General features: G+C 57.2%; 2 protein-coding genes across 3 annotated transcripts; both read left to right on the forward strand.

The window, feature by feature from the left end:
* The first annotated feature begins 5,512 nt into the window (after positions 1-5,512).
* Qsox2 (quiescin sulfhydryl oxidase 2) lies at positions 5,513-33,467 on the forward strand. The gene is made up of 12 exons (XM_076845099.2): positions 5,513-5,873; positions 15,072-15,172; positions 16,918-16,966; positions 17,560-17,665; positions 17,880-17,970; positions 20,040-20,185; positions 21,725-21,859; positions 22,011-22,140; positions 23,840-23,962; positions 25,106-25,256; positions 28,610-28,798; positions 30,765-33,467. Exons 1-12 carry the CDS (start codon positions 5,552-5,554, stop codon positions 31,310-31,312), a joined length of 2,091 nt encoding a protein of 696 aa, XP_076701214.2. The 5' UTR covers positions 5,513-5,551; the 3' UTR covers positions 31,313-33,467.
* A 1,058-nt stretch (positions 33,468-34,525) lies between these two features.
* On the forward strand, positions 34,526-43,014 carry Lhx3 (LIM homeobox 3). Of its 2 annotated transcripts, none has more exons than XM_076843025.2 (6): positions 34,526-34,613; positions 38,703-38,874; positions 39,967-40,169; positions 40,791-40,942; positions 41,126-41,294; positions 41,818-43,014. In XM_076843025.2, the coding sequence occupies exons 1-6, from the start codon at positions 34,526-34,528 to the stop codon at positions 42,243-42,245; spliced, it is 1,212 nt and encodes a 403-aa protein (XP_076699140.1). In that variant the 3' UTR covers positions 42,246-43,014. The 2 variants fall into 2 exon arrangements, with proteins under 2 accessions (XP_076699140.1, XP_076699139.1); XM_076843024.2 differs by lacking the exon at positions 34,526-34,613 and adding an exon at positions 36,355-36,448.
* The last annotated feature ends 11,126 nt before the right edge of the window (positions 43,015-54,140 follow it).

Below are 54,140 nucleotides of genomic sequence, written 5' to 3' on the forward strand. Positions count from 1 at the left end.
GGCTGAGTGCCCCTGATTTCAATCCCCAGTACCAAAAAAAAAAAAAAAAAGTAATTTGTACCAATGACACCATTATGTGACAAGGAAAAGGCAGGAGAGAGAAGCATCACACAATAACTTTGGAAAAACTGCACAGAAAAACACTTAGAAATGTCATGTGATTTCCCAGTAATATGTGCCATTTTGTGTTTTTAGGTATCAGTTTTATTTTCAAAAACTCACTGACTATTCTAAAATATGAAGAGATTTTTTTCAGAAAATGATTTTTTCCTCTTCTTTTTATACTGGTGTTTTAAATATTTGACACTTTTTATCAAGACATAATTCATACACCATTCAACTCACAAACTCTACAGATTATTGGTTTCTAGTTTATTCCCAAGATGGTGCAACCAGTTTACTTTGTGAATTAGGACAAGGGGTGTGGGACTTAGGGATACTCCAGTCCCTTGCCAATGCCTCCAGGTCTCAGCCTCTCCCTCCTGGGGCTCAGACTTCTCCAGCTGTCAGACAGGTGCTCCTTCCTTCAGCTGTGCTTGTGGCCCTGGGAGACCTCCATGCACATGGGGCTTGAGTGAGAGACCTCTCCACAGTCAGCCTGGCAAGGCCCCCAGGTGCCCTGACACAGGACAGGAGCTGCCTGGGCCCCCTATCCATCTCTGGGGAGAAACCCTTAGAACACCTTTCTAAGGAGCCCCTCCAAGGACAACCGGGCCCCCACGGGGCGGGGCAGGGGGATGATGCTTAGCAGACGCCTTCTCCAGGGCACCAGCTCCCTGTAGAGGTACGCTCACTGGGAAGCACCAGCCAGGACAGTTGCTTGGTTGTGCACAAGGTACACCGCAGCCCACCCCAAAGCAGAGGAGGTTTGGTTCTGCCACAGGGACACATGTTCCTGCCCTGTGTGACTTCAGAACAGCTCTCTCATGAATTCCCTCCTAGTTTTCTGAACAAATTAGTCTGTAATTTTTTATTTTCCTGTATTTATTGTTGACCCTTTGGATTTATGAGGCCGTGTGAGGAATTACATGTTTTACACATGCACGTTTGGCATTGCAATAAATCTTACACATCGAAACCCTGCAGATTGGCCTCAAATTTGATGGTCCCTGTCTCACTGCTTGGGGTTGGTGCTGGTGGCTCCACATGATGTTGGGGCTGCTCCCACAACCAGAGCCTGGTTTTGCCAGGACTTTGGCTGGGTGCTAAGCAGGTGCATTGTGTTGCCAAAGTCATTTCTCAGCCTTGGCATGGTACCCTTGAAGGGAGGCTGGTCACCGGGAACTAATGAGACCACACCTCCCAATGACTGATGGAGCCGGAGGGGGACCAGGGTTATAAAATGACCCTGGTGGGAGGAGAAAAGTACATCCTTGGAAGATACTGGACACACCTCATCTCCCCAGCATTATGTGCACAGAGCCGAGTGCCCTGGTGTTCAGATGTGTTGATCTGGGCAGGGCAGGGTCCCGCCCTCCAAGGTCTAGGGCTGTGCCTACCCTGGCTCTGATCCACACTTGGGCCAATAAATCTTGACACCAGCTTCAGGAGAAGTCATCTTTCATATGAAATGAGTATTCCTCACTTAAATCCCACGTTCAACTTCCTGAGACCTGTCTTTTCTTGGCATCCTGCTTCCTGGTTCTCTCCTGCATAGACTGCCCACCTGCTATGGTGCCTCTGGCACATGTGTTCTAACCCGTCATGAGCTTTGTATCTGGGGCCTGGCATGGCCACAGTGGCGCTCTCACACACCAGAAGCTACCAGAGCAATTCACAAGGGTGAGGGTACCCACCTTGGGAGTGCAGGGATGTCCCAACTGTGCCTCCTGCCCACAGGAGGTGGTGTCTGGTTGTGGTGGGCAGGGGCTGAGCAAGCTCACTCACCTTCTGTAGCTCTAGCTTCCTGCTCCAGACAGGCCTGTCCAGTCCCTGTCCAAACCAAACCAGGTCCCAGAAGACAGTGCTGGGGCTGGCTGTGCCTGCTCAAAGTGACTCCACAAAGTGTAGAACAGCATTCTCAGAGTGTGCCTAACCCTGAGTGACTCCATGGTGTTTAGAACAGCAGCTCTCAGACTGCTCCTGCCCTGGGTGACTCCATGATGTACAGGACAGCAGTCCTCAGGCTGCGCCTGCCCTGGGTAACTCCATGGTGTGTAGAACAGCAGTCCTCAGGCTGCACCTGCCCTGAGTGACTCTATGGTGTGTAGAACAGCAGCTCTCAGGCTGTGCCTACCCTGGGTGACTCCATGGTGTGCAGAACAGCAGCTCTCAGGCTGTGCCTGCCCTGGGTGACTCCATGGTATGCGGAACAGCAGCTCTCAGGCTGCGCCCTTCCCTTTGTGACTCCATGGTGGACAGAACAGCTGATTTCGGCCTAACCCTGAGTCACCCCATTTCAAAAAGCCCCAGTTTGCCCTGGGCTGCTCTAATCAGGGCAAGAACTCCGTACCTTGTTTGTGCAAATCAACAGCCACCATCTGCCTGGCACCACCATAAGGCACATGCTGATAAATAAATTGATCATGCTCATAAAAATGACCACCTGTGACTTACAGATTAATCAGAAGCACATGAATGTGTGGGTGTATCAAACTCATATTGGAAAAATCAGGCCCAGGAGCTAGTGGAACCACCTCAGGATGCAGCCCCTCGCTCGAGACCCACAGAAGGAGGGGCACCTGAGCCTGGACACAGCAGCACGCTGACCCTGTCACCTGGTCACTCATCACAGCCTCACCCAGGAATGTCACCACAGCAATGAACCTTCAGTTCTCTGTCAGGGGCTTCAGCAGAGCAGTTTCTCCTGCCAGTGACGACCATGCAAGTCCCGCTCCAAGCTGACACCTCAGGCTGACACTCCAAGCTGACATGAGACTGGCACTCTCTGGACCTTGGCCTAGAATAGGTTCCTGTGCTCCGATGGCCCTGCGCCCTGCACAGGTTCTCGGTGGTTTCTAATCTCATCCGACCACCTGTGGTGACCCTATCTGTACCTGCTATCTGCCTCCTGAAGCCTGAGGCCACCGCACGGTTCCCAGCCTCTCTGTAGCCTGTACATATAGTTGTGTAGAGTGTGTTGTGTGACTTCAGCCTTACAGATGTAGAAATCAAGACTGAATGACCCTGTGACTGCCCAGCTTGACACCAGGGACCCACACGTATCCACTGAACTGCCACTAATGAGAGTGGTGTCACCTGGGGATTAACTCAGTAAGTTCTGACGCAGTGGAGGGACAGAGACGTATCTGGTCTGTTGGTGACCTGGCTGGCTCATGACACAGCTCTTCAATGATGGCCCCCCAGGCAGCTTCCAGAATCCCCAGGAATGTCTGTGGGTCCCACATCTGTCTACTTGGCCTTTTGTCCCGTTTGCTCACACTGGGACAGCCATCAAACACCAAAACCCTCCTCTGTAAAACCAGTATCTCCCTGTGCCCCAGCAAAGGCCCTCCCTGATGTCCAAGAAGACAAAGCAGAGCAGGGGCTGGTGTCAGCAAAGCCAGACTGTGGCTCACACACACACATCGGGCCTGCTCCGGGGCCTGGCCTTTCTTCCCTGCCTGCTGCCCACCTTGAAGTGTGGGCATTCAATGGTGCTGAAGTCCAGCCTGTGCTCTGCGTCTGCTCCAGCTCTCACTAGGAGTGCTGCAGGGACCCCATGCCCATGCCTTTGTGTCCAGTCACTCCCTTCACCAGGTCACTCGCGGTGCTTCTCTCAGTCCTACACTCACCCTGGTTGCTCTCTCCAGCCACACTGGACTCCTTGCCACCCCTCCAGTGTGCCACCTTCTCCCACAGGGCCCTTGTACATCTGGCTCCTCTGCCTGGTGTGGCTCTCACCTTATCCACTCAGAGGCCTCTCTCTGCCCTGCTGTGCATGACGCCCCCACCGCACTCCCTGTCCTCAGGCCTGGCTTCCACACTTTTGTCTGAGGTCCATTCTTCTGCTCTGCAGTCCCAGGGGCTCAAGAGCTCAGCATTTGTCTCCAAGGGATGGCACAGAATGGAGACCAGTGAGCATTAGCACAGGAAGGATAAGTGAAGGGAAAGAGAGGGACATGAGGGAGAGGGACAGCCACAGCAGGATCTCTGGTCTGGACCATCAGGTGTAGGGTTTCCTAAACCTTGACATCAGCAAAGCCCTTTCCTCACACACAGCATCACACAGAGCCACAGGACAGCCGGCAGAGATGACTGCATTGGCAACTGTGTTTCCAGGGTGATCCCAATGGTCATTTTTTTTTTTTTAAGAGAGAGAGAGAGAAACTTTTCTAATATTTATTTTCTAGTTTTCGGTGGACACAACATCTTTATTTTATTTTCACGTGGTGTTGAGGATCCAACCCAGTGCCCCATGCATGCCAGGCAAGCCCGCTACCACTTGACCCACATCCCCAGCCTCCCAATGGTCATTTGTTAAAACCAACCGTCCAGCAGAGGAAAGCAGACCTACCTTGTAGTCTCAGGCTAACACCAGGTCCTTGCCCCTTGATGGGATCCTCACCTGTGTCCTTTCTTTTCTGTTTTAGTCACAGTTCAGGGAGTGTTGATGTGAATAAAAAAGTTAGGAATCACAATTAAAAACAAACAAACAAAAAAACAGGTCTACTATTCCACTGGAGTAAAAAAGTCACATAGAACTTTATTTCCCGGGTTTGTGAAGACATGAATGAACACTGCAGCCAAGGTCTATTCTTGCATCCTAAAATTCAGAGGTGACCCTCTACCTTTGTGCTGAGGTTCTGTTACATTTTCTAAGAGCTACAAAGTCAGGGTCAGATTAGGGCATCCTCTGAAGCCCCCGAGGCTAAAGTTACATGAATTTCAGATAAATAGTATAGTTTCTAAGAACATGTCTAAATTTGCCCTTTAGACTAAAAGCTCAACTCGCCTTTTATACTGTTTATCCTAAATTCACATTTAACCTTGCCATAGTATCTGTGCCACACGTAGTATATTTTCATTTGCTAAATCTGGAAACCCTGCTGGGTGTGATGGTGCAAGCCTGTAATCCCAGTGGCACAGGAGGCTGAGCCAAGAGGATGCTGAGTTCAAAGCCAGCCTCAGCCACTTAGTAAGTTCCCAAGCAACTCAGCGAGACCCTGTGTCTAAATAAAATATTTAAAAGGGCTGGGGATGTAGCTGGGTGGTTAAGCGCCCCTGAGGCCAATCCTCAGTACAAAAAAAACCAAAAAAATCTGGACCAGCCCTACTCCCAAGGGGCCCAGGTGGCAAGTAAACCAGGGAGGACCGAGGGCGGAGCCAAGTTCATGAGGGCGGGGCAGAGCCCAGGGGCGGGGCGAGGAGAGAGGGGCCGAGCTCAGGGGGTGGGGAGAGCGTGTGGATAGGGTGGGGCGAGCTCGGGGGCGGGGCGAGCTCGGGGGCGGGGCGAGCGTGGAGGTGTAGAGGGCAGGGGCGGGGCCGAACCTAGAGGGCAGGGCTAGCGAACACGCGGGCCGGACCCGACGCGAGGGGCGGAGCCGGCGTGCGCGAGCACATGACGGCGGTTGCCAAGGTGAAAGGTCGTCGCGACGGTGGCACTCCCAACATGGCGGCGGCCGGGGCGGCGGCGGCGGCGGTGTCGCCGCACAGCCCCGGAGCCCGAGCGCGGCGCCCGCCCCCGTCTCGGGTCGCGCGGCTGCCGCGGCTGCTGGTACTGCTGGCGGCGGCGGCGACGGGGCCGGGGGCGGGCGGCGCGGCGCGGCTGTACCGCGCGGGCGAGGACGCTGTGTGGGTGCTGGACAGCGGCAGCGTGCGCGGGGCCACGGCCAACAGCTCGGCCGCGTGGCTAGTGCAGTTCTACTCCTCGTGGTGCGGCCACTGCATCGGCTACGCGCCCACCTGGCGGGCGCTGGCCGGGGACGTGCGAGGTGAGGGTCCCGCGCGCCGGGCGCGCTTTCCGGCCCGCCGCCCGGGCCTTCGCGGAGCGAGCCAGCCGCGGCCGCCAGCCCGCCGGCGCCGGGAAGCAGAAGCGCCCTTCCCGGCCCCGCGGAGTCTCCTGCCTCGCGCAACACCTGCCTTCTGCCCGCGAGAGCTTCACTGCCCCCCACCGTCTCTCTTGCTGTTTCCTGACCCACAGCCCCAGCCCCAGCAACTCCGTTTCAGAACTTAGCACCCCTGTTTTGAGGACACCCCCTTTCCAGACCTGTAGCCACCCTTTCCCTGTAAATCTTCGCCATCCTCTTCCTCGTTCGGATGGCTGATCAAGTGGTGGGTTTCAGAGTAAGCCCACAACTTAGAAACCCCGATCCTCTGGGGAGTGCTTTGTAAATGCAAAAGTCTTACCAGGTGTCTCCTTGGTGGGTTCCTTGTTCACAGCTTTTGAGAAATCACTCATTCACCAAATTCCTGGTACTATTACCGGACTTTACTGTTCAGCACTTTCTTGCTGCTAATCGCTACTCACTCCTGAAGTTGTCCTCCTGCTTTAGATGGCAGGGTTGTGATGTAGAGGACATTTGCAGCCCTCTTGAGCAGGCCCGCCGCGTTGTAAATAAAGTGGAATTTAAATGGTTTGGCAGTAGTGTTCCTCGCCAGCAAGGCTGAGGTTTCGAGGGACCAGCTTGCTACTGTTGTGCTAACCCCTAATTACAGATTTCACTGGGCAAGAGCTATGACAAATTGTTACTCTTCCTTCCTGCACATTTCTTTTTGGGTCTTATATCAATCCCTACTTTATTTTTCTCATATAAATGAGATTTATAGAGTCTTTTTCAAGTATGCAGTTGTAAATGTCTTTAGAACTTGTTCTCTTATTTCACTGTTGAAGTTTTTTGATTCTTATGGATTTGTTCTCTTGGACTCAAGTTTTCCATAAGTCCCTAGGCAGACCTGAGACCAGAGACTGGAAAGAAAACAGAAAACTAGTGGGTTCCTTTTTTCTTTAACTTTATTTTTTGGGGAAACAAGCCATTCGATAATGTGGAGGATTTTTTAATTCTTGAGGTTTTTTTGGTGTGTGTGGTGCTGGGGATTGAACCCAGGGCTTGTGTGTGTGCGAGGCAAGTACTCTACCAACTGAGCTATGTCCCCAGCCCTCAGTTCTTGTTTTTATTCAGTAGCAGAAACAGATATGTAAATGAAAATGCAGGTAGCCTTAGCAAAACTTCTGTCACCTTTTTTTTAAATAACTTTTTCAGCTTAGTATCTGAAATGTAAAAGTTTTAAGCCAAATTCAAATATTGCAAGCTGTTGTTTAGCAGAATCAGCATGTATGGAGCCCTGAAAATTGTCCTTGCAATTTGGGAGGAAGGCTTCTTCCGAAAGTGAGACAGTAAAATCCATACCTGATAGTGTAATTAACTAAACGAGGTCTGGCTGTCAGTCAGGTCAGGGCAGGAAGAGGGGACCTGACTTGAGATGTGGCTGAAAGCAAAAGACAGCTGTGGCCTGACTGCAGGCAAGAGCATGGGGGCGGGGGGTGCAGAAGCAAAGGAAGAAAAGGGCCAAACTGGCAGCAAGGCTGCCCAAGACAGGGACAGAGCCCTTAGCACTGAGCAGTGTCCCACTCAGGGTCCCTGGGACTTTTTCTAGGTCTGTGGTCCCCAAAGCAATCAACTGGGGATTTGGTAGAATGCATGTTGTCAGACCCACCCAGCATCCTGTGAGCACCAGCCGGAGAGCTGGAGGATCACTGTTCCAAGAGGTATTGACCCTGCAGGACCCCTGCAAGAATGGGCTTGTGGCCAGAGGTGGTTGTGTGCTCTCCCTTGTGGTGTCTTCCACATGAGGACCTCTGCCTTTGTGCCTGAATGCATTGGACACTCTTGGGAGCACGCCTCACTGCCTTTGCTGAGAAGGGCAGCCACGCTCTGCTTGGCGAGCAGTTTAGCTTAGGAGAGGGTGCCCATTGCCCACGGTATCACGGTGCCCTGTCTGTGCTTCTGATCAGTCACCTGTGAACAGGGCCATCTGGCTAGTCCTCTTGGGCATGCAGACCTGTGTTGGGCTCCCTTCAAACAGCATCCACCTGGCTTCCCCCAGCATCCCTGGCAGCAGGTTGCCACAGGCAGGGAACCCAAGCTAGAAGAGGGACTGTACCTACCTGCCTCTTCCCCCTCACCCCTAGCTGGACAGGCAGGATGGGAAGGTGGTGGTCCATGGGGGTGAAGCCTCTCCCAGCCCTCCACTCAGTTTAGGAGCATCTTCATTTCCTCAAAAGAATTAGGTTGAGCTTCATGGCTTTTCACTGGCTTTTTCAAGTTTCGGAAATAATTGTTTTTCCTGAGACAGTGGCTTAACAGACAAAAGGTCTACTGTTTTGTGGAGCTAAAGGTTATTCTAGTATTTATATGGACCTGGTTTAGGCCTGTTGCTTCTAAGTACTTTGCAAAATAAAACCCACTCTGTTCCTGAAAATCGTTTAGCCGTCATGGTTATCTTGGTCCATGATGCAAGCGGACACACCTGCACTTGGTGTGCCTCTAGAAATGGAGGAGGACAGGTGTGTGCCCTAGAGGCAGCAGATGTGGCCTTGGGGTCTGTGCCTGTCTCCTTATTTGGGAAAGCAGAGACCTGGGGTAACAGGGCAGATCTGTTGTTGGCCCTAGAATTCTCAGTGAGGAATTTGGAGGGGAAATGAGACACTTCCAGAACCATCTTCTGAGAGAGTACTGATGCTCTCATGTCGAAGGTGACGGTACCCGAGGATGAGTGAGACTGAGTCACTGTGGTCATATGGCTGAGAACAGACTGGGACCTGGTCCCTGTGCGGGTGTCTCCAGAGCCCTGTCAGCTTACTTCCTGTGATCCTGTAGAAGGGGGTGGGGATTGTGAGTGGAAGGCACAGGCTTTGTCACCTGGGGGTGGAGGAGAGGGTGCTCTGCTACTGTGGCCGCCAAGTGGCAGCCATGGCCTGTCTGCCTTTCCCAGGGTGCCCCTCCCTCCCGCTGGACCTGATTTTCTTGTCTCCCTGACCAGGATGGAGGCTTTTAGAGATGAATTAGACTACTGGGTGTTTCCCAGAAGGTCATTATCTGTCCCTGGAAAAAGGTAGAGAAGGACCTGGGAGGTAGAGGTGCAGGTGGCAGCTGGGGTGGAGGAGTAGGTACCTCCGAGGCTGTGGGGTGCACCTGGACTCCGGAGGAGCAGGAGAGGGTAGAGAGAAGAGTGAAGCCAGGTTCTGGAGTGGCCCTCTCCTGTAGGCCCAGAACCTGCTGAGCACAGCCCCCAGTCAGAGCTGTGTGGCTGTTTTACAGTTAACCAGTGTAAGGTGCCTGCCAGGCCTCAGGAGGCCCTCCCTGAATTGCTGTGGTGGTGTGCTGTGGCCAGCTGCTCACATGTCATTCATCACATGAGGATGGTCCACCAAGTGCTTCCAAGAGACTGTCACCACTGTGTAAAGCTGTGTTCAGTGGGGTGGCCCAGCCACAAACATTGCAGGGCCTGTGTGGCATGGAGGGTGGGGGTGCTTCCATGGTAAGCAGGCATTGTTAACATCACCCTTAGGCACTCTTGAATGCTGAGGGCCATATCCAGTTTTGTTCTAAGAAAATGTCCAACTCTTGGGGATGAAGAGATCTTGGAGGGCTAGGGGGTATAGCTCAGTCAAGTGTGTGACCTGGAGTGCCACAGGACCTGAGTTCGGTCCCCAGAACCCAAATAAGGAGAGCATGGAGACCAGGCCACCCTCAACCTGAGATGGAGTAGTGCACCTGGCTGTGTTCCCACACCAGCCCGTGGCAGCTGGTTGGTGCCTTGTGCTGGTCTCTATTGGTGGCCTTAATCTCTGCCCAGGCTTTATGACTTGAACTTGAGCTTATCCAAGACCTGTGCTCCGTTGGAAGGGGACCTGCACCCAGTAAGAGTGTTCTCCATGTCTGAAACGTGGGCTTGGAGACCGTGACGGTGCCCTGACTGGTCAGGTGTGGGAGGAAGCCATAGTAGAGCTCAGTGCTTCAGACACAGCCCACCAGTCACAGTCGTTTAGACCTTGGAGGCTAATTAGTCTTTACTGTGATCATTTTCTAGAACTAATTGGTGCTTAACCATAAGTTGGACTTATATAGATTTTTTCATTATAACAAGACAAGGAATGGCAAAGGCTTAATCCTGTTTGGTTCAGTAATAGAGCCAATAAGCAAGTTTGAACTGGGTTTTAGTCAGCTGTACATAGAAGCCACTTTTTTCACAAGTATTTTTCAGCCGAGAGTACTAACAGCCATTCTCGCCAGCGGGCTGGGCCGAGAAGCCATTGCTGCTTTGGGTCCCTCTTCCCTTTGAAAGCCTTAGATGCTGCCTGGGGAGGACAGCCTCCCTGTGCTTCCCAGCTGGTGCCCTTTAACCCCAGTGTTTAGGGGGGTGGTCCCCTGCGTCCAGTGAAAGCAGGCAATTTGCATTCAGCTTCAGAGGTCCCCTCCTTTGTGTGTCCTCTTGACAGGTGGGAGCAGCAGAGAGGGGAGTGCATTGAAGGAGGCGCTACCCTGAGGCAGGACCTTTTCAGTAGCCTGTGTTCTGTGGGTGGAATAGGCGTGGGATCTTTTGTATCACTGTGAATACTGTCCATCTGCCAGGGCTTCCCAGTGACTGCTGGTGCCTCCTCAGTGCCACAGTGTAACTGTGTGTAACTGAAATTCTTCCCGTCTGCTGCGTTACCAGCCCACCGGTTTTCAAAGATAGACAAAGGCCTCCTGAGGGCCCTGCCCCTTCAGCAGGACAGCCCTCGTTTGGGTGGGAGGCAGTGTCTGGAGTGGCTCCACAGGTGACTTGTTGAGTCAGGAATCTCAAGCTGCCAGAGCAGGTGGGGCTCCTGCAGTGGTGCAGCTGGACCATCCTCATGGCCAGTGCATCTGCGGGCGGTGACATGGGCCCTGTGTGAGTCCCTTGCCTACCTGAGTGTGCGCTGGTGTTCCTGCAGTGGGCGTGCAGGGTAGCAGGGACAAAGCAGGGGGCTGCTGTTCTTTAGAGGGAGCAGCAAGTACTGTGCAGAAACAAAGTGACAAGGTAGCTGCAGGAATAAGCTGGCAGTGAGGGGCAGGGGGCCCTGGTGCCCGGGCTGGAGAGGCACACGGACTCCTGACCTCCTTTGCAGAGATGCAGACGGCCTCTGTGCAGTGGGAAAGGACTCCACGGGGCCCACAGGGCCTGGGCGCTCTCCTCCCCACGCCCTCTCTCCCAGCAGCCCTCAGAGCGCCTCCATGGAGAGGGTCAGGAGTCAGTGGAGAATGCCTCTGATGGGGGCGCTCTCTGCATTTGTGAGAAATGGCTTTTAAGGCTTTGGAAATCGCACCATGATGCTGTCATGGGAAGGGTTTAGAGAAGGGAGTTCTTCACTCCTGAAACCACTTGCCATGGACGGCTTTTGACCCGGTGGCACTGCAGCTTTGACTGTCCTCGCCACTGTGATGACAGCAGTGCGCTGGTCAAACTGTCACCTCTTTAGGTATCACTTGGCTATCTTCCTCCTGCCTTGCTGGTCTCTCACCTAAAATGTCCTCCTCCTGTCTTTGGGATTCTGGTTGTCACTGGTAGGGCCACAGTTTCCCCAGCAGTACTGGTCGGCTGCAGGAGCTGACTAAGAGTGTGCTGTCCCGCCCTGTGCTGTTGGCCACCGCTCTCCATCTTTGTGTGCTGGCCCTGGGCCAGCACTTGTGTGGCAGAACTTACCGGCCTTCCTGCAAGCCAGCATGCGTCTCTTAACCTGTCCCATCCCAGGCTCCTTGGCAAGTAGATCTTACTTGATGTCACCATTTTACAGAGGAGCAGCTAAGGCACAGAGACTCTCAGAACCCAGTAAGTGGCAGGCCAGAAGGGGAAACTGAACAGTCTGCCTCTGGGGCAGGGGGTTGACCCGTCGGGTGGTGTCTGCAGAGTCGTGGGCCTGCAGTGCAGAGACTGGGCCAGGCCACACAGTAGGGACTGAGCTAGTGTGCAACCAGAAGGGACTCCTGGGGTGAGTGGCATCTCAGTGGGAGCCCAGCACAGGGGTGGTACAGGGTCCAGGCAGAGGCCCTGGGGACTGAGGATGTGGCATGATGAGACAGGAAGACTTGCCGTATGACCATAGGTGGAGGCTATGGTGGAGCTATAGTGCTCTCAGGCCCACGGGAAGCCATGGGGTTAGGTCAAGGCCCCCTGGTCTCCATCTGCTGCTGCCCTTTCACACGCAGGAGCCTGGGAAGCACAGCACACTCCTGAGCAGGTATGCTTGCTGTGCGTGGGCTCCACCTGCTCTTCCTTCACTTGTTGCCTTGTGTGGGCCAAGCATCTCCCCCATCCTGCCAGGGTGGTACGCCCTTGGCACTGGACCACCTCCATGGAGAGGGTTGGGAAAGCAGTGTTGATGGGCGGCACTGCCTGCACCTGTCTGCCTATGCTTCCTGGGTTGGAAGGTGCAGGGTGGGCAGGCCCAGGGCCACGTTTCCAACGGCAAGAGAGCTGGGTCTGAAGCTCCCTGTCTCTTTCCTGGGTGTATGGTGTCATGGAGCTCAGTGTCCCCATCTACCAAGTTGGGCCCCTGACATTCCTATCGCAGTCTTGAAGGGGTGCTGCAGTGGACAGTGGGATGTGATTGCTGAGCATGGTGGGGCTGGGGAGGTTGCTCTTGTGTTTTGGGCGGTGACCTCCAGTGGACGAGATGTATGAGGACACAGGAAGGGTCACAGGAATATGCTCTGATCAGGCTTGAGCACAAGTGTTGGGGTGCACGGAGCCTCTGTTTCTCGTGGACTTGGCTCTTGGCGCCAGGGGTTCAGGGATTCTGCACTCTGGCTGTCAGGAATTGAGTGAGGCGGAGCCCGGCCACACTTGGCTGGCTGGCCTGAGGGCCGTGAGAGCCAGCCGTGCCTGGCTGTGGCTTGGGCCGTGCAGCTCTGCCCACAGTGCTGGGTAAGCGGCCTGTGCCTTGGGGGCCTGTGCTGAGCCGCCCTCTGTTGGCGACTCCAGGAAGGTAGAGCCACGTGGAGCACAGTATAGGTGGCCAGCAGCTCTGGCACACAGCACACATGTCCACAAGTGCCCAGGTCAGTAGGTGTTTTTAATGTTTGATTTATGAGTGACATGTGTTTTGAGAAAATATAGACCCAAAACCTACCAAGATGTGCGCGTCCTGGGAGGTGCCCCTCCCTCCCTGCTTCCGGGCGGGCTCAAGTGTTTCTCACAGGAGTCTGTCATTAGGCCCTGGGTCCTTCATTCTCTTGTGCTTTGCGGTGGGAAGGCGCTTCAGTACCGCGGGTGGAGTGTGTCGTGGAAAGTTCCCAGTGAGAAGAGTGAGTGCCAGGTGCAGGCTGCAGAGCCAAGGTGGCCACCTTCACGTGCTCTGCCATCTGCTCCTCTGCTGCACTAGCTGGATGGGGTTATTTACTGTCCTTCCTCAGGTCTGTGCAAGGTGAGGCTCCAGGGAGATGTGAGCTGCAATCAGGAGTTGCTGGGGTTCTCCAAGCATCATAATGGCCTTGGGACATGACTTGTTTCTGTAGCCAACACAGCAGGAAGGTGTCTGGTCACCGTTTATGAAAAACATAACTGTGCTATTTATTTTTAGTCAAAGAGGGAAAAGGTACGTGTTGTAAGTAGGTGTGATGTCTCATCTCCATGGGTGTTGGGGTGACTGCTGATGGCAGTCCCCTCCCACCCAGGCGTTCAGCATTGCCTCTGAAGCAGAGCAGAGCTGGTCCTCAGAGAAGATTGTGATGTGACATTGGCAGACAACAGGAATGGCCAGAACAGGCCTCCATCCAGAAATTATGTGGCTTCCGGCAGCAGGTGGCACGAGGCTCCTTAGACTTGTCCACCTGCAGAGCCCTGGGTTTTCCTGCAGAGGCTACTCGCTGAGCACCAGTACCAAATCCCAGGTCTGGACAGGAGCCCCACAGGGCCAGGCACCATGAAATGTGTGTGAGTCCATCCACCCAGAGAAAAGGCACCAGTCTATCAAAAAGGCCCCCATCAGAGAGTGCCAGGAGCCCTCATCCTGATGCTGGTGTTGGCAGGGAGGCCAGGCACTTCCCTGGGTCACCATAGGCAGCTTTCTCTATAGATGTGTCCTGGCACCCGTCCCCACCCCCGGGTGAGAGGAGTGGGACAGGAGGCCTCCCTTCGTGACTGTGGCCCTAATGAATCGGTGTACTTTGGTCATGGTCAGTAAGAAGGGAGAAGGCCAGGATCACTTGTCCCCATGCCAGGTGACAGGGTCAGGGGCACAATCAGCAAGATCAGAGAGTGGGAAGGCACAGGGCAGAGGTGGGGGTCTTCCGCCAGTGGGTGTGGGTGCCGTGATGTACATGTGGCCTGCCGGGACTGGAGGCAGCCTCCTTTACATCCCCATCAAGCCGACTTTGGGCGCAGAGGAGGCAACAGGGAAATGCTCATCCTGGCTGGGCCTGGGATGGTGTAAGGAATGCGTGCTTGCAGCATGTGCCAGGGTGTGGGCAGCGTTCCCTGTGGAGAAAGAGCCTCCACTTCAGAGATGCGCCTGGGGAGGTGTGATGCGGAAACCTCACGCTCTGGGTGGTTCTAAAAGTGGGTGGCGACCGGTGAAGCCAGAGTTGCATGAGCTGGTGATTGTTGATACTGAGATGAGGGACATGTGGGAGTTTGTTATATTTTTATCTTATTATTTGTGTGTTGGAAATTTTCCATAATTAATAAAACTTTAAAGATAGAGAAAGGTATTTGGAGCAGCTCCATTTCCCTGCCCAGGACAGCAGAGGCACGCAGGGGTGTGGGAAGCCTCTGTGGTGGCTCAGTGCTTCCCTTAGCGCAGCACCTGCTCTGTGCATGTGCCTTGGCCGGCCCCACCCCCCTTCACATGCAGCGCTTGCCTGTCCCTCTGTTCCCTGCACATCCATGTCAGGGTTCCACTGAACTAGGACACCTCCACGTGGGAAGTCACGGAGTGACTTGCCAGTTCGGCAAGAATGTCTTCTCCCTCTGTCGTCAGGGAAGAAGCGCCTCCTCCCCAGGTGGGTGCAGGAGGGGCTGCCTTGGTGACATGGAGGCAGGCTTTGGACTGGTTTGTCATGGCAGCTGACTCCCAGCTGTCATGCCCTCTGGGGTGGGGACGCTGGGGCTGCAGGGGGTGGCGAGCACAGGGCACCTGCCCTGCTGAGGGTCACACTCCTGCTTTTCAGATTGGGCTGCTGCCATCCGAGTGGCCGTGCTGGACTGCGCTGAGGAGAAGAACCAGGAGGTGTGCCGCACCTACGACGTCCACTTCTACCCCACCTTCCGGGTAAGCCCAGGGTGCCTGCGGGCTGCGTCCGGCCCGCCCTGTTCGCGGGCTTCTCTTCAGGGAAATGGCTGCTTCTCACTTCTGGTCTGCAGCGATCTGGCTTGCTTCCTGAGACTCGGCAGTGGGGTCTCAGAGGCCTGCCGCTGGGCTGGGATGCCCCTGCCCACACACACAGAGGCCCTCTGCAGGCTGCACGGCCAGTGCTGCCCACCTGTGTGTGTGTGTACTGTGGTCCTCGTGTCTCCTCCTCAGGGTATGGCAGCACCCACAGGGACACTGGCACCTTGCCCCCAGCTGTAGTCAGCCCTTGAAGGATGTTTGTCCCCGTGTTTTCCACCAGGGGGCAGATAGGTCACTGCGGCCTGTTGAAAGACCAGGCAGGGTCCATGAATGCATGGGTGTGTGGCCATGTGCGTGCACACAAATGCCATGCGGCACAATCACATGAACGTCCCTAAAAGTTGTGGCGTCTGTGGGGATGATTTCTGGGAGCCCCTGGTGCCAGTCCCTGGAGCCCAGAAATCCTGGCTGCTCTGTGTGGGGTGCTGTCTGAGTGCCCTCACCTGCCTGCTTGCTGCCTGGCTCCGGCCACTCTGTTATCGGCCAGCGTTGTGCTGTATATCCTGCTTGGTTTCCAGGCCCAGGGACCACTGTGTCCTGTGCTGCTTGTCCTGTTGCTTTGTTGTCCCAGTCTGATGGCATCAAGATCTATTCCACTTGGTTTTTTCTCGTAACCTCATACACAGGTGATGTGGTGTTGCCTGTAGACGTCTGCCTGCCCGCCTGCCTGCCTCAGGACAGGGTTGAACCTGGAGCTCTGCCACTGAGCCCACCCAGCCCTCTTTATCTGAGGCAGGCCTTGCTGAGCAGCCTGGGCTGGCCCTTCCTCCCGAGTTGTGGGACTGGCCCGTGGTGCTGGGTGTCGCCGTGGTTTGCTGGACCTGATCACCTGTGACTGTGTGGCGCTGGCCCTTGTGGCTGGATCTGCAGACTTTGCTGCTTCGAGCAGCACTGCTGTGACGAGGTCCCAGGGTGGGTCTGGGGGGCATCGCAGGGCTGGGGGATCGGGGGTGTGCACAGCAGACCCCGCAGAGCCAGCCCTTCCCTCACACCTTCACGCTTGCCCACAAACGGCACACAGGGAAACCACTGGTTAGTCTCTCTTCCCTGGGGCCCCTGTGTGTCCTTGTCTGTGAGGAGGCTGCTTGTGCCATTGCATTGCCCTTTCCCTGGTGATTACGGACGGAGGTCCTTTCATGTTCTCCACGCTGACCTTCCCGTCGTAGCACCGGGGTATCTGAACCTAGAGTGGACCTCGTCTAGTTACTGCTTACTGTGTCTTTGATGAAGAAAGTTCCTGAAGCAGAGTCCTTTTCCTCTACTCAGATCCTGACTGACACTTTCCCTCTACGTCCTCTGTGGATACAGCCCCAGTCAGACATCTTAGGTGCCAGGAGTTGGGGGTGCTGCCCTTTATGACTCTGCCATGTGGCTTTGACTTGCTTCCAGACCTCTGGGGCAGAATGTGAATGATGGGATTCTGATGGTCCTTACTGTAGCCTGCTCACAAACGTGGCAGGGAGCGCTAGCACCTGCAGGGCCAGGTGGACACGTGTCCTCAGGCAGTTCGACTTCCCAGAGGACTTGGCCGGGACCTCTGAGGGCACTGGTCACTTTGTTGTGTGTTAACATGAGCATGGACCCCCGCGAGGCTGTTTCTTATTTGTTGTGTGTTTTTCCTCTAGTATTTTAAAGCATTCACAAAGGCGTTTACAACTGGAGAAAATTTTAAAGGTAAGGACACAGCACTGTATTCTTATCTCAGCCCGATGCCAGGCCTGTTGGTCTCAGGGGTGTATGCCGACGGTGGGTTTTCACCAGCGCTGCCTGTCCTTCCACTGAGGGGTCGGACCTTAGTTATTGCAGTGACAGAATTTAATTTCGGCTTTGTCTTTCTTGGAAAAGTTTTTTCAAGTCCATTTTTCATTGAGAGGGTTTGGAGAAATGCACAGTGGACATGTGTGTGGCTACTGGGTTCCCAGGGGAGCCTGGCCGGGGGTGTGCTTGAGTCACCCTTGTGGGGACCTGGCGACACCGGCACTCCCTGGGTGCAGAGGCGGCCTTGCCATGTCCACTGTGTGGGTGGGATCCAGGGGCCTGCCTTCCTCTCAGTGCCTGTTGTGAGATTCATCTGTTGTCACACGTCCATGAAGCTGTTCACACTCACTCACGGGCCCCATGGTTCACCTGTGTATGAATCCACCCCTGCCTAAACCACACCTGGCAGTGTGCATCAGTGCACCCACCAGGGTTACCTGGTATGGGGCCAGCGCTTGGTGGGGCAGATTTGCACAGATGTGGCCATGATCAAGATGTGCTTCTGGCAGGACCCGACAGAGAGCTGCGGACAGTCAGACAGACGATGATCGACTTTCTGCAGAACCACACAGAAGGCACCTGGCCTCCAGCCTGTCCACCTCTGGACCCTCTTCAGTGAGTAGCTCTATTAAAAGGGGGCACATGGGGCTTGGGGTGTCACTAGTGGCAGGGCACGTGCTTAGCAAGTGGGAGGCCCTGTGCTGGATCCCCACCGTTTGCACAGTGAGTCAGTCACGGTCATGTGCATGTCACTGTGTGGAAGCAACGCGTACTGGCAGCTTCCTGCGGCTAGGAGTGCTAAAAACCTGTGTTTTTTTCTCCCCGAAAGGCCCAGTGACGTCCTCTCCCTTTTCGACAGCCGTGGTGGCCATTACGTAGCTGTGGTGTTTGAGAGCAGTGACTCCTACATTGGACGAGAGGTACTGTGCCTGTGGGTGCTGCAGGCCTGCTCTGTGTGGGCCCTGGTTGGGTTCATGGGTCGTGGGTCAAGTGCTCATAGTTGTGGAGTCCTGGTTGGACTTCAGCTGAGTGACCAGTCTGTCGAGAAGAATGCTGGAATGAAGGGTTGCCCAGAGGGGCGTCTGGTGCCTCCTTCTTGAGGCCCTTCTCTTTTGCATCAGCCAATGTCTTCTTTGAGGAGTTCTGCACTCCCTACATTTTTGCCACATCCAGGATTCTTTTTTTTTTTTTTGTGGTGCTGGGGATTGAACCCAGGGTCTTGTGCATGCTAGGCAAGCACTCTACCAACTGAGCTCTATCCCCAGCTCACATCCAGGATTCTTTTTTTTTTTTTTTTTTTTTTTAAATTTTTTCTTTTAAAGAGAGAGAGAGAAGAGAGATAAATTTTTTTTTTTTTTGATATTTATTTTTTAGTTTTCGACGGACACAACATCTTTGTTTGTATGTGATGCTGAGGATCGAACCTCGGCTGCATGCATGCCAGGCGAGCACACTACCGCTTGAGCCACATCCCCAGCCCTCCAGGATTCTTTTTTTTTTTTTTTAATTAATTTTTATTGTTGGTTGTTTAAAACATTACATAGTTCTCGATATATCATATTTCACACTTTGATTCAAGTGGGATATGAACTCCCATTCCTCCAGGATTCTTAAAAACGTGTTTATCTCAGGAAATCTTATCATACTCAAATGTCACTTGTTTGGTTCCCAAGTCTTCACTTTGGCCAAATGTTCCTAAAACCAACAGGACTAGGCTGAGGGTCCCTTGGAGATGAGAGGGGATCCTGGCTACTGTGGTGCTCAGCACTGATACCAGGCTCCTCCTCCCTGCACTTGGCAGGCGACTCCAGCGGTCATCTGGGTAGCTCTAGGAGGCATAGGAATCAGCTTTGCCCCTGTTGGGCCCTCTGAGATGCAGGGGCCGGGAGGCTACAGAGAGAGGTGTTGCCACCGTCTGTGTGGGTGCCCTCCTGGTGCTTGACCAGCCCTCCCTCCAAGTTGGCTGGTGGTATCCTGCCACCTTCTCCATAGTTGGCAGAGCTCGTGGTGGGGATGAGGAACCACCAGAGCCGTGTTCTGTTGGCTCGTCTGCTGGTTCCCAGGGCCTCCTTGCTCACCACGCTCTCAGGCAGTGCCTCACGCCACCCGACTCACACACACAGAAAGAGTGTCTGTGTGGCACACACTGTTCCCACCTTATCATCTTCAGGCTCAGCGGGCTCTGCCCACCAGGGAGGGGTGCCCACAGCACAGGCAGACGGGTGACTGCAGTTCCCCGAGTGAGGCTGCAGACGGTGCAGGGCACTTAGGGCACGCTCAGCTCACATATGGCCCCCACTGCTCCCAGAAGAGGCCGGTTTTGTCGACATCTAAGAGGAGTACAGCAGGCTCTGTGTGCCTGTGCAGGGGTTCTCTGGGCTCCGAGCTGCCACTCCTGTGGCCATGGTCTCTATCCCACCAAGACCTGCTGTTGCGGGCGGAGCTGGACCCACACAGGTTGTTCGTGGAAGGGTGGTCCAGAGCCTGCAGGCCTGTGGCTGGGCTGGAGGGAGTGTTGTTCCTGAGGGCCCTATTGCCCAGATAGGAGTGGGGACATGAGGCACCCACTCAATTAACGTGCGCTTTGTGGAAGACACACTGGTTCCAAAGGGTAAAGTAGAAGTTTAGTAGTGAATGTCATCTTTGATTCTTCTGGATAGTTGCAAAATGGGATTGTAGCCTGCCCGTGGTCATTGTCCCATTGACTTGCTTAAGATGTGATGGTAATCGAGGTGTAAATGTGTCCTTGCTCCTGGGGGCGATGAGTGCAGATGTGCCCCAGGTGACTCTCTGGTGCTGTGGTGACTGGTGACAGCTGCCTGTCATATCTGCCTAGCTGTGTGCCCATTGCATGGTGCAGGTGGGTGGCACCCCAGCAGGGCCTCTGCTCTTGGGTCAAGGGTCATTTGTGGTGGGTGGTCTACGCTTTGGGAGCTTTTCTGAGAGAACTGCTATCCTCTGTGACAAGTGTGGTCTTGTCATCACACAGGTGATCTTAGACTTGATTCCGTATGAAAACATCGTGGTGAACAGAGCACTGGATGGGGACACAGCCTTCCTGGAGACCCTTGGCATTTCCTCCGTCCCTTCCTGTTACTTGATCTACCCAAATGGGTCTCGTGGATTAGTTAACGTGTAAGTGCTGTTGGTGTAAGGCGTGTCTGTGGTATTCAGTGGGACCCAGGGAAGCTTATACCTTGCTGGACGGAGCTTGCAGGTCCACAGGACAGGGAGACCCGGTGACAAAGTCCTAGAGCCCTGGGTCTGGCGGTGCCTCCCGGGGTTTATTCTCACCCAGCTCCAGACTCCGGGGGTTTCATCCTCTGGGATGTTTCCTTGGGTTTCTAAGCAAACCCCAAGCCAAGCAAATGCCCACTGCCCCACTTTTACACTGCTCCTGGCTCTAGACTGGTCTGGCTGTGGCTGTGAGCACAGGTGCCCCCCTCTGCAGAGTGAGCCATGTGGGTGACTGCGGGTTCCATCTCCTCAAGGAAGGCACCAGAGGCTCTGGTGGACCTGCTCTGAGTGTCGGTGTGCCTGGTGCCCCAGAGACAGGGTTGAGTGAAGTCAACTACCAGAGTGAAGCAGCAGCTGGACAGAGGTTCGGGAGGCTGCGGGAGGAAGCCTAGGCCGCCCTGTGGTACACGGGTCCCCTGCCCTGGGGACCATCAACAGCCACTAGCCTGGAGGCCCCTGGGGCCAGGGGTGCCCCAGCCTGTGCTGAGATGGCCCCGTCTATCCAATAGTTTCTGGTTGGTCACCATGTCCAGGCACCTCTGATTGCCAAGGACATGACAGAAGCAGCCCACGTTCCCTGCCCCCATGGGCTTTGTCTTACATCTTCAAAGGTCAGCAGGCAGGAGGGCCCTGCCCAGAAGCCCCACATATACCTTGGGCATATGTCTGTCCTCAAACAAAGAAGATAATTTAGAACTCGGAAGTCTTCCCATTTGTCCAGACGGGCTCCAAGCCCCTGGGAAGCCCAGCCATGTCAGAGACTCCATGGCAGACCTGCTCCCACAACGGCTGCTGGTCCTGGGGACAGATATTTGTGTGGCTTCATGTCACATGTAGAGCCTCTTATCACAGAATCACATTGGCACTTGTACAAATAGTGCTCCTGCTTTCCTTTTGGAAACTCTAAGCCGCTCTGCCTGCCCCTGATGAATCCTGAGCTGCGGAGGATGTGCCGGGCGGCTTCCACCATATGCCAGAAGTGTGCTCGCCACACCGTGCAGTGGCTGGCCCCGCAGAGCTCAGGGGCTGATGACCCCTTGGGCCTGGCTCCAGATGCCCGCCAGTTGGCAGATTGTGGGCATGTCGGTGAGACCCAGGCGCATCTGAAATGAATCGGGATAAAGCTGATCTTGGCAGATGCTCAAAGCAGCTTTACGAGCATCTTAAGGTCCCACTGAGCATGATGAGCCCTCGTCCTCCTGCAGCTGCACCTTGGCGGTGGTCTGCGCACCGCCTCTCGTCTCCTCTCAGGTGGGAGGGCAGCCTGAGGGCCCCTGAGGCTCTGCCCACTGCTCCTGGTCCCCAGCCCCAGTGAGTGTCCAGGGTTGACAGTGGGGTAGGGGAGGCCGGAGAGCACAGCCCTCAACCCCAGGTGGACAGGCCAGGGAGGCAGCGCCTGGCCCAGTGTCCTCACCTCTCCCCTCTCCTTCCTCACAGCGCAAAGCCTCTCCGGTCGTTTTTCTCCTCTTATTTGAAGTCATTGCCGGATGTGAGGAAAAAATCACTTTTCTTGCCTGAAAAACCAAACAAAGCAGAGAATTCAGAGGTGGTGGTTTGGAGAGAGTTCGACAGGCAAGTGTTCCTGCCAAAGCCATGGGTGGGCTGGTGGGGAAGGCTACTTGGATGCCTCCCCACTGCTGGCCCCACAGGAAGCCTTCGGGGCTCAGGGTGGGGTCAAGGAAAGGAGGGACGGCAGAGGACCTGACTCTGTGCTCCATTCCAGGGCGAAGCTGTACATGGCGGACCTGGAGTCGTGCCTGCACTACCTGCTCAGGGTAGAGCTGGCTGCCCACAGGTCGCTGGCTGGCGCCCAGCTGAAGACACTCAGGGACTTCGTGACTGTCGTCTCCAAGGTGCGGGCATCAGGCTCTGCAGCAGGTGGTGCTGAGGGCTCTCGTCTGTTGGCCTGGGGTCAGCTGCCTCCCACCTTCCTCTCCATAGCCCAGCCTGCCCTTCCGCTCCTAGTCGCCCTTCATGTGCCCGGTGCAGGCCCTGGGACGCCATCCAGGCTTGGGGGGAGTGGGGGTATGAGCCTGTCTGAAAGGTTGAGCTCTGGCTTCCTGGAGATGGGACAGCGGGGGCCGTGGAGCCCCCTCAGCCCTGACTAGACTGGGGCTCCCTGGGCTCTGGAGCAGGCGGTGGAGAGGGTGTGAGGGAGAAACAGCAGGTGGGCTGTGTGGTTGCAGACAAAGAGTCTTCTCCTAGGCCAGGCTCTGGGAGGTGCCTGTGTACCGTGCTTGAGCCATCCCTGCCTGACATAGGGTCTGAAACCCCTGCGGGGTCACCAGGGAGATGAGAGCCCTGCCTGGTGGAGCTGGGTCTGCTGGGCAAGGTTCAGTCTGCAAGGGCCCGTCCGGGAGGGGGCTGGGAGGCCACACTGTCTGGAGTTCAGAGGAGGGGACTCGTCTCCAGGTGTGGGGTGGTGGCTGAGCCAGGCTGTGTGGCAAGGTGGGGTGGGGGTGCTGAGGCAGGAGCGCACTGCATGGCCAGACCCACATCCAAGCCGGATGTCCACATCCAAGTTCTTTTATTTTTATTTTTAATTCTAGTCAGTTATCCATGACAGCAGAAGGCATTTCAGTTCATCTTACACCAACGGAGCACAACTTTTCGTTTCTCTGGTCGTACAGGATGCAGTCGCCCCACGTGTGCAATCATACATGCACCTAGGGAGATGATGTCCATCTCATTCCACCATCTTCCCTACCCCACGCCCCCTCCTTGTCCAGAGCTCCTCGTCTCCCCACATGCACTCCATCCTGGATCAGCCCCCCTTACCAGAGAGGACATTCTGCCTTTGGTGTTTTGGGCTTGATTTACCTCGCTTGGCATTCTCTTCTCCACCTCCACCGTTGACCAGCAGATGCCATGATCTGTTCTCTTTTCATGCCAAGTCCTATTCTGTTGTGTATATAGAGCTCAGTTTCTTATCTGTTCATCGACTGAAGGGCCTCTAGGTTGGCTCCACAGTTTACAGTTGTTCTTTATCAAAGGAGTACAGTACACCAGGTTAGCTCAGTGCTTCTCTAGGCTCCAGTGACAGCTCAGCGTCACCCACCGGGACAGGTCGTTGTTCCCAGACACCTTGTCAAGGCAGTCGGGCAGACACAGCAGGAAGGGGCTTGTGGGGTCAGGCTACAGTTAGAGGAACCTTCAGCAGGGCCAGCAAGCCCTTGACAATTTGGTAATGAGTCACACTGTCACCATGGTCTGTCATCATGAATTGGCACCTGGTGTGAGCCAGCATGGGGGCCAGGTGGGTGACGTCCATAGGACAGGCTGGGTAGGGAACTGGTGGGACATCTCTGTCCCACAGACTCCCACCCCTGCCCCTTCTGCCCAGGACCTCTAGTTTCTCACAAACTCCTCATTCCAGTTTAGCCCTCAAATAGATGGAGCTGTTTCCCTGGAGAGCTACGCAGGGCAGACTGTCAGGCGGAGCTGGGTCCTGTCCTGCAGGCTGCACCACCTGCATCCCAGACCTGGCCCCGGAAGCACTTGGGGCTGGGCAGCACTCTTCCCACAGGCTCTTATGGGTCCTTTCTTGCTCAGCTGTTCCCCGGCCGACCACCTGTCAGGAAGCTGCTGGAGATGCTTCAGGAATGGCTGGCCAGCCTTCCCCTGGATAGGATTCCCTACAGTGCCATCCTTGACCTGGTCAACAACGAGATGCGGGTGAGTCCAGACCCCTGCCAGGGCTCAGGGTACCCCGGGCACTGCAGTTGTCCTGCTCACCAGCACACTTCCTCCTTCCTGCCCAGGGCTTGGGACCCAGAGCCTGCCACTGGGGGGAGGAGAACCACATCGGCCTGTGGGTGGTCCCCTGAGACCTTGCTGTCCACAGTGTCAGGTCCCTGTTTCCGTGACAACTGCATGTCTCCTGTGTGGTGCTGGCAAGTCACAGTTGTCACTTTAAGGACCCTTCATCACAAGTGCACTGTGACATCCTGTGGAGATGACAACAGTGTGGCACAGGGCTTGTTTTTCTTTTGTTTGTTTCAACTTCAGTAAACTCCTGTAAATTCTACACCTACAGCCAGGCATCGGCGAGGGGGCAGCCCACTGGCCTCCAGGCCAGGTGCCTACAGGTGTGGCCTTCCCTCTGCAAGCCTGAGCAGCGGCTCCTGGCCCCAGAGGTTCAAGGGCAGGAAGTCACCCAGCCCCTCTGTCCTCACCTCCCTGACATCAGCCAGCCCTGGCCTTGTGCTGTGTGCACTCCTGCTGCGGGTGTTGGCCCCTGCCATGTGCCCCCACCACATCACTCACTTGAGAATGAGTGCTGTGCTTCTGCGTCTGTCCTTCTCCAATCTTTGGGTGCAACAGTGTCCTCCAGAATGGAACTGGGAGCTCTGGTTGCCCCCTGGCTGAGTGCAGGGCCTGCGCCGCCACAGCCAGTGCCACGTGCCTGTGAGCCGTGCTGCACGTTAAGCCACCATTGGCTCTGGAAGGCGAGATGCCTTGCCCTTTTGGCTGCTGGTAGATGTTAGTGGGTTTTACTCGCAGCGTCTTCGTCACAGCTGACCCTAACTGAAGAGGAAACGTGGCGTCTTCTGTTTGACGCTGCTGACTTATCAAGGGAGAGGACACTCCCTCTGTCCTATGACAAAAAGGAAAAGGCCTCCTCCCACATCTTAAAAGACCCTTTAGTAGGTAGGCATTCGGCCCTCAGGGTCATGGTGTGTGAAGTTCAAGTACTGAGTGAGACCATAGCGCAGACATTTGCAGGGAGGACAGCCAACCGGTGCCGCCCTTGTGGACCGGCTTCAGCAGCTGTGGCAACAGTTGTCTCCCATTCTTTACATAATTTTTCTTCCCCAGATTTCTGGAATCTTCCTTACCAACCATGTGAAGTGGGTAGGATGTCAAGGAAGCCGCCCAGAGTTGAGGGGCTACCCGTGTTCGCTCTGGAAGCTGTTCCACACTCTGACTGTGCAGGCTTCTACCCATCCAGAAGCACTGGTGGGCACAGGTAAACCGCCCCCTGGGCTGCGGTGGTGGCTGGTTGGTGGCCTGATGCATCAACCGTGCTGTGCACTGGGGAAGCCAGAAGCATCAGGGTTAGTTTAGCTACCTGTGAGGCAGCTCATCATCTGGGTGCCCAGGGCCCACACAGAGGAGGCAGGTATGACTTTTTCTCAGAATGCACACGTGACGGCACCCACCCGTGAGCCTGAGTCCCCTCATGAACTTACAAGTCCATGGCAGACCTGCAGGGAAGAAATGGGAGGCAGAGCCTACTGGCCAGGGGTTTCTTTCTTGTTTTTTGGTAGTGCTGGGGATTGAACCCAGGGCCTTGTGCTTGTGTGGCAAGCACTTTACCAACTGAACTACATCCCCAGCCCCCTGGCCAGGGATTTCTCTGCAGTATGTGCTCAGAAAAACACTGGAAGGTCAGCAAAACCTTTTGGAGGGGCATATTAGTTATTAATTTGGGGGTCCTAACAAATTGCCCCCAAATTTAGCAACTTAAACCAGCCTCCCTTTATCGTTTCAGTTTCAAGGGGTCAGGAACCTGGGTGTGACTTAACCTGGGTCCTCTGCTTGAGGCTTCTGAGGCCCCACTGGGGAGAGACCGCTCACTGCCTCTCGGGCACCTCCTTGCCATGCTCCCCGGGCTCTTGCCACTGCCTACAAGCTCTGTTCCCTGTCCTACCCCATGGGCCAACCCACCACAGCCTCTGGTTCTGAGGGAGCCTTGGGAGAGGCAGCATGTCTCTGGTAACACTTCTTCTTTTCTACCATCTTCTGGTCATTGCAAGTGAGTTGGTGGGTCACCTACTCCCTGGAGAGTGTTCTGTGAGGCCCCAGATTGCAGGCAGCAGGCACCAGAGGCTACCTGCTGCGAGGTTAAAAACTGTAGGAAGGGGCTGGGGCTGGGGCTCAGCAATAGCACACTTGCCTGGCTTGTGTAAGGCCTGGGTTTGATTCATAGCACCACATATAAATAAATAAGATAAAGGTCTATCAACAACTAAAAACAAAACAAAAACCATAGGAAGTTGAGTTTGATAGTCCAGTTGTTACAAACTGCTAGCTCAACCCTGCCATGAACCCCCCTGGTGGGACGCGCCTGGACGCAGGACTCCCCTGTGCTAGGCCACTGTGTTTGCTTTCCCGTGAGCCTGATGCAGTCGTGGGGTGGCTGCCCTTCTCGGCTGCCTTTCCAGGCCACTGACGCTCACTCTAAGCCCAGTGGTGGCTGGACTTGGGGCCCTGCCTAGTGCCCAGTGCTGAGCTGTGGAACACCTTGCCTCTGTTTGCTCAAAGTGTGGTGGGTCTGCAGCTTGGTCTGGGCTCGACTGGGCAGTTCTTCTGTCAGTGAGGAGGGTCTCACCCCTGTAGCTATGGTCATCTGGGGGCAGCTGGAATCCAAGAGGCCTTGGAGTGGCTGTACTCCTGCAGGCCAGCTCCGGCCCCCTCCAGGTTGCATCCTGGCCAGGAAGGCCCAGAGCTGGGCCAGGAGCACCACTGGTGCAGCCAGACTGAGGGCTGGGAGCAGCGTCTGCCTGTTCCTAGGAGCAAGAGCCAGGCCACATTATCAGGACCATGTCCAGGAACGAGGCACCACCAGGCCGTCTGGATGCACCCATGCTGCCCTCCCCAGAGACACCGTGCAGTACTGCTGCCGGGGTGTGGTCTTACCTGCACATTCCTTCAGGGACCAGAAAGTAGGAGTGTGTTTCTGGGGAACCTCAGGAGCCACCCAGATGTTGGAATCAGAGCGGTGTGCTGTGTGACTTGAGGCCCTTCACACCCAGGCTGCACCCCTGGGTGGGGCGTTCTGGTGAGGGAAGGGGGCTCTGGCCAGCACCCGTCCTCCCACTGTCACACCAGAGCACTGTGGAGTGTGACGGCCAGGGCACATGCCCTCGGGTGCTGGGGCACAAAGCTGACGCCTGAGGGGTGGGCTGTAGAGGCAGTAGCACAGCCATAGCCGCTCTCCTGCCTGAGCTCAAGTGTCTCCCAGGAGGAGCTCTCCGCAGAGGGAATTGGGTCAGACGAGGCGTGGGATTAAGTCTTGGAGGTTTTCTTCCCTTATTGCACGTTTAAACCCATCCACTAAAGCGCCAGCCGAGCGCTCTAATCCTCCCCAGGTAGAGGTTTATGGTTCTTGTCCACTTTAAAGATTAGGGTCCTTGAACGTGCAGCCGTCTGCAGGGAGAGGAGGGGGATTACCCTGATGTGAGGCAGATGTCTGGAGAGCTCCCGACAGGGAGTGGGGGCCAGACGGGCCAGGTCACAGGGCACTGCCTGGATGCCATGAGCATGCCCAGAGCCATCGGGCGTCGGCAGCGTGCTGAATTCTGCCTTCTCAGAGTGAAACAAACAAGGGTTTTGGTCTGAGTCCCTGACTGCAAAGGCCTAGACCCAGGAGTCTGCAGTCCTCGACAGGTGAACACCTAGGTCAGGCTTATGGACAGTTGTCCTCCACAGGGACTGCAGACGCCATGAGGGCCTGCTGTGGTGGAGAGGGACTCCTTCCCCCAAGCACATCTTTTTGGTGATCGTTTTGCCATGTGGCTTTTGATGCTGACGTGCGTGCGGCCAGCTTTAATCCTGTTCCCTTATTTGCACATTCGTCTGAGCGGAGCTGCTGGCCCCTCCGACCCCACTCCTGGGCTTCCGGTTGCTCCCTTCTGCCCCCGGGCTGGGGCTGCCTGTAGAGGTGTTTGTTGCTCCTTCTCAGTGTCCCCACTGAGCTGTACCTGGGTACTGGGCTGTTTCCCTGTGGAACCACCGCTCCGCTGGGAGGCTCAGCCTTTTTGAAGAGCGTGGGCCTCACCAATCTGCCTGCCCGTGACCACCACTTCTCAGGAAGGTCGTCCTCAGCAGGGCGAGTCCTGAGGCTCTGTGCTCCTGGGTGGGTGTCTGCCGATGTGGTAGGGCACCCAGTACCGCAGGGGGCGGGCTCAAGGAGGGAGGCTAGCAGGCAAGGGGGCCTGTGCCACCCATCGCTCTCTGGGTCCTGAGGCCAAGGGCAGAGGCAGCTGACAGCCTGGTTGTGGGGTGTCAGCACATCCTTCTGAAGGGCTGTGGCACTTGTGGCACTGAGTACTCGTGGTTGGTCCCCCTTGCTGCCAGCACACAACTCAGGTCTCCATGCCAATGAGGTGTCCCCTTTGAGGTGTGGGCACCATCGTCCTCATGCCCTTGCGGGGCCTTGGGCACCTTTTGGGACACCAGGGTATCTGGGGAAGTTGTGGCCCCTAGTTTGTGTCCTTAGTCTCTGTGAGGACTCACAGCTGGCCTGCATTGCCTCAGACACGAGGCTGAGCAGTGACCTGTGGGCCTGGGGCACCAGTGGCTCTTGTTCCCTTGTAGGTTTTGAAGATGACCCCCAGGCCGTGCTGCAGACCCTGAGGAGGTACATTCAGACCTTCTTTGGGTGCAAGGAATGTGGCGAACATTTTGAGGCAATGGCTAAAGAGTCCATGGATTCCGTGAAAACGCTGGACCAAGCTGTGCTCTGGCTCTGGAGCCGGCACAACGCAGTCAACAGCCGCCTGGCCGGTGGGTGTCCCTGGCCCTGGGACAGCTCTGTGGGCCTGGTTGGGCGGGCAGCATGGGTGAGGCATATGTCGGGGACAGCCAGGTCTGCAAGCCTCCAGGTCCCAAGCTGACTAGCTTGTCCTCTTGTTCTGGGGTACATGGTCCTCATGAAGGTGGACAGAGACTGATATGGCTCTCTCTCTTCCGTCACACCCTTCTCCAAGTAATTTTGACACTAGAAAATTAAGGATGTGATTAATTTTTATAAGGAATTTTAGTATCTTTAAAATCTGTTCTCAGACTGTAAGCCAAACCTCTCGGAGTAGTTTTATTTAAACTAAATAGGGCACAAGCAATTTCTCAGAGTTAAGTAATTCAGACTTCCAAAATCAATGGCAGATTAGAATTAGGCTTAAAAATAATTCCACTGAAAAATGAATTTAATAGAGATGAATAGAAAATGCTGCTGAACTGTTGGTGCTCACTTAATCCACTGTGTCATAAAAACATGTTACAACTGGAGCACTAAAGAAAATTGGTTCTTCTTTGCACTGAGGGCTGCGGGCGCCTTTGCGTCCCTGGGATTTGCTCCCTCCCTGTCAGCTGTGCCTTGAGGTAAGCTTTGAAGGCCACAGGGGCTCTCTCCACACCCAGCGCCTCTTGGGCCTCTCCCTCCTCCCCATAGAGGTCTCTGGTCATCTGGGCGCTCAGCTCTGAGGCATCTGGAGCAAGATGCCAATTGGGGCTGCCCTGTCCAGGAGCCCTGCTGTCAGCCTGTTCCCATCAGCCTGCTGCGGTGGGGGTCCCTTGGCCTATGTGGTGGGGCCACTCCTGAGGTTGCATGCATTGCTCCCTGTCCCCCTTCCAGCCTGAGAGGCCCTCAGGGGTCTGGCCTAGTCTCCTGTCCAGCATCAGCTCTGACTCTGCAGCACTTGGTGTATCTCTGCGCATGACCACCCTCAAGTCCCACTAGGTGGCCTCTCCTGGGATGTGCAGGCTAGCCTTTGCCTTGTCCTCTCCTGGCTCTGTGTCCAGCACATGGCACACAGCAAGTAGGATAGGTGTCATCAGCACCACGGAGGCTTGTCTGGGAGCTTTGTTGGTTCTGCAGGGGAGCTGGGCTGGACCCTGCAACCAGGTTAGCATATTACCAGGGGAATCCTAGCTCACATCTGAGTGCAGGGCATCCCTGATCTCAGGTCACACAGGCAGGTGTTGCTGAGTCCCCTGCTGGCAGGAGCCTCCCTGTGGCCCTTTGTCAGGCCTTCCATTAGAGGAATGAAGAAGGGAGAAATCCCAGGGGAGGGCAGGAGTCAGGCCTGAAGCAAGGCTGCTGGGAGAGGGTGGAGAGCCTTTCTGAGGGCAGCTGAGCAGCCACGTCCACACTCAGAAGGAAGTGCTCAGGCAAGTGTGCAAAGCTGTATGTGGACGTCCGTGGCAGAGGTGCTTGCGTGGCTGTTCACTGGGAAGTGTGATGGAATGAACAGTGGGGCTGTGGCAGGAGACCCTGCGTGGGGGTGGGGTAGGTTTGTGTTCAGGAGCAGGAAGCCAGTTGCAGCTGAGCAGCACCACAGTAGAGGAGGATGCTGTGCGGCGTCCTGCCATGTATAGAAAAGGGGTCTCCCAGGACCTGTTTCTCAAAGGACCACGAGGTGGGCAGTACCCCTGGCAGCCGGAGTGGGCGGTGTTCCGTGGGGTGTTGGGCCTCTTGGGCCTCCTGGAAGGTAGGAGGTGGGGCCTTTGGGTCCTTCTGGCAGAGCAGAGCTGGTGGATTGCCTCAGGGCTTGGTCATGTAATGGCAGGTGGGCCAGGTGTGCGGGGTTCTTCCTTGGTGTGCAGGTGTGGGGCCCACCAGAGGGAACAAGAGCTGCTGCCTGCCTAGGAGGACCGAAGGGGCAGCAGAGCCCTGTGGCCTGCCACCTGCACAGGCCCAGCATCCCAAGGCCAAGGCCTGTCTGCAGTGATTCTCCCCTTCCTTTTCTCCTAGGCCACCTGAGTGAGGATCCCAAGTTTCCGAAGGTCCCATGGCCTACCCCAGACCTCTGCCCAGCCTGCCACGAGGAAATTAAGGGCCTGGACAGCTGGAACGAGGGCCAGGTGCTGGTGTTCCTGAAGCAGTACTATAGCAGCAGCAACCTCGTAGACATGTACTCTGCAGATCAGGGAGAGTCCAGTGAGGGAAGAGCCCTGGGCAGGGGCGAGGTGGAGGGCCAAGCACTGACTCCCCCAGAGAAGTTCCGCAGAGACCAACATGCCGAGAGTCTTCGTCCGCCTGGCATGCTGGGCCCCAGAGCTGACCTTCCCCAGGATGTGCAGCACAGGCTGGACCTGAGGCTCCAGAGTCCCCGTGGGCCTGGGGCCCTCAAGGAGGCTGAGGCCGCCGCACCCTTTCTTGGGGTTGGCTTCTCCAGCCTGGACATGAGCCTCTGCGTGCTGCTGTATGTGGCCTCCTCTCTGTTCCTGATGGTGATGTACTTCTTCTTCAGAGTGAGGTCCAAGCGATGGAAAGTCCGGCTTCACCACCCAGCTGTGTAGAGTGCTCCCGAGGCAGTGCTGGCAGCACACGGGAAGCCCTTGGAAGCCCTGCCCCTGTGCCACCTGCAGCTTTCTTGTTTATGATCAGGGGCTCAAGACCTGGGTCCCCTCACAGGCCTGTGGAGACTGGGTGGTCTTGTGGGCGTGCTCACGTCTGAACCCTGTCCATGCCTCCCGCAGCCCTTGTTGCAGGAAGACTCGGTGACCTCATTGAGGTCAAGGAACAAGAGGAGCAGCCCCAGCTGTCCTGTGTCCCGCAGTGATCGCAGGCGACAGCTCTACAGGGCCTTGCTTCTGTGTTGGCAGAAGCCTCTCTGGAGGAGCCTTCCCCACACAGTGTACCCTGCAGCCCTCAGAGTAGATGTGGTGCTCCAGTGATGTGGGATCTCCTTTTTGGCCACCTGATTGTCCCCACTTAAGCAAAAGAACAGTTGTGTGGGAGCTCAGGGAACTCAGGAGCAGAGAAGGAAGGGTCTGGTCAGTCCTGTGCCCTGCAGGGTGATCCGTTCAGATGTGGAGACTCAAGGAACCCGGCCAGGGGAGAGCTGTATCTCAGAAATGACTCAGGGTCCTGAGGAGTAAGCCTGGGGCTTGGGAGGGACAGGGTGGTGGCAGTGCCTTTTGTTGGTTGGCTTTTCTGATGATAAAGAGATGTAAGTGAGGGTCATCCCAATCTGGCTGTCCTGGGGGAGCTCTGGGCCCAGTGGTGGGTTTGAAGACTAGGTCTACAGGAGGGGTATGGAGGACCAGTCTGCTCTTGGGGACATGGTCTTCGGATGACCTCTGTAGGAGCCCTTTGTCTACTCTGGTCCTTTTCCAGCCCCACATGAGGCACCACAGAGGCCAGGGACAGGCCCAGTGAGGAAGGCAGAGGCCCCTGGCCATGGGCCCTGTAGGACAGGCCTCCCTGACCTGAAGCTGTGGACAAGGTTCTTAGGGGCACTGGTCTCCCAGGCCTCAGGAATGATTTTTTTTTTAACCATTTAGCAATTTAAACACATTATTAAACCCAAAATACTTAGTGGTGAATCAGCCTCTGAAGACTTAAAGGGAGCAAACTGATACATGCTTTGGGACATTCATGGAGAGTCCCTGGCCATTGGTTTGTCCCATGAACTTTCATTGGATATGGTGGACTCATGCTCTGGTGTGCCCATCTCTGTGCACGTGCATGACCCCGATGCCTGTAAATACCTTTTCTACTTTGCTGTTTTGTATTTGATGCTCAAGTGTGTCCTGAAGACATTTGGTCACGTGGATGTCGTTTAAGACCCTGTGACCTTGCTGTCAGTGCTGCCACTTAAGGGAAATGGACAGCTGCCTCCCTGGGCTGTGGCTAGTCCAGCCCTGTAGTGCTGGGATGACCAGAGGATGGGAAGGGGCACTGGTCTCCCAGGCCTCAGGAATGATTTTTTTTTTTTTTTTTAACCATTTAGCAATTTAAACACATTATTAAACCCAAAATACTTAGTGATTTCCTGAGGCCAGCAGGACCGCGGGGGTGGGCTGTTGGCAGCTTCCATCTCCTGCTCCACTCCTCTGCTGTGAGGTTTCTTCATGATGCTTTTTAGCCCCTAGAATCCTCTGCTTTAAAAAGCCGGGAGCTTGCCTCCACGGCTGGTGTGTACCTGGTTATTGAAGACGTCATATCTCTTTGTTTGAAAACCAGGCAGGTCTACCCACAGCTCCAGCGTGGGGTGCGAGGCATCTCCCCGGGAACCGGGAACATCGAGTGTGCGCTGCTCATCTGGCCTTGGCAGAGCTGCTTTAGGCAGGGCTTGTTTCCAGCTTCCCTCCTATTACAGGGCAAGGTCACCAATGTCTGGGGACACGCTGGTCACTGAGGCGCCCCGCAGGGTGTCCTGGAGATGGGAAAGAACAGCCCCACCCCTGGGTGCCAGCTCTGAGGGTGCCACAAGGTGTGAGGTGGTTTTATAAAGTTTAAGTATTTTAAGAGGTATTGAGACTAATGAATATAACAGTTCAGTAATTTAAATGTTTATTTATTTTTAATTTTGGAAAGATTTTGTTTAAAAAGGAGCCATTTGACATGGAAATGTCAGTGAAATTTCTTTCCTGCAAGGGAAGTGGACATTTTGTATTTAAGTAAAAATTATAATGTGCACATTTTAAGAATAAAGATGACATTTGAGAAGCCGTGACAGTTCTTTTGAAATGTGAGATTCTGGAATGGGAACAGAATGGAGCTGGGCTCCCATCTACACTCCTATGGACTCAACTCTGGATTTCTAGGATTGCTTGTATTGAATCAAAGACACTTTTTGGAAGAGAGCCGGGAGTCAGATGGAAAAGTCAGCTGGAAAGTGGAGTTTAGATGACCTGCTTAGAGCAGAACCAGATGCCGCAGCTAAGAGCATCACCCTGAGACACATACAGATGACACTATTTCAGCGTGTTCCACAGGCACTCCTGCTTAAGGAAGCCCCTGGGGGGCCCAGCCCACCCTATAGCCACCCCCCACACACTCAATTCAGTGTGAAGCAGGGGACGCACAGGTTGCCCATGGCTAGCTTCTCCCAGGACCCTCCCACGGAGAGACTTGGGCAGCCCCTGCCTTGCCGGCCTCGGGCAGTGTGTGCTGAGCAGACCTCTCCACCCGGAATACCTTCAGGGCTCCCGTACCTTGTCTCGAGCTCACAGTCTGTGGAGTTGGAAGTTTCTGTCTGTGATCCTGCAGTGGCCAGAAGGGTGTTGGGAGCAAGGGACAGTACCTTGGGGGCGGCAGCAGCAGCAGTAAAAGGCCTCTGACGTCTGCAGGAGAGAGCCTCCGCCCCAGGTCCAGTCCCCCGCAGCCTGGGTGCTCCCTGCTTTCCAGAAGGTTGTTGAGGGTCCAGCGGGCAGGGTTCAGAGGTTTCCAGCCCGGCGGCACCTCAACCCGCTTGCTGCGAAAGAGGAGCCTCCCGGCCAGGGCGGAGCCAGACGGCATGGCTGCCCAAGGCGAGGGCCGCCGGGACCGGGTCCAGTCCCGCCAAACCCAGCGTGCTAGGGACGTGCGCCGGACTGGGCGGGGGCCGGAGGCGGGGACAGGGGAGGGGCGGGGGACAGGCGCCAAAAGGGCTGGGGGCGCGCGGATGCCTCCTTCAGCACCGCGGACAGCGCCGGCCCAGTGCTGGAGTCTGCCCCGCGACGCTCCAGGTTTTGCGGAGCTCCAGCCCTCCACCTACGCCCACTCAGACCCGACCGGTTACCGCGATGCTGCTGGAAGCGGAGTTCGAAGGCGACCGCGAAAGGCCAGGGGTTCCGGCGGCTGCTGCCCTCTGCACCTTTGTCGGGACGCAGGGTAAGAGCTGCGGAGAGAGAAGCAACTAGGGCGGCCCAGGCCGGTGGAGGGGCCGCGGGCCGCGGGTGCAGCAGGGAGGGCTGCAGGGAAAGTCCAGGGAGACCGGGGAGGCACTTTGAAATGGCAACAGATTGGGAGGGAAGCCGAGGGTGGCCCGGGGAGCCTGGTGCTTGACCTGCAATAGTGCCTGTGATGGAACAGAGTGAGGGGCACCAGGTCCCCCTGAGAATACAGCCTTTCACTTCCCTTCTTAACCCTGGCTTGCAGTAGGGGACCCCAGTCTTGGTGTCCCACCCCAACCGTCCTCTCCAAGGGCCATTCCATTGCCACAGACGTTGGAAATAATGGAGGCATTGTTGGTGGGGCCGGCCAGATGCCCAGCAGAAGGGGCCTTCCCTTCCCCAGTCCTGTCACAAATGGCCCTTGCCAGACCGCCTCTGCAGCAGCTGACACTCAACGGACCTCACCCCAGTGCACCAGGCACCCACTCGGCTCCACACAAGTGTGTGTGCGCTGACCCTTCTGGAGTAACAGGTGTAGTACAAAGCAAGAGAGAGGTGGCCGGTGAGCCTGTGCTCACAACCAGGCATGCTGTGTGCTGGAGCTAGGACGGAGGGGCTGTGCTTTTATGTCCATCTTCCAGTCCTGTGCCCTTAGAGCTCGCAATTCAGAAGACTGAGTGGAGAGGGTATCACCATCTGACCCCGGGTAGAGGGACCTGGAGGTTCAACCCACTAGTTCAACCTACTGCTTCCCCAGCGCTTCCATCCAGGATCCTGCTGCCTGCCAGGGCCCCATGCTGTATTCTGTCTCTGAGTGACCGTACAGGGCTAAGATCCTGGTCGATGACCTAGGACTGTGGGCCCTCTGAGCAGAGGAAGGGATGTACACCAAAGGATAGATGGGTTCCAGTTGGCTCACCTGTTTGCATTGGGAGCAGGATGCTGGAAAATCGGGTGCAGGGACTGTTCTTTGGTAGCCAGAGTGCTGGGGGCAGAGAAGCTAGGGGACATCCTGTAGCTTTTCCAGCTCAGTCCCTCCTAAACCAGGGTCTTGGATGGGTTTCCAGGCGGAGGACAGGGGCCTGCTTCTCTCCTAAGAATCGCTTTCCTGCCAGTGCCCACGCCAGTGGGAAATTGCAGGGATGGGCGTAGAAGGTCTGGGGTCGCGGCTAGCTTCTTACTGTGAGGCCTTTGGCGGCGACGCTCACCTTCTCTGGGTTTCGGTTGCGCTTCCGCGGACCAGACATTGTCGCGAAGGCTCCCAGCTCAGATCTCGAGGCCGAATTTCAGCATCAGGAGAACGTAGCTCCCTCCCTGCCAACTTCTCCCAGAACCCCCAGCCCTTCCAGCGCCCGAGTGAGTCCAGCTGCGAGGCAGGGGCGAGCGCCCGCGGGCAGCCTTGACTCGGGTCCTCCCCTGCCCCTGCCGTCCCGGCTCTAGGGACAAGAACGCAGAGCGGTGCGAAGGCACTTTAGGTACAGGGCCAGGCGCACAGAGCCGGCGATCGCCCGGGGCGAGTCTCCGGGACCCCCCGGCCCCGCCCCGCGCCGCGGCCCCGCCCCCCGGCCGCTCCGCCCTCCGCACCGCCGGAGGCTCGGGGCCCCGGGGCGGCCCGCCGGCGCAGCGCCCAGCAACGCGGCGAGTCGCTCGGACGCCGGCTGGGGCCACTGCGTCTGCGGCCTCCCCGGACCCCGGGGAAGTTCGGGGTCAGAGAGCGGAGGTGCCGGGCGGCGGGCGCCATGGAGGCTCGCGGGGAGCTGGACCCGGCCCGGGAATCGGCGGGGGGCGACCTGCTGTTGGCGCTGCTCGCGCGGAGGGCTGACCTGCGCCGAGGTGGGTGCCCAGTCGAGCGGCAGCATCAGGGAGACCAGGAGGTCTTCGGGCTTTTCCCCTCTTGGCCATGGAGGCCAAAGGACCTGGGCCGGAGCGGGTGCGAGGGTCCCGGCACAACCAATCCAGTGCATCACGGCCGCGGTGTGTGAAGGGCCCCTGGCGCTGTTGTCCGGCATGTGGTCCTCGGTCCAGGGTACCCTCGGGTGTCCAGGAATGGCTAAGAGGGCTCTTGGCAGTCCTTAGCCGCCCCTGAAGTGTAAGCGGTGTAGGGGCTGTTACCCGCCCAGTGACCACGGAGCAGGAGGGTCCCCCAGAGGGCCACCCTAGCCCAGACCCGACTTTCCAGGGGAGCGCAATCAGGCAGGAGCCAGGGTCGAGCTGAACGGTGTAATTTCTCTAATCTGGGTCTCTTCAGCCGCCCGCCGTTTGTCAGGACCCTCTGCAAGGAAAAGCCCGGCTTTTCTGGGGCACCGGTCTCCTCCCGGCGCTGAGGCTCTCCGAGCCAGGCTGCTCTCTGCGCGCTCCAGGCCGGGGAGAGCTCTGGGTGGGGAAGGCTGGGGAGGAGGAGTGGGAGGAACGGAGCGGGCCAAGGGGGCTACGTCCAGGCTGCGAGGTCGCTCCATCCCCTACTCATTCATTTATTTTCCGACGGTTCCCTGGAGGGGTTGGCCAAAGAGCCTGGAGAAGAGTGGGAGGCGCAGGGAGAGGAGGCGGGAAGGCTGGGCGCGCGAGGGCAGGGAGCGCTGGCCGAGCCAGCCCTGGGAAGGGCGCCGAGGCTTCGGGACCGCCAGCCTCAGGGGTGGAGACCGTGCCGAGGCCGAAGTCGCCATGCAGCGTAAGCCGAGGTCGCGGGGACTCCTCGGGGGCTCCACGGGGCTTAGCCGGGGCGCGGGGATGTGGGTTTGGCTTTTGTCCCACGCGGGCTCTTGGGCTGTTTAGACGAGGCGCTGTCCGGACCGTGGTGCTGAATCGCGTTGCGCGGAGCCGATGTCCTCGGCTCCCTGAGGCTCACTGCTGGCGTTGAGGACCCAGGCCTCGCGGCTGCCAGTTGCCACTCGGTGACCAGGGCAGCGATTTTGCCAGACGCGGGACGCCGACGCGGTCCGTCCGTCTGTCGCGGGTTTCCCGCCAATGCGGGAGGGAGGTGGAGCGGACCTCCTTGCGATGTCCTCTTCCCACGATGGGTTTCAGTTGCTCCCCAGCCACTGGGGCCCTCCTGCTCCCTGCCCTATCCATAGACAAGGAGCTAGTGAGGTGGGTCACATCTGAGTAGGTGCCAGCCCCTGCTGGCCGCTCCCCACTCTCATGGCTGTCCTTTCTAAATTACCAGAAGTCCTCATCTCATAAACACCAGGAAGAACCCCTCGTAACTCCTCCTGGGCTCACAGCTCTTCAAGGGCACCCTCGGACCCCACCCCAGCCTGATTGCCCTAGAGGCCCCAGGCTCCTGGGGATGGCATTGGCAAGCACTGGGTGGGGAGAGTCAGCCACCCATTGTGTACTCTGCCACCACACCTGAGCCTGTGGGCAGCAGATCACTTAGCCAATCTACTCACAAATACTCCTGAGACTGCCCAAAGAGAAGGGCTCAGAGACTAACAGGGGACCTGAGGCTGGGCAGCCACACAGGTTTGGGGTCTCTAGAGCCTGAGGTCATGATGCTTATTGTGTAAGGTAATGGAAACGCTCAGTTGGATGTGCCCCATGCCCGGATGTGTCCCAGGACCTGCGTCCCATGTGTGCCCACCTCCAGGGTTAGTAGGACTAGTTTTCCCATTTTCTGCCCTACTTTCTAGAGCAGATCCCCCTGGGGCATTTGTGTGTGTGTGTGTGTGTGTGTGTGTGTATTTGTAATAGACATAACTTTATTTATTTTTATGTGGTGCCAAAGATGGAACCTAGTGCCGTGGGGTACGGTTTTCATTTGAACTCAACATGCATCTTCTTGAATATCTTGTAAATTGACAGTACTCGACCTCACGGGGTGACTTGGCCACCCTGCTCCCAGACAGGTTTCTAAGCTTACTTCTGTTTCTTTGGCTGCTGTCAGGCTGTGGGATGAGGTGCCTGTTGGGTCCCTGCACTTGGGGGGCCAAGCAACTGCTTTAGCTAGCAGGGCAATGGTGTGCAGAGAAGGGGGTCCCTAGGCAGCGTCCAGGTCTTGGGGACCAATGAATGGGAGGTGGGCTCCAATTGGTGAAGAGGCTTGTGGTCTGCGAGGTGCCAGTGACCTGGGCCATTCCCCTGCCTACAGAGATACCCCTGTGTGCTGGCTGTGACCAGCACATCCTGGACCGCTTCATCCTGAAGGCTCTGGACCGACATTGGCACAGCAAGTGCCTCAAGTGCAGTGACTGTCACACACCGCTGGCCGAGCGCTGCTTTAGTCGGGGGGACAGTGTCTACTGCAAGGACGACTTCTTCAAGTGAGCGCTACTGCCTGTGGGAGGCGAGGGGAGGGGACCCACAACCTGCCCCCACAGAAAAGAGGCCAGAAGTGTGGCCACACTGGGACCCACCACCCTCAGCTCTAACCAAGTCTCCCACCCCACAGCCTGCATCTCCAGATGCCCCCCAGCCCCCTCCGGTCACTACAGGCAGAATACCTGGGAACCTGCCAAGTTCTAGCGGGTGCTCCCTAGGTGGCTTGGCCTGGATGAGACATCAGGAAATATTTTTTTTGAGTAATTTATTTTAGCCAGATGTGGTGGCACACACCTGTATTCCCAGCTACTCAGGAGGCTGAGGCAGGAGAATTGCAAGTTTGAGGTTAGCCTGGGCAACTTAGTGGGATCCTGTTTCAAAATTAGTAATAATTTAAAAATTAAGAGAGCTGAGGATGTAGCGTGGTGTAGACCATTTGCCTGGGTTCAATCCCCAGTACCCCCCACAAATAACTCATTTTGTGAATCATGGAAGCAGTTGTTTAAAAAGATAAACGCAGCCAAGAACAGTGGCCCACACCTGTAATCCCAGCTACTGGGAGGCTGAGCAGGGGTTCCTCGTTGTAGGCAACACGGTCTCAAAAGAAAAAAATATAAAAGGGCTGGGGGTGTAGCTCAGTGGTAGAGCACCCCTTTGGGTTCAACCCCCAGCGTTTGGATAGATAGATGATTGATGTAGATAAAGATAATTTGGTAGAATTGTTATAGTCCCTTTTAAATTGTGCTTGTTTTGTTCCTAATTGGCGGGGAGGGGGCAGGTAGCTCAGGCCTCTGGGGCCTGAGGAACTGCCCCACTTGGAGTCCTGACCCTCCAAATTAATCTTCCCCATCCAGCGGGAGAGCAGATTCTCCTCCTGGAGGTCCTCCAGAGGAAGTCGGGGTCCCCTTCTCATCAGTACATGTGGCCCACCCAGGTTGCTGGCCTGAGGGAGGCACTGGGCCAGGAGCTTTCCTCCTACACCCAAGCCCAGGACAGTCGGCACAGCTCTAGCTCGCTCTCACACCCAACCCGCTCCCAGCGAAGGCGCCTGCGGTGCTACTGCTGAGCTGAGCCGCGCCCTATGTGCCCCGCAGGCGTTTCGGGACCAAGTGCGCCGCGTGCCAGCTGGGCATCCCGCCCACGCAGGTGGTGCGCCGCGCCCAGGACTTCGTATACCACCTGCACTGCTTCGCCTGCGTGGTGTGCAAGCGGCAGCTGGCCACAGGCGACGAGTTCTACCTCATGGAAGACAGCCGGCTGGTGTGCAAGGCGGACTACGAGACAGCCAAGCAGCGAGGTCAGTGGGACTGGAGGGTGGTCACCCGGCTGGCGCCATCAGGGCGCAAATCCCACCTTCTTACCAATCCCTGGGGTGGGCCTTGGGGGGAATCCTCACCTCCAGTGACTTCCCCCAGGGCTCTCTATTGAGGCGGTTTGGGACTGGGGAGGTAAGGGCGCCATGACCCGCAGGCCCAAGAGCGAGGCCGGGGTAATTAACGGCGCCGCTGGCTGTTCCCGGCCTGGGGTTTAGCGATTTCTGCGTTCTAGCGGGCAGGGAGGTTACCTGAGTTACGTGAACTATCATTCCTCGTCTGCATTTGGTCACCTTGACCATGAAGACCTGGCCTTACCCACACTCAGAATAAAGGGGAACAAGACCACTGGGCTCCTCCCAGGCTGCTGGGTGTGGTGGAATCGGGCGGAGGGTTCCGGATCAAGAGCCCACTAGGCACAGAAGCCCCCTCTACCGGTAATCCCCTCTCTTGGGCATCCGCCAGGTCCGTGAAATCCGTCGGGTCCCCGGGGCTACCGCGATTGGGCCTGCCAGCAGGGGCCTCTGGTGACGTCTGGGCGGTCAGGGGTGGGCGCGGCCGGGGCGGCCAGAGGGGGCCCACCGGCTTCACCACTCGCTCCGCAGAGGCCGAGGCCACCGCCAAGCGGCCGCGCACAACCATCACCGCCAAGCAGCTGGAGACGCTGAAGAGCGCCTACAACACCTCTCCCAAGCCCGCGCGCCACGTGCGCGAGCAGCTCTCCTCCGAGACCGGCCTGGACATGCGTGTCGTGCAGGTCAGCGCTTCCAAGGGAGCCGTGTCTCCTGGCGCCCGAGAGCAGGAAGACCCACCCCGCAGGCGCTCACGCCGCAGCCCCGCGCTGCGACTTGGGAGCTGCTTCCTAAAGCAGGGAAGTGGGGTGGAGGGGAGAGACTGAAAGCGCCGCCGCCCCGCGGCCACTCACCACCCCATCCCCCAGGTTTGGTTCCAGAACCGCCGGGCCAAGGAAAAGAGGCTGAAAAAGGACGCAGGCCGGCAGCGCTGGGGCCAGTATTTCCGCAACATGAAGCGCTCCCGCGGCAGCTCCAAGTCGGACAAGGACAGCATCCAGGAGGGGCAGGACAGCGACGCCGAGGTCTCCTTCACCGGTAGGCCTGGGTAGACACTGCATGCCCTTGCAGACTGGTACTTGCTAATGGGTCGCTGGGAGCTTGAGCAAGAACTTTGGTTCCATTGGTTGCAGGGAGCCTGGAAATGTGAATTTCCTGGTTCCGAATCCAGCCTTACTTTCCAAACTGGCTCGGTTTAGGCCTTGGCCCTCCATTCCAAGCCTTGTTGGTTGGTCACTCAGGACCACTGCTCTTCTCTGCTGGGTCAAAGCCCCTGTTCCCTGACTGGTCCCTAAGCTGGGCTTCTGCCAGACACTTGCCTCTTGGTGGGGAGGTCCCAGCCCCTGTCATGATTTTTAGAATAAGCAACACATTTTCAGGGTGATAAAAAGCCCAGGCTTTCTGGAGTTGGGGATAAGTTCAGTCCTTTTCTGCAGGACCTGACCTCTTCATTCTCTGCACTTCCTTCTTTCTTGTACCGTCCCCTGCCTGGGCCAGGATGGGCACTGAGGGGAACCAAGGTTTAAGGACAGGACTGACAGGCTCTCTGCTTCCATTGCAGATGAGCCCTCCATGGCTGAAATGGGCCCCGGCAATGGCCTGTACAGCAGCCTAGGAGAGCCTGCCCCTGCCTTGGGCCGGCCCTCAGGAGCCCTGGGCAGCTTTGCACTGGAGCATGGAGGCCTGGCGGGCCCGGAGCAGTACCGAGAGTTGCGAGAGTTGCGCCCCAGCAGCCCCTATGGCATCCCCCCGTCCCCCGCTGCCCCGCAGAGCCTCCCAGGCCCCCAGCCCCTCCTCTCCAGCTTGGTGTATCCAGATACCAGCTTGGGCCTTGTGCCCTCAGGAGCCCCAGGAGGCCCTCCGCCCATGAGGGTGCTGGCAGGGAACGGACCCAACTCTGACCTGTCCACCGGGAGCAGCGGGGGTTACCCTGACTTCCCTGCCAGTCCTGCTTCCTGGCTGGATGAGGTGGACCATGCTCAGTTCTGACTAAGGCCCCCGGCTCCACCCAGCACCAGAGGAGAGGGGTCTTGGTGGCGCTGCCCCTGGGTGGGCAGCTCGGGGGCTGCACTCTCCATTCAAGGACCTCCAAGGGAAGCAGGATGAGGGCAACCAGGGAGGCCTAGTGTCTGCAGAACCTCCCCCACTGCCTGCGCCTCTTGCCCCTCCTGGGGGCCGAGGGATTCCCAGGACAATGCTCTTCTACAGGGGCAACCTGCCTGGTGGCCACCCACAAGCCAGTGGCTCCAGGGCTATGTTTTAAAAGCAGATTTCTCCCCCTTTGTTGACCAGTGAACGGAGCACTTGCCTTTCTTCCAGGCCAGGCCTCTGCCTAACCCAGACCAGCACAGCCTTGGCTGGACAGTGCTTTCAAAACCTAAACACACAAGATAACTTTAACCGCCCTTCATTTCCCAGGCACCACGTGTCTCTGAGTGTTGACCCTGTAGCCCCCACTGTAGGTCAGGGATCTGCCTTGCCTGTTCAGGCAGGAGGTGGGGGTGCAGAGTGGGGGCACTGTCTGTGTCCTCTGTGGCCACCAAGACCCTAGAAAGGATCTTCCTCTCCTCAGGGCTCTGGGGGCCTCTCTGCTACCAGCAACCTTCTCTGCTCGTCCCTTCACCCCTCCCCAGGGTCTCAGATCTTTCTGTTCTTGAATACTGTGGAGGTTGCAGAGATCCCGGGGCCACTTGTGCTCCACAGTCAGTCTTTAAGCCCAGATTTGTTCATCCTCCCCGCTGCCCACTGCACACTTCCCTAGGACCCCAGTGTCCAGGCCCTGCCTGTTGCCAAACAGCTGCCCTTCCACACTGATGGGGCTTCGCCTGATGGGGACACACAGAAACTGTCCCCCACTGGAGGAGGCTGGGGCAAGGGTCCTCAGAGCCCACCAGGCCTCCTCCATCAGATGTTTAGAAAGACATCTGGGAGGCACCTGCAGTCGCCCCACACAAAGGTTGGCTGTGTGTAAGTCAAAGTCATTCCTGAAAACCAGAGTGTCGATACCTGATACCTGTTGGTCCCATGAACGTCCTGTCCTGCGACTTTTATTTATTCTCTGGTGATCGGCTCTCTCCAAGACTTCAATAAACTTGTCATTTACATTTGCTGGAAGGCCTGTAGCCTCAGTGAGGCTGAGGGTGGTGCGGGTCAAGGAGGTTGCTGGTGGGGAGAGGCTGTCCTTTGAAAGTGGAAGAGGTGTACCCCAGGGGCTGCTGTTCCTTGCCTGGGCTGGCACCTGGATTAGATCTGAACTCCCTTTTGCTCTGGAACTTGGCCAAGCTCCTGAGCACAGGAGGGAGGCAGGGAATAGTCTGTCCGTCCCACAGAAGGACAGAGTGGGAGGTGCAGCTGGGTAGGGGAGTGTGAGTGAGTGGGGGATGGGAGCTGGTGTTAGCGGATCAAGATCCAGGTACCAGTCCATGGGGTCTCTCCAACTTGGATTCCAATCCCAGCTGGCCTGCTAACTCGCTGTGCGGCCCAAGGTCTGTGATTGGCACCCTCTGAGTCCTGCCTTCCTCCCCATGGAGCTCCCTAAAGGGGAGACCTGAGTTGAAAGTCTAGGCACATGCATTCCCTCACCCCAAAGTGAGGGTTCCTCTGAGAAGAGGAGGAGACCCGGTCAGGGTTCTGGACCCTCCCCCTTCTCAGCCCCCGCCTGGGTGGGGGAAGGAGCCGCCTGCGGGGTGCACCCAGGGCAGCCACTCTGAGTTGCTCCCTCCGATCTTTCCATGGTCTGTCAGGTAGATCCTTTCCCAACTCCCTCCCCACTGTTCTAAAAATGAGGAAGCTCTGGTTGGGGGAAGGAAGGGGAGGGCGGGTGGGAAATACTCTGCCCCCCAGGGCCCTGGGGGCTGGCAGTGGTGGAACTGGGGCAAAGGACTCTGAGAGTGGCAGAGAGGAAGCCTGATGTCCAGCCACGCGGACTGCACTGGCCTTCAGGAGTCTTCAGGGCTGAGTCCAGAGAGTTCCCAGACTGGCTCATCTCTGGACCTGGACCTGTTTACAGAACCTGCTGTGTGCCACCCCACAGGGCCCCTGCCTATAGGAGACTGAGGCTCAGAGGGTGAAGGGGCTTGTTCCGAGCTGGGGACCTGCTGAGCAGAAGGAGGGGGCAGCTCCTCAGGACAGCAGAGGGGGATGTGACTGAGCCCCCAGGCCAGCATCCCCTTGGGATAGCCTCAGAATCGGAGGACAGTGGCCCTGGGAGAAGATGCCAGAGGGGAGAAGGGTCCTGAGGCCACACATGCTCCCAGGGCCACCACAAGATGGGCACGGAAGTCCCAAGGAATTGGATGTTGGCATGGTGTTTCAGGACAGTAAGCCGTGGGGGAAATGGCCTGGGTGGGGGAGCACTAGAGGTCCCCACTGGCCTGCCTGGTTTCTGGCAGGGTTGGGAGGGGTGCAGAAGGCAGAGACCTACCAGGTTCTGAAATGACAACTTCCGACTTTTTCCCCCGGTGAGGGAGGTCCCCAGGGGCGATCTACTCCAGACCAGGTCACATTTGGGATTTCAGGAAGAGGGCCTGGGGCTGGCGTTCCTGCAGCCTCCCCGCGGTGCAAATACTCGGGCCCCCCGCTGGGGCTCAGGCCAGAGCTCCTCCCCCAGGCCCCTGGGGCCTTTTAGGCGCTGACAGGTTAATGAAGTGCTAAGTGTTCCCGCGGGTCCTTTCCTGTCTGCCGTCAGGCCCTGCTCGCTCCAGCTGGCCCATCCATAACCCGGAGGAGTGGCTTCAGGCTGGAGTGGGCCCGCGGCATCCAAAGCTCCGCCCAAAATGGGGCCAGAAACCTACGCAGGGCGGCCTGGACTCTGGGGGCCCACCTGTGACGAATCCAATGTCGCCTCGAGAGTGCTTGCGGGTCTGTGTCCTCCCCTGAGCTGAGCGCAGGCGGCTCCCGCATTACCGGGTCCACTGAGGAAGCCGGGGACCACCCCGCACCTGCCAGGGGCAGAAACCCACCCGCCTGGACCCAGACTCAGGTCCCAGCCGAGGTCCCCAACCCGCCGCCGCGGGGCCAGGTCCTCAGTAAGGGCTGCAGACCTCCGGCGGCGGGGCGTGACCGTGGACAGCGGCGGGGGTGGGGTGGGGGGTGGAGTGGTGGTGCTGGTGTTCGCGCCCCAGGCGCCAGAGAGGTGAAGGGCAGGCGGGAGGTCGCACCCCGACGTTCTGGGTCCGGGACCCAGGAGGAATCGAGCTTCTTTCATTCCAAGATCCCCGCCCCCAGAAGGCGGCGCCCCAACATTCGGGTCGGGGTTGCAGGGGTACGGCTTGTTGCCAGCAAAGGAGCGCGTTAGCCGGGTCCTGGGGACTTCAGTCTGGAATGCAGGGTCCCGGGCGACGGATCTGCAGGCGGGCTGGGGACCCCAGTGGAAGGCGAGGCGGGAATCCTGGGCGCAGTGCGAGGGGGGCTGCCCTTGCGGGAGGGACCCAGTGGGCGACCTTCGGACCTCCAGACGCGCACCTGAAGGCCTGAGGACGCCTCGGGCAGAGGGAACCGCCCAGAGCGCGCCGCAAAGCTCCAGGAGCCCGGAGCGCGGCGGATCCTGCGCCCAGACCGCGTGTCGCCGCTTTCTCCCGCTGTCCAGGGGCCGCGTGGGACAGCGCTGGACCCCACCCGTTGGCGGGCCGGCAGGGGAGTGCGGCAGTGTCCCGACTGGAAGGTTCCACCTACTAGGGCTTGTTCACTTTGAGTCTAGTGACTGTATTACATCATCAAACAGTAATTTGTTTTTCTTCTTTTCTTTTGATACTGGAAATTGAACCCAGGGGCGCTGTTCCACTAAGCTATATACCCAGGCATTTTATTTTTTATTAAAAAATTATTATTTTTTAAAATTTTGATACAGGGCCTCACTAAGTTGCCCAGGCCGCCCTGAAACTTGGACCCTCCTGCCTCAGCCTCCCCAGATGCTGGGATACAGACAAGCACCACCATGCCTGATACAGTAATTTCAACCAGCACGTAAAAGGCTTATGGCCTTACATATGAATTTACACAGGGGCTTCAGGACCCAAAGGACACCCTGTACACACGCCCTGCCAGCCAGAGGCCACCTGGGGACTTGCCAGGGACACAGCCTCGGTCCTCCCGGTCTCCCTCCCCACCATCTGCCAGTAGGACCAGCCCCCCCCTCAGGCTGCACAAGAGGGGGTGGGGTCAAATGGGGGGCTTGCCTTGTGGAGCAGCAACCCTGATAAATCAGAGGGTTTTCCAAAAGAATCAGCCTGGAGGACTAAATCCCAGGGGCTGTAATGATCAATTCTTTAAGCCCATAATTGTTCAAATTACTCTGAGCAACATAAAACATTAATTTTAAGAAATTTAATAGAAAAAAGCTCTTTAAATCCACAACGAGATAAATGACGCTCAGCATGGCCACCTTTTTCCATACCTTGGTGACATTGAATAATCTGAAAGTTATTTACATTTTCATTCTTTGTGGAAAATGTTGACAAGCTTTTGGCTGCGGGAGAGGTGCGCAGTGGTGCCGGAGCGCCCCCTCCCCCTAATTAATGGGGGAGCCGCGACTTCATAAGCAGGATTTTCATCAGTCTGCCTTGGCGACTCGGTGACGGCTCCCACCCTCCTCAGGCAGTGAAACTGTGGCTCATTTTTTACCGTAAAAAATTCCATCCAGACCAGCAGAGCCCCCTCTTGGTGTTGGGAAGTAGGTGTGAGATCAAGAAGCAGCTGTCATGGGGGCACAACGTGGAGCCCAAGGCCAACCTGGGAGGGAGCTCCTGACCCTGTGACCCCCAGTCAGCGTGCAGGTACGTGAGTGTGCTCAGCAGGGGTGGAGGCCGTCCTTGGAGGGGCTCTGAGATGCCACACAGGGCCAGGGCTGGGTCCAGCGTGCTGGTCTAGGCTCCCTGCTTGTCCCACAGCTGTTATTAAGGAGGTGGTAGGGCCAGGCACTGGCACAGGCCTCACCCATTCACCTGGTGCCTTTTGTCCGTGATGTTCACACACCACACTGTGGCCTTGGGCGAGGCGCTCAGCCTCTCCAAGAAGGAAAGAGCAGAGGGGACAACCTCCTTGCCAGGGTCGTGGTGAGGTGTGCAGCGGCAAAGCTTGGGAATGGCCAGCATGCACTCACGCACACACGCATATTTGCCACTCTTTAAGTTCAAACTCTTCTCACATCAAACTCACCCCACACCTCCTAGGGCACAGGTACAGGCCAGTGGTGGTGAGGTGCTCCCTGGGGCCCTTCCTGCTCTTTGTCACTGAGGTGGAAATGCCCTCCAGCCTCCTGCCTCACGGCAGGTTAATGGACAGGTTAATGGTGGTCCTGAGAGATCCCTGTGAACCTCACACCTGGGGACTCCTTGGTGGTGGGCAGTTTCCTGTCCCCCGTGCCCCCAGGAGACTGGAAGATGCTCCCTGCTGCGGCAGCCCTTCTCCCAGGAAGGGCATGTGTGGGGACAGGTTTATCTTGACCCGGAGGGTCCAGCAGGACTGCTTCCAGACCCCAGACCCACCACCTGGGGCTGGGGCCATTTATAAAGGGGCTCTGTTCTGTCCCAGTCTGAGGCTTAGGGAGACTCTTGGCCATTGCCCTAGCTGCGCACCCTGACCGCCAGCCTTGCCTGACCTGGGACAGGGCAGGGTGGACAGGTGCCGTCCCTGCCCGTTTTCTCTTTGCTACGGGCCAGCAGTGCTGCTGCGGGCAGAAGGGCAGCCGTGCCGGGGCAGCCCCATGGAATCCTCTGGCGGGCTCAGCTAGGCGGCCACCTGCTCTGAGCGGGGTGTGAATGGGGCAGGAAGGGAGCGGGTCTTCCCTGAACCCCACCAAGTTCCCGGCACTTAGGGCTCCTTAGAGGGGAGGGAGCCGCATCCCTTGTGGGACCAGCGCTCGGGGGTGGGGCAAGTGCCCCTTGGGCAGCCTTTCCTCAGGGCAGTCCCACAGCCAGGCCCCTCCAGTGGGCCGCCTTGGGGTGAGCCGCAGGGGAGTGGGGGGAACAGGGGGTGGTTCCTGCTGGGCAGCTCCCTCCCTTTCCTTGGGGAGGGGTGGCTGCCCTCCCACCCCCCCCAACTGCTTTGTTCAGAGCTCAAGCTAATTTTGGGAATGACAAGGTTTAAAATTTAATTAGCAGGTTTCTCTTATGCAAACTCTGCTCATTAAACTAAGTGTCCCATTAGTTAAAATGCAGGGGTGGGGGCAGGGGCCGGTGTGGCCATGGCAGAGATGGATAACCGCAGAGTTTTATAGCGGGAGGCGCCTTTCCCAGCCCCCAGCCTTGGCTGCCCTGAGTGGGGCCGTGCTGCAGTGAGGTGTCTTTCAGGGGACATCGCGTCAGAACGCGGGCAGAGCCGGGCTGCCTGCTGGCATTACCGAGGCTGTCAGAGGGCTGAGCTGTAGGAGCAGGAACCTGCCTGTCCCACAGGCCCTGGTCTGGAGCGCGGATGCCTGCAGGGAGTGTTGCCAGGGGGTGTTCCAGAGCCCCATCCCCCCCCACCCCAGCTCAAGACAGGGTGGCGGCGGGAGAGTGACTGTGGCCGGTGTGCCGGCCCTCCCTCCAGTCTCCCAGGGGCACGGGCTGCCCAGTGCCTGCTGCCTGGGCCCAGACAGATGGAGGCCTCAACCTTTGTAACCCACCAGCATGGCTTGTTGTTGTTGTTGTTATTATTTACACACCAGCAGCTATGGTCTGGGAAGTGTGGAAGCAGCACAGGCACTCCCTTGCCAGGCACCTGCTTCCTCCCCACGACCCCCTTTGGCCAGGCCACCCCAGCTGTGCACACCCAGGGTGGTTTACCCAGAACTGCTTGGAAACCTGCTTCTTTCCCCAAGGTCACCTGTGGCCTTTTCCAGAGCCATTGGTGATCCTCCAGGAATGGTGCCCTGCTGGAATTATCTGAGGCTGGCTGGCCACGTAGGCCTGTCCCTGGCCAGGGGATCAAGTCCAAGCTGGGCAGGATGGGGCAGCTCATGGGGCCCACCCTCCATGTGGCCTGGAGTCCAGAGATGAGGCTCCAGGGACCACAGGGAGGTCAGCATCTGCCCTGCCCTGAGCACTTCCCTAACCAAAGGAATGATCCTGGGGAGGGGCCTTCCCCTTTCTTTCCAGAGTGTTCCCATCCCAGGTCTCTCCTCATCCTCCCTGACAGAGCTCTGTCTCTGATAGGGCCTTGGAGCAGTTTTGGGGACCCGGCTCCCCCCAACCCCAGCTGCCTCCCCCAAGCTCATCCCAGGAGGAGTGACTTGGGGTCTCCTAAACTACAGCCCAGGGCCTAGCACTCAGGGAGCCCTGCAGTGGAATAGTCTGTCCGGCAGGGTTGCTGGCCCTGGTGAGCCTGGGACTGCCTGGAGAGCTGGAGACCAGGGTGGGGCCAGGGCCGGGCTCTGAGGCTGCTGCTGAAGGGCTCCTAAAGCTCCCAGGCAGCATCTGAAGGTGTGGTGTCGACACAGGACCTGTGTGTGGCACCCTCTTGGTGTGACAGTCAAAAGGTCCAGGTGTGACCTCTGAGGTGGCAGTGGACAGAAATGCAGCTGGGCTGGAGTGACCAGGGGGCTACCCCAGACCAGCTGCCAAGAAGGGACTGGGGGTGACAAGGATCTAGCCAGGTCCCACCTGGAAGCTCTGTCCCTCCAGGAACTGAGAAGTGGCAAAGCCAGGGCCAAAGAGAAGGTGCTGAGGAACTGGCTGGGGAGGGGCATGGGCCTGAGTGCGCTGAGGGAGGGGCAGGGGCAGGGAAGCTGGCCGCCCAGCTGGGAAGGGGTGAGGGCTGGGCGGGCGGGCAAGTGGAGGCAAGGGTGGTATGGTTATGGGCATTGAAATGGATGTGGGGGGGCACTGAGGGAACTCAAGGGGCCTTTCGGGGGGTGGCAGAGGGCCTGGTAGAGGCTCCCCAGAGCCGTCCCTGGGGTGGGCAGGTGTGGGCAGGTCCTGCTTGTGGGCAGGTTTGTGTCTGGCATTTGTGGAGGGGGGTGTTGACATTTTAAAAACCACAGAGGGCTGGGGACCTAGCTCAGTTGGTCGAGTGCTTGCCCAGATCCTGGGTTCAATCCCCAGACCCCCCCCCAAGACTGGAGAAGGGGTGGAGGACAGGTGCTTAGGGAGGGGAGGGACCCCCAATCAGAAGAATGCAGGAGGAAGAGGAGCACTGGGGCACTCACGGAGGGGACTTGGGGGCACTGACGGACACCCAGGAATCTCTCTGCCTCCTGCCCTCCTGCCTTCAGGCTTTGGGACCTTCATGCTGTCACCAGGGTAGCCGGGGTCCGGGCGTCATCCAGTAGTCATGGGGACCTGAGGGAGTGACTAGGGCACGGAGGGCAGGACAGCAGAGGGTGTGACAGCTCTGGAGACACCAGACCTCCTGACCCTCTGCCTGGGGATTGGTGCCTTGCGTCCCCATCCTGAGAAGCCCCATCCCGTACTATTTTAGAAACACAACACCCCCAAACAACTCCTTAATGCTTCTTTCTGAGTTGGTGTAATTTAGAAAAATTAAATTAATTTAACAGAATTAAGCCTAGGAAAATGCACAGTTTTGGCTTTGGGTCAAAGGACTCTTTGTCCTGGTTAAAGCAGCATGGCCCAGGAGTCACTGTCGGTCACCTGTGATGCCAACTAAACAGCCTCACCTTTAGGTCAGCCTCTCATTAGCCTCCTAAACTATGTTGGAAATCCAAGGGGACTGGAGGTCTGGCGCTGGCCAGCTCTGCGCGCTTTCTTGGGTGGCCAGGGGCTCGCCACCACCGTGTCCTTATTTTGTGTAACAGCTGGAACAGGCAGAGGCTGGTTGTGCCTGGATGCTCAGGGAGCTGGACGGAGCTGCAGAGGGTCCTGACGCCATTCTTCCAGCAGCAAAGCTTCAGGTGGAATCAAAACTCCAAGTTAGACTTCAGAGTGCAGTGCCTCTAGTTAGAGTTTAACTGAACATTCCAACACCCAACTGTGAACAGACCTTTTTATGCAAAAATACAAAGATATAAAGACATTCAGGACACAGACATGAATCAAACCCGGACGTTCACCAGAACACGTTCTCGTGCCCAGCTGTCCACTCCTTTCCCATCCCATCCCAGGTGCAGGTGTGTCCAAGCCCTAAGTGCCCGGGCTGAGTGGAGACTTGCTTGGGAACAGGGCTTTTGCAGACATGACACATTAGGGAGAGGTGGCACTGGAGTTGGTGGCCTGATCCAATGACTGGTGTTCTGTAAGGGGGGAATTTGGGGCCAGTGATACACAGGAGGCCCAAGGAGGGCTGTGGGTTGATGGGGTGAAGGCTGGTGGTGCCACCACAGGCCAGAGTTCGCCAGGATGGCCGCACCCCTGAAGTTGGCCAGCCTGGAGGAGGTTGGCCAGTCTCCCTCTGAAGCATCAGAGGGCACCAGCCTGCCCCATGGGCTGGGCCTTGGGACTTAGATGCCTTCCAGCTGTTTCAGTGGTACTTATGGGGCCCAGGACACTCCCCCTCTGGAAGGCAGACTCACCGGGCTCCACCCAGGCTGGCCCCTGACCAGAGCTGACTGGCCCAGGAGGCCTGGCCAGGACACGGGCATGGGGCACACCAGTCCTCACTTAGTGCCAGGTGCAGGGGACAGCGGGGCCCTTCTGGTCAAGCCTGGGCACCTGCGGGGCTCCTGCTGTCTCTGAGGGCTGGCAGCCCTTCTCCTGTGGTGGCCAGGAGATGTCCTGTGGTGGATGGTGGTCACTGCTGCCCCACGCCAGCTGGGGCCTTTGCTCCCACCCTCAGCCCCTCAGCTCACGTGGGTGTCCTGGGTTTCACCCCACCATTCGGCAGTGCCCCGCTCCCCACTAGCCGTTCAGACTGAGGGGTGGGAAGCACCCCACAGCCACCCCCTAGAGGCCCAGTGACCTTGCCCTGGCCTCCCAAATCTGACAATATTAGAAAGGATTTGTGTCCCCGATAAATAATGCGAAGTTAAATTACATCCACTCCGGCTTAAATTTTATATTCCTATTGCTCATCTCCATAAAGAAATTCTGTTTCTGGCTGGGCAGGGTGGCTTCTGCCAGCTGCCGGGGACGCTCCTAATGAAATGACTCCTCCGGGAGGGGGCCTGTGGTGGGCTGTGGGGGTGGCCTGCCCACCAGGGGAAAAGGTAAAAGGCCAGAGTTCAAATCATTTATCTCCCTAACGACCTAACAGAGCACATGCATGCTACCTGCCAGAGGCCGCGGGCCAGCGGGCCTTGTGCCAGGCGGGCAGTGATCTATGAGGAGGCGGGAAGGGGGTCCCACCCCAAGGGCACAGCAAGGACACTTCTGCAGAGGTGGGGACCCTGACTCACACATCAGGAAAGGTGTGGGTCTCTGAGCTTTGACCCCATGATGCCCTTCAGAATACCCGGGGTGGGGACAGGAGTCCTGGGGGTGCTGTGGCTTCTGCCCATGGAGCTCAGGGTGGCTTTCTGTGCGGTCCTGGGATGGAGGAGGTGCCTGGAGAATGTGGACTAAGGCTGTGTGCAGGGGTGCGGGGGAGGGGCCCTGGGCTGCTTGAAATACAGGCGTCCACACAGAGTGAGCTGGAGGCCACAGGAGGGTCAGGAAAGGCCCCAGTGATGCCTGGGAGCACTAGGTGGGAGGCTGGAAGTGGACCCGGGAGGGCCACCTGGAGGAGGGTGCCACCTGGGAAAGGAGGGTGGGGAGGGGCGGAGGCCTGAAGGAAGAGGACAGGCAGACAGTGGACGGGGTGCAGAGAGCCCGGAAACCAAGAGGGGGACCGCAGCTGGGGTCTAGATGGCGTTTTGTGACTAGAAGGAATGTCTACTCTGGTGGGCTCTCTGGACTGCAGGGTGTTCTGGTAAACAGAAGCTCAATGGTGGCTTGTGACTCAGGGCCATCGGAGATAGCATCTCTCCACTGAGGGCCAGGGTCTCCCTGGGTTCCCAGTGTCCCCGGCCCTCGGTGATGTCCCCCAGCCAGACAAGGTGAGCAAGAGGCCCCTGATTGGGTCCTGCATCTTGGCCCCTGTGCCATCTCCCACCTGGGCCAGTACCTCCAGTCCCCTCCCTCAGGGATCCCAGGACAGCCCCAGGCCCTGGCCAGGTGGGCAGCATGACCCTTGGGTCTGCCACCTCCCCTGGGGGCTACCAGGGGCCCCTCACCTGTACATACGGCCACTTAATCTGTGTGAGCGGCTGGCCCCTAATATATCTCCACATATTGATCAGCTTTGGGCTGATAGAAGTTCAAGCGCACGAGGTCTTGCTCTTTGACCCCCAAATAGGGTATGAATCTCAATCGAATAGACTGATATTCACACTTGGCTTCTACGCTGGGCCGCAGGCTGCAGGAAAATCAATGAGCGGTGCTGAAGACTCAGGATTTATAGAACACCTGCCATTTTAATATTAGAATAAATGTTATATTGCACAGGGGGTGGGGGCGGAGGGGTCGCAAGGAAAATATTTCTTAGAGAGCCGTTTCTGTTGGAAAATGATGTGCGTGGATTTTATGGAGTCAGATTTATAGACCTCATTTAGGCTTATAATTTAAAACTCCTGATGAGAAAGACATTCTGTAGAGTGCTTGGGGTGGGCGCTGGGGCTGGACCTGTGGGTGGTCCTGAAGTCAAGGGACAGCAGCCTTTGATGGGGGTGGGAAGGCCCAGGGACAGGGTGGGGACCTGAGGGCAGGGCAGGTGCAGAGAGCTGGTCTGGGCACAACTCAGCACACACGCGTGCACCAGGCGCAGACATGCAAGCCCACTCCTCTGAGCCTCCTTGGCCCTCTCTCCCTGAAACCCTTTTTGTTTCCCTGTAGGAGAATGTCTTGGCCTGAGTCCCAGCGGAAGGGCCTGAGTCATGCCGGTCCTGGGCCTTAGGGCCTGGTGCTGTTTACAACCCCCTCAGGCCAAGGAGTCGCTTCACTGTGGGGTGCTACTTGGAGAACGGGACAGAGCCAG

The sequence above is a fragment of the Callospermophilus lateralis genome, chromosome 2 (genome assembly GCF_048772815.1).
Source record: "Callospermophilus lateralis isolate mCalLat2 chromosome 2, mCalLat2.hap1, whole genome shotgun sequence".
In the NCBI taxonomy this organism is placed as follows: Eukaryota; Metazoa; Chordata; class Mammalia; order Rodentia; family Sciuridae; genus Callospermophilus; species Callospermophilus lateralis.

Coding starts and splice junctions, on each gene's coding strand:
- Qsox2 (XM_076845099.2), top strand. CDS start 5,552: ATGGCGGCGGCCGGGGCGGCGGCGGCGGCGGTGTCGCCGCACAGCCCC. Junction 25,257..28,609: donor AGAAGCACTGGTGGGCACAG/GTAAACCGCCCC, acceptor GTTCCCTTGTAG/GTTTTGAAGATGACCCCCAG. Junction 28,799..30,764: donor AGTCAACAGCCGCCTGGCCG/GTGGGTGTCCCT, acceptor CTTTTCTCCTAG/GCCACCTGAGTGAGGATCCC.
- Lhx3 (XM_076843024.2), top strand. CDS start 36,355: ATGGAGGCTCGCGGGGAGCTGGACCCGGCCCGGGAATCGGCGGGGGGC. Junction 38,875..39,966: donor TGCAAGGACGACTTCTTCAA/GTGAGCGCTACT, acceptor TGTGCCCCGCAG/GCGTTTCGGGACCAAGTGCG. Junction 40,170..40,790: donor CGAGACAGCCAAGCAGCGAG/GTCAGTGGGACT, acceptor CTCGCTCCGCAG/AGGCCGAGGCCACCGCCAAG.